Source organism: Rattus norvegicus, chromosome X (assembly GCF_036323735.1).
Source record: "Rattus norvegicus strain BN/NHsdMcwi chromosome X, GRCr8, whole genome shotgun sequence".
NCBI classification, from domain to species: domain Eukaryota; kingdom Metazoa; phylum Chordata; class Mammalia; order Rodentia; family Muridae; genus Rattus; species Rattus norvegicus.
Genome location: NC_086039.1, coordinates 145901518 through 145973606, shown reverse-complemented (window position 1 = coordinate 145973606; position 72089 = coordinate 145901518). Strand labels below are relative to the sequence as shown.

General features: G+C 42.9%; 1 long non-coding RNA gene across 5 annotated transcripts; it reads left to right on the top strand.

The window, feature by feature from the left end:
• The first annotated feature begins 37728 nt into the window (after nt 1-37728).
• Nucleotides 37729-52090, top strand: LOC102546822 (uncharacterized). 5 transcript variants are annotated; one of them, XR_010061508.1, is made up of 4 exons: nt 37729-37795; nt 47820-47908; nt 50015-50078; nt 51500-52090. It is a non-coding gene; the product is annotated as an uncharacterized LOC102546822 (long non-coding RNA). The 5 variants fall into 5 exon arrangements; XR_005498324.2 differs by lacking the exon at nt 37729-37795 and adding an exon at nt 39751-40033; XR_010061506.1 differs by lacking the exon at nt 37729-37795 and adding an exon at nt 42075-42312.
• The last annotated feature ends 19999 nt before the right edge of the window (nt 52091-72089 follow it).

Below are 72089 nucleotides of genomic sequence, written 5' to 3'. Positions count from 1 at the left end.
GAACTGCCACATCTTCTAAGCACCCTCCATTTCATTTAGAGCATGCACTTCTTTTTATACATGCATTCGGGAAGGTCTACCACAGAAAGAGTGTAAGACTTTTAACTCTTTATAAGTTTCTGAAGAAACATATGGGTAGTAAGTGTCCCTTCAGGAAGAAAGATATGGCTTCAATTAATTAAGCCTCATAGTTCCATACCTCATATCCTCAGGCAACGTTTCTGCCTGTTACTTTCTCATAACCCCAGAATGTGTCTCAGGTAACACAAAGAAGGTCTCTGGCCAAGTTAGTAAATATCTAAGTAGAAAAGCTATCTGCCATAAGTTTGTATGTATGCTGTTGAAGGGAGTACCAAAACAACAGTGTTATGGTGAGAACTTTGTTAGAGGAATAAATTACAATCCATTTGTAAACTTGGAGTTTTCTAGAGCTCTGGAAAGTTGTCCAAAGCTTTCAGAGGAAGCCTACCTAACAGAACTAGTTTATTGAAAGCATGCCTTTAAGGGATTGAAGGATATATTTTTCTCCTGTTCCTTATTCTCCCCACTTTCTCTGTTTCTTAGTCTCTATTAAGTCAACCACTCTTCTATCATGTATTTCTTGAAATAGTGTTTGCTCTGCCTCACTCCATTCAATAGGGATGGGCCAAGTGCCTGGGATGACTAATCTTGTTTGTAAATTAAACTGGATCTGGATCAACTGAAAGGCTAGCTACAGACATTTCTGTGAGGGATTTTCTTGGTCACATTATTTGAAGTGCAAAAGAGTCACCTTAAATGTGCTCCCTTCTAATGGGAACCCAGATAAAAAAAGGATATGGGAAAAAGAGACATCAATTTCCTATTTTTGTCTTTGTTCTTGTTGGCAAGTTCATCCACCCATTTGTTATCACTGCCTCACTTCTTCGTTGATGGCAGAATCAGAATCTTTGGACATTCAACATAAACTAAAGGCCAGCATCTCTCAAAGACTCTTCTGGGTCCTTAGCAGCAGATTGGGAATGGTGTGACATCCAGACTTTTGAAGTGAGCAAATACAAGATTTTTTTTTTATTTTTCTAGTGTGAGATGGTACTTGTTGGACTATCCAGGGTATATCATCTACATCAATTTATTAAATTCCCTTTGTAATACATGTTCATCTTACTGGTTTAATTCCTCTAAAGAACACTGACTAATACAGTGACCATGAACTACAATCTCTGAGCCAAAATAGTATTCCTCTTTAGAGTGTGGTTATTTAGACATTTGGTCCCAGCAACAGACATCTGGCTAACAAAGTAACAGTGAAAATTCACTATATTTTGGAGACTGTATGTGTTCTTCCCTAAATCCTCATGTCCTGAGCCCCTGAGAACTGACCAGATGCAAATAGCTCTTTTCAGGCCACACAAATCCTCAGTTTCTCTTTTATCCAACTCTGGAATCTGAGCTGCTATTAGATAATGATATGTAGCTTTCTATGAAAAGCTATGTCCTGCCTTCTGAAAAAATAAATCAGTAAAGAAATAAATACAGAACTGCTGCCTATGAATATATCCTATGCACTGGTCCTTTGAATACATTATCCTTCATTCTGCTTCCTTTGAGTTTTGAATGTTCCCTCTAAACAACAAGTTTTGTAAACACTTGTAAACTATCTTCAATACAGTATGAAAGTGTTTTACAAATTCTCTGAGTCTGATTTTCCACGTGATCTCATTTTAAAATGTAGCTGTAAAGGCAAAGAGGACTTTCTAAATCATTCTTATATTTGCAAGAAGTTCCATAGGATTTATTATTTGAAATAAGCCACTGGTTATATACACAGATAAGTTGAGTGCCTGTAAGTGTTCTAAGACCACTGCTTCCCTCGGAGGAAGATGGGAATACCACAGGAATCACTATGTTTGTAAGCACTTTCATAATAGCAGGCCTCTTCAGTTAAAAGGGATTTTTAAAATGAAGTTTTACCATGAGGTACAAAATATTTCTTTGTGGAGTATGTCAGTTCTGCTGATCAAACAAATAAACAGTCACAGAACAATGGAGCTCTCCTAGGTTGCAGAATATTAAAGGCACCTGTGCACATTTTCAGGCAGTTCTGTCATGTGGCAGGTAGCACACACTCCAGGTAAGATATTTATCAGACTTCAAAAGGCAGTAGAAAATTCTCAGCCTACAGGGATTGTGAAGGTTATTAAAAGGACACTGCAGAAAATTGCCATTGGGTGGAGAAGGCTGAACATCTTCTGCAAAGACTGACAGTATTATTTTAAAACTATATGTGCTTCCTTATTGAAAATCACCAGTCAAATAACAGACCCTTGAGAAGACTGAATGATTTTGAGGTCACACAGGACTCCCCAGAAGCATTTCAAATAAATTAAGGCAGATCTTGATATAACAAATCATAGGTACTTATTACTGTAAAATTATCATGTAATTGTTTATGTGAGACAGTAAAAGAAGCTAACCACACCCTGTCTACTTCTCCTTCAGGATGATTTATGCCCAAGCTTTTACTTTTGTGTAGCAGCAAAAGTGGTGACTATGTTACAGAGAGTGGAGCCAAAACATGTAAAACACAGAAGCATCTTGGATTCCTTAGTCCCCCGAACACTGATATGTCCTAGATACTGCTTTAATGTGCAATAACAAAATACCATGCACTGCATGCTGAAACAAGAAAAGTGTACTATCTCACAGTTCTGGAGGATAGAAATCCAAGATCAAAATGCTGGCAAGATTGTTCCATTAAATTGAATAATATGGCCCACACCCGCGGATCCCAGCCCGCAGCAGCTCTCTGCTCCCAGACCCGGTGAGAGAGAGACCCAACCGCCTGGTCAGGTGGGCACTCCTGAGGCTGCAGAGCGGAAGAGACCACCAACACTGCTCACCCCTGCCCACATCCCTGGCCCAAGAGGAAACTGTATAAGGCCTCTGGGCTCCCGTGGGGGAGGGCCCAGGAGCAGCAGGACCCATGCCTGAGACACTGCCGGAACCTGAAGGAAACAGACCGGATAAACAGTTCTCTGCACCCAAATCCCGTGGGAGGGAGAGCTAAACCTTCAGAGAGGCAGACAAGCCTGGGAAACCAGAAGAGACTGCTCCCTGCACACACATCTCGGACGCCAGAGGAAAAAGCCAAAGACCATCTGGAACCCTGGTGCACTGAAGCTCCCGGAAGGGGCGGCACAGGTCTTCCTGGTTGCTGCCGCTGCAGAGAGCCCCTGGGCAGCACCCCACGAGCGAACCTGAGCCTCGGGACCACAGGTAAGACCAAATTTTCTGCTGCAAGAAAGCTGCCGGGTGAACTCAAGACACAGGCCCACAGGAACAGCTGAAGACCTGTAGAGAGGAAAAACTACACGCCCGAAAGCAGAACACACTGTCCCCATAACTGACTGAAAGAGAGGAAAACAGGTCTACAGCACTCCTGACACACAGGCTTATAGGTCAGTCTAGCCACTGTCAGAAATAGCAGAACAAAGTAACACTAGAGATAATCTGATGGCGAGAGGCAAGCGCAGGAACCCAAGCAACAGAAACCAAGACTGCATGCCATCATCGGAGCCCAATTCTCCCACCAAAACAAACATGGAATATCCAAACACACCAGAAAAGCAAGATCTAGTTTCAAAATCATATTTGATCATGATGCTGGAGGACTTCAAGAAAGACATGAACACACTTAGGGAAACACAGGAAATCATTAATAAACAAGTAGAAGCCTACAGAGAGGAATGGCAAAAATCCCTGAAAGAATTCCAGGAAAACACAATCAAACAGATGAAGGAATTAAAAATGGAAATAGAAGCAATCAAGAAAGAACACATGGAAACAACCCTGGATATAGAAAACCAAAAGAAGAGACAAGGAGCTATAGATACAAGCTTCACCAACAGAATACAAGAGATGGAAGAGAGAATCTCGGGAGCAGAAGATTCCATAGAAATCATTGACTCAACTGTCAAAGATAATGTAAAGCGGAAAAAGCTACTGGTCCAAAACATACAGGAAATCCAGGACTCAATGAGAAGATCAAACCTAAGGATAATAGGTATAGAAGAGAGTGAAGACTCCCAGCTCAAAGGACCAGTAAATATCTTCAACAAAATCATAGAAGAAAACTTCCCTAACCTAAAAAAAGAGATACCCATAGGCATACAAGAAGCCTACAGAACTCCAAATAGATTGGACCAGAAAAGAAACACCTCCCGTCACATAATTGTCAAAACACCAAACGCACAAAATAAAGAAAGAATATTAAAAGCAGTAAGGGAAAAAGGTCAAGTAACATATAAAGGGAGACCTATCAGAATCACACCAGACTTCTCGCCAGAAACTATGAAGGCCAGAAGATCCTGGACTGATGTCATACAGACCCTAAGAGAACACAAATGCCAGCCCAGGTTACTGTATCCAGCAAAACTCTCAATTAACATTGATGGAGAAACCAAGATATTCCATGACAAAACCAAATTTACACAATATCTTTCTACAAATCCAGCACTACAAAGGATAATAAATGGTAAAGCCCAACATAAGGAGGCAAGCTATACCCTAGAAGAAGCAAGAAACTAATCGTCTTGGCAACAAAACAAAGAGAATGAAAGCACACAAACATAACCTCACATCCAAATATGAATATAATGGGAAACAATAATCACTATTCCTTAATATCTCTCAATATCAATGGCCTCAACTCCCCAATAAAAAGACATAGATTAACAAACTGGATACGCAACGAGGACCCTGCATTCTGCTGCCTACAGGAAACACACCTCAGAGACAAAGACAGACACTACCTCAGAGTGAAAGGCTGGAAAACAACTTTCCAAGCAAATGGTCAGAAGAAGCAAGCTGGAGTAGCCATTCTAATATCAAATAAAATCAATTTCCAACTAAAAGTCATCAAAAAAGATAAGGAAGGACACTTCATATTCATCAAAGGAAAAATCCACCAAGATGAACTCTCAATCCTAAATATCTATGCCCCAAATACAAGGGCACCTACATACGTAAAAGAAACCTTACTAAAGCTCAAAACACACATTGCACCTCACACAATAATAGTGGGAGATTTCAACACCCCACTCTCATCAATGGACAGATCATGGAAACAGAAATTAAACAGTGATGTCGACAGACTAAGAGAAGTCATGAGCCAAATGGACTTAACGGATATTTATAGAACATTCTATCCTAAAGCAAAAGGATATACCTTCTTCTCAGCTCCTCATGGTACTTTCTCCAAAATTGACCATATAATTGGTCAAAAAACGGGCCTCAACAGGTACAGAAAGATAGAAATAATCCCATGCGTGCTATCGGACCACCACGGCCTAAAACTGGTCTTCAATAACAATAAGGGAAGAATGCCCACATATACGTGGAAATTGAACAATGCTCTACTCAATGATAACCTGGTCAAGGAAGAAATAAAGAATGAAATTAAAAACTTTTTAGAATTTAATGAAAATGAAGATACAACATACTCAAACTTATGGGACACAATGAAAGCTGTGCTAAGAGGAAAACTCATAGCGCTGAGTGCCTGCAGAAAGAAACAGGAAAGAGCATATGTCAGCAGCTTGACAGCACACCTAAAAGCTCTAGAACAAAAAGAAGCAAATACACCCAGGAGGAGTAGAAGGCAGGAAATAATCAAACTCAGAGCTGAAATCAACCAAGTAGAAACAAAAAGGACCATAGAAAGAATCAACAGGACCAAAAGTTGGTTCTTTGAGAAAATCAACAAGATAGATAAACCCTTAGCCAGACTAACGAGAGGACACAGAGAGTGCGTCCAAATTAACAAAATCAGAAATGAAAAGGGAGACATAACTACAGATTCAGAGGAAATTCAAAAAATCATCAGATCTTACTATAAAAACCTATATTCAACAAAATTTGAAAATCTTCAGGAAATGGACGATTTCCTAGACAGATACCAGGTATCAAAGTTAAATCAGGAACAGATAAACCAGTTAAACAACCCCATAACTCCTAAGGAAATAGAAGCAGTCATTAAAGGTCTCCCAACCAAAAAGAGCCCAGGTCCAGATGGGTTTAGTGCAGAATTCTATCAAACCTTCATAGAAGACCTCATACCAATATTATCCAAACTATTCCACAAAATTGAAACAGATGGAGCCCTACCGAATTCCTTCTACGAATCTACAATTACTCTTATACCTAAACCACACAAAGACACAACAAAGAAAGAGAACTTCAGACCAATTTCCCTTATGAATATCGACGCAAAAATACTCAATAAAATTCTGGCAAACCGAATTCAAGAGCACATCAAAACAATCATCCACCATGATCAAGTAGGCTTCATCCCAGGCATGCAGGGATGGTTTAATATACGGAAAACCATCAATGTGATCCATTATATAAACAAACTGAAAGAACAGAACCACATGATCATTTCATTAGATGCTGAGAAAGCATTTGACAAAATTCAACACCCCTTCATGATAAAAGTCCTGGAAAGAATAGGAATTCAAGGCCCATACCTAAACATAGTAAAAGCCATATACAGCAAACCAGTTGCTAACATTAAACTAAATGGAGAGAAACTTGAAGCAATCCCACTAAAATCAGGGACTAGACAAGGCTGCCCACTCTCTCCCTACTTATTCAATATAATTCTGAAGTTCTAGCCAGAGCAATCAGACAACAAAAGGAGATCAAAGGGATACAGATCGGAAAAGAAGAGGTCAAAATATCACTATTTGCAGATGATATGATAGTATATTTAAGTGATCCCAAAAGTTCCACCAGAGAACTACTAAAGCTGATAAACAACTTCAGCAAAGTGGCTGGGTATAAAATTCACTCAAATAAATCAGTTGCCTTCCTCTATACAAAAGAGAAACAAGCCGAGAAAGAAATTAGGGAAACGACACCCTTCATAATAGACCCAAATAATATAAAGTACCTCGGTGTGACTTTAACCAAGCAAGTAAAAGATCTGTACAATAAGAACTTCAAGACACTGAAGAAAGAAATTGAAGAAGACCTCAGAAGATGGAAAGATCTCCCATGCTCATGGATTGGCAGGATTAATATAGTAAAAATGGCCATTTTACCAAAAGCAATCTACAGATTCAATGCAATCCCCATCAAAATACCAATCCAATTCTTCAAAGAGTTAGACAGAACAATTTGCAAATTCATCTGGAATAACAAAAAACCCAGGATAGCTAAAGCTATCCTCAACAATAAAAGGACTTCAGGGGGAATCACTATCCCTGAACTCAAGCAGTATTACAGAGCAATAGTGATAAAAACTGCATGGTATTGGTACAGAGACAGACAGATAGACCAATGGAATAGAATTGAAGACCCAGAAATGAACCCACACACCTATGGTCACTTGATTTTTGACAAAGGAGCCAAAACCATCCAATGGAAAAAAGATAGCATTTTCAGCAAATGGTGCTGGTTCAACTGGAGGGCAACATGTAGAAGAATGCAGATCGATCCATGCTTATCACCCTGTACAAAGCTTAAGTCGAAGTGGATCAAGGACCTCCACATCAAACCAGACACACTCAAACTAATAGAAGAAAAACTAGGGAAGCATCTGGAACACATGGGCACTGGAAAAAATTTCCTGAACAAAACACCAATGGCTTATGCTCTAAGATCAAGAATTGACAATGGGATCTCATAAAACTGCAAAGCTTCTGTAAGGCAAAGGACACTGTGGTTAGGACAAAACGGCAACCAACAGATTGGGAAAAGATCTTTACCAACCCTACAACAGATAGAGGCCTTATATCCAAAATATACAAAGAACTCAAGAAGTTAGACTGCAGGGAAACAAATAACCCTATTAAAAAATGGGGTTCAGAGCTAAACAAAGAATTCACAGCTGAGGAATGCCGAATGGCTGAGAAACACCTAAAGAAATGTTCAACATCTTTAGTCATAAGGGAAATGCAAATCAAAACAACCCTGAGATTTCACCTCACACCAGTGCGATTGGCTAAGATCAAAAACTCAGGTGACAGCAGATGCTGGCGAGGTTGTGGAGAAAGAGGAACACTCCTCCATTGTTGGTGGGATTGCAGACTGGTAAAACCATTCTGGAAATCAGTCTGGAGGTTCCTCAGAAAATTGGACATTGAACTGCCTGAGGATCCAGCTATACCTCTCTTGGGCATATACACAAAAGATGCGTCAACATATAAAAGAGACACGTGCTCCACTATGTTCATCGCAGCCTTATTTATAATAGCCAGAAAATGGAAAGAACCCAGATGCCCTTCAACAGAGGAATGGATACAGAAAATGTGGTACATCTACACAATGGAATACTACTCAGCTATCAAAAACAACGAGTTTATGAAATTCGTAGGCAAATGGTTGGAACTGGAAAATATCATCCTGAGTGAACTAACCCAATCACAGAAAGACATACATGGTATGCACTCATTGATAAGTGGCTATTAGCCCAAATGCTTGAATTACCCTAGATCCCTAGAACAAACGAAACTCAAGACGGATGATCAAAATGTGAATGCTTCACTCCTTCTTTAAATGAGGAAAAAGAATACCCTTGGCAGGGAAGGGAGAGGCAAAGATTAAAACAGAGACTGAAGGAACACCCATTCAGAGCCTGTCCCACATTTGGCCCATACATATACAGCCACCCAATTGGACTAGATGGATGAAGCAAAGAAGTGCAGACCGACAGGAGCCGGATGTAGATCGCTCCTGAGAGACACAGCCAGAATACAGCAAATACAGAGGCGAATGCCAGCAGCAAACCACTGAACTGAGAATAGGTCCCCTATTGAAGGAATCAGAGAAAGAACTGGAAGAGCTTGAAGGGGCTCGAGACCCCAAAAGTACAACAATGCCAAGCAACCAGAGCTTCCAGGGACTAAGCCACTACCTAAAGACTATACATGGACTGACCCTGGACTCTGACCCCATAGGTAGCAATGAATATCCTAGTAAGAGCACCAGTGGAAGGGGAAGCCCTGGGTCCTGCTAAGACTGAACCCCCAGTGAACTAGTCTATGGGGGGAGGGCGGCAATGGTGGGAGGGTTGGGAGGGGAACACCCATAAGGAAGGGGAGGGGGGAGGGGGATGTTTGCCCGGAAACCGGGAAAGGGAATAACACTCGAAATGTATATAAGAAATACTCAAGTTAATAAAAAAAAAAAAAAAAAGAAATACTCAAGTTAATAAAAAAAAAAAAGAAAAAAAAATGAATAATATGTATCTAGATAGTCTTGGTTTACTCAAGAATAATAATAAAACATATTGACAAATCTGAGTAAAGTCTCTGCTTACTGATTCATTTATTCACCAAACATTAGTTGAATATTTTCTTTTTGGAAAGCACTGTGTTATTGGGATGGGGTACATTGAAAAGTAAGATCCATAACTGCCCAGAGGATAAGTCTAGGAGCAGCTTTTGTATAATAAAAATGGATGACTTCCAAACATAATGTAAAGAAGGAAAGAAGGGACACTTGAGGAAGAGAAGTTCACATTGTCAACATCCAAATGCAAACTTCCAGCCAATGAACATTAGGGCTTTGGGGAAACCACAATTCTTTTTGTGGGGTAAATTCTATATTAAACTATGGAGATTGCTATGAGTGAGATTCTTGGTGAGCCTTAGACAAAAGATAAGCCTAGAAGGAAAATTGCTCTGAGCAGCTCTCTTGGGATTCCTCATAAACCAGACATAACTCACCAGCTGCTGCTTGAGTGAACAGTGACTTGGGGTACAATCTTACTCCAGATGAAATCAGTGCATGTAGTAAGTGTTCTATCTTCAAGGGCTGCAAAGAACGCTAGGAATCCCTTGGGTTGCTGTCCACAATCCACAGGTGCATTCTTGTTCTTTCTAGGCTGGGAGAACCAGGATGCACTACAATACAATGAAATAAGCAGCCGCTGATCATCAGCATTTGAGCAGAAAATATCTTAAACCCTGAAAAGGGCTATATGCCTTAATCCACATAAATGATATTCTAATGTAGGTAAAATTATATAGACAGAATAAAAGGCTATTGGTTGCTTAGAATTAAAGGAAAATGGAGAGGACTTAATACATGAACATTAGAGAAAATTTAAAAGTTAACTAACCTGAACATGATAGTCATCTGTAACCTGCAAGGGTAACATGGATATTATTTCAAAAATACCATATTCAGTTCACACACATGCACATGCACAAGATTTTTTAAGACAAATCAAACAAAATCATATGTGAAGACTATGATATGGTGGACACAAGATCTCATAGTATATATAAAAAACTGTCAGGACTATTCTGACCCTGTGATCAGACTTTAGAGATCCTAATGGCTAAAAAACAAACATGCACAAAACACACACACACACACACACACACACACACACACACACACACACACACACACACGTTGATCTTGGAAAACAGAGAGTGATAATAACTCTGAGAAAATTGGCCTCAAAATCCACCTTTTTTCTCCAGATCTGCAGAGCTTCAATCACAAGTGCACAGTTTTGAAAAACTTCATTGGGATCTCAGAGATAGGAAAATTGGGTATGAGTACACCTCTTACTCTAAAAACCAGATAGTATACTGTAATCTGTATTAATAGTTCCCCCATGGAAGCTTCTTACCAGAGGCTCTTAGAAATCGGTGAGAACTTTGGTGTGAGAGTTTATACAAGATAGCAGAAAAGGCCTAGGTACTGCCAGGAGTCAGCAGAGAGTACAAAACTTGAACACACAAAAAAGAAATTAACCATCTAAAACAGGTACTACACCATTCCCAATTACACATACTTTAGTTTCAGCTTTAGGACCTGGGTGTCACTAGCTAGATGTTTTGGAGAAATGGTCTCATTCTTCTACATGTTCATATGGACCAAGCCAAGCAGGACAGGATGATTTGGTAGCATGATAATACTTCCTGAACAGAAGACCTAGTGTTATGGTTGGGCCCTTGTTATTTCTCCCACCCCCATGCTCCCTGAAATAAGACTTAGAGTCAATATACATTTACAAATACCTTGACCATATACCTAGGCTCTTCTCTGCCTAGATACAACTTGATACCCCATTTATTTTAACCTACATTTTGTCACATGACTGGTTACCTGTGCTCAGGTACCATGTGTCCTACTCATCATATTATGTGGCAAATCTCCCTGTCTCCTTCTCACCCAGAGTTCTTTTTTTCTTCTGATATTCCACCTTCTACATCCTGCTTAAGCCATAGGCCAAAGGCTTATATTGACAGGTGATACATTCATAAACTACATAAGATGTTCTCTCTACAGTTGCCTCTTTTTAATATAAACTATAATACTTCTGCATATTCAACTTCATTTAAATTCCCTTCTATTTACTATGCAAGCATATTTTCAATCCATCATGTAGGTGATATGTCCTAGGTCAAGTAGTCCCAATATTCCCATCAAGACCACGTTGAAGGAAATCAGTTGCTTAAGGTAGTGTTGACATCTTAATTTATGTTATTCTCTATAAATTTTTGATTGTGGGAGGCATGCAGCCTTGCTTTCTGCTCCCTGAGTAGGAGGACTTTGCCAGCTCTATTGCACAGCAGGGACTTTTAGCAGCCACTAGATTAAGTTGCATCTCCAAGGCAGCATAGAGCAGCACCTGGGAAACCCCCAGGCTACTGTTGAGCCTGCTGCGTGGTGTGCTTCTTTGTCTATTTACTTGTTTGATTTTTCAGTTTGTGGATTACATCTGTGTCTAGACTCACACTATGAACCCTAGAATCATGTGTGGCCAAATCAGCATTTATTTTAGTCCTTTCCAGAGCCCTTCACAGCTTTTTGTGCTGCTTGGAGAAAAGCCAACTTTGTGAAGGTACCATTTATTCTACCCTCCTAGTCTTTAAAGTACAACTGGTTTTCTTTTTCTTTTTTTTTTTAATTCAGGAATCTGAAATTATTATTTTTATGTGAGTTTTTGCCCCATTTTGGGCACTGATATTGTGATTGTTTGAATATGGTTGGCATATGTGGCCTTGAAGGAAGTGTGTCATCATGCATGTGAGCTTTAAGCCCCTCATTCTAGCTACCTAGAAGTCACTCTTCTTCTAGCAGCCTTTAGATGAAGATGTAGAAATCTCAGCTCTTCCTGTACCATGCCTGCCTAGATGCTGTCTTGCTCGTGCCTTGATGATAATGGACTAAACCTCTGAACCTGTAAACCAGCCCCAATGGTGTCTATTCACAGCAGTAAAACCCTAAGACAAATATATTGTGGTTGGGCCCTGGTTATTCCTTTCAGTCCCATGTTTCTAGATATAACACTCAGACTCAAAATGTATTTACAAATACTTTGGCCACATAACTAGGCTCTTCTCTGAATACATATGACTTAAAACATCCCATTTAGGCTACATTTTGCCACGTGCTTGGTTAACTATGCTCAGGTACCATGCATCACATCTTTCCAGCAAATCCCCCTGTCTCCTTTTCTCTCAGAAGCCACTGTAGGCCCCCGATGTACTTTTTCTTCTATAAGTTGCCTTGGTCCTTATGACTCTTTTCATTAATAGAAACGTAATTAAGACCATATGAAGCAAAATATCTTCTTTATAGCAAAGAACACCATCATTCTGTCAAAGTGGCAACCTACAGAAAAGGAAAATGTCTTTGCCAATTATATATCCGGTTCAAGGACAGTATCTAGAAGATATAAATAATTAAATAAAAAAGACAGAACATCAAGAAAACATGTAACCTAATTTTAAAATGAAGTGCAGAACAAAATAGAGTTTTCAAAAGGGAATCACAAATGACTAACCAACATTAGGAATTTCAGCATCTTTAGCCATCAGGGAAAAGCAAATAAAATAATATGAAATTTCATCTTACCTCAGTCAGAATGAACAAGATTAATAAAACAAATGATAATATATACTGATGAGGATATGGAAAAATTATCTGTTGCTGGCGAAAGTTCACACTGCTAACAACATTCTTGAAGTCACTGTGAAAGTTCTTCAAAAAGCTAAAAATTGACCTACTTCTACATCCAGCTCTACCAATCTTGACATATGTAAAAGACCCTATAGCATACTATGGAGATATTTGCTTATCCAAGTTTATTGTTGCTCTATTCATACGTAATAGCCAGAAATTTGAAACACCCTAATTTTCCATAAACTGAAAAATATATAATAAAAAATGTGATACATTTATATAATGGAATGTTACTTAGCTTCTGACAAACTTATGAAGTTTGAATGCAAAATTGATGAAGTTGAAATAAATCATAGTGAATGGGGTAAGACACAAAGTTAAATTTTATATATTTTACAGGGAGAAGTTAAATATTAAGCTTTCATAATTTAAAACCACACAGAAGTTATATACCTAGTAAATGACCAAAGGGTAGTGGAATCTCCTACAAAAGGGGGAATGGAATAGAGTGGTATGGAGAAGTAAAGGAAAATTTGGGGGATTAAATAAGGATGAGGATGGGAGAGAAGAGCAATGGGAAATATAGGGAAGGACAACTAACATTAAAAGCTATTTAATAAAACACATGGAAATCTTCTACTGTAGAAGCTTTCTAAAAAGTATTCATGTACTAAAGGAATCTTAAATAGACTCGCAATATAATGAGGGAGAGGATAAATCAACTAAACATCTTATATTACTAAATATAAGATTCTAACTTTCAGTGCCAAGAATAGGTTACATTTGTTGAGTCCTTCACCAAAGAGGTTCTATAAACGTCTCTAAATGTTACAGGGTTCTTTAAGGCTACTGATTACTCTATATAGTAAGGTAAGGATATATTGCTGAAGATACCAATAACTACATCATCAAACATGGGGAAATTGAGCTGGTGCCCAGCAAGAAGGTTCACCCCAATTGAATTACCTTCATGGTACTTGAAGGAATATTTCATGTTAACAGAGAAGAAAAATAGTCATCAATATCACACAGCTACAAACCCTGTGACTTACAACAGTAACCAGCTACAAGATATATTGATGGCACAAATGTTATGAAAACAACCAATCACCTTTTGATTGAACTTAAGTCTAACACCTTGAGATGGAACCAATCCCTGATAGTGTTAAAGTGGCTAAGAACCTGAAATTAGATAGGTCTTGGGCTCTAGAGAAAAGCATACAACTATAATTCTGCTAAATTAACATGACAATAAAATTACTTTCAGTGTCACATTTCAATACCCATAGATCAGTTAGTTCATTGTTAAGCTCTCACCAGAGAAGCATTTTCTTGAAGTAGAAGGTAATTAGCCAGAAGTCCCATAGCTGGACAAGGTACAGAAAGATAGAAACTTTGGAATACTCACTCCTAAATGAAGTCTCTTTCTCAAACCCCTACACCCAAGGCTCAGAGATCTATGCAGAAGAGAGAGTAAAAAACCCATAAGAGCCAGAGGATGGATAACTCCTAGGAAGCAGCATCTTCCAGCACAATATATGAAATAAGAGTTTATAAGTAAGACCCATACAGGATCAAACCAAATGACATCTTGGATGGAGAAGAAAAAGTGAACACAGATTATCATACCTAACCAAAAATCTAATTAAAATTTATATCTACCAAGAAAATAAAAATCTGTTTTCTAAATGGTGGATCATTGGTCATACCAACCATAACACAGGGGAATTCGCATACATAGTAGTTGAACAAAACAAAACTGATGCCATGTTTCTTCGCACATTCTTTTGTCTAATTGTTTTTTTTGTTGTTGTTGTTTGTTTTCATTTTTTAAAAGTATGTTGAGAAGTGCTAGAAACACATCATAAAGTTCTGTGACTAGAGAGATGGGGAATATCATGGTGCTGTAGGCAGAGGAGAAGGAATAAGATCAAAATATATTGATTCAGTATCAGACCGTATCCAAAGTCAGGTCAAGAACACAGAGTTGAAAAGGAATTGCATTCTGTTCAAATAGACGGAATACTAGTAACCTTGGCCTCTGCCTGGCACCCTTTTGGAAATTGGTGTGCTCCTGTATAGCACTTGTTCCAGAACTACATCTGGAGATTCTGGCATGTAAATGGGGCCAATGTGCTTTCATATTACCTAGACCTGAGTAGTTATCGAGGGAAGAGTATAAAAGTGTTCCCACAACAAATAGGGGATGCTAGAGTTTGGCATCCACCTAAATTCTGTTATGGAGCACCTGGGGCCTTTTGTAGCTTGCTTTTTTTTTTCTTTAATTCATGTCCTTCTTCAGGAAAAACTGTTTTTGTTTTTGTTTGCTTGGTTGGCTTTGTTTTGTTTTGTGACATGCCTAGGACCTAGTTTCAGAGGCAGAATCGTGACTTTGAAGTCTCAAGGGGTGCTGCCTAATGGAGGGGAAGAGTGATTTTTCTTTTACCAGAGGAATAGACAGGAATCACAACAGCAACTGGTGAAGTGAGCATATAACACCTTAACTGACATTTGCCATTGGCACAGGTGGCCAGGGTAGTGTGGGTACCTGACAAATAGTACAGTCTAAGGGTCCTGGCACTTTCGGTGAGTGGAGCTGGAAATTAGTCAGCAAGGGAGAACTTGTGGCCTTTAGAATAGTGATGAGGTAAGAGGCCTAAAGGACCCTTGGAAAGGAAAAACATCTTTCTGCATGGACACTAAGAAGGAAGTTGTAGGGACCCCACTGTCCAGGCCATTAACAAGGTGTTGTTATCATTAACAAAGCATGTTGACTGAGGTTGGCAGTGGAGGGAATTCAGGTAGCCACCCAGAGTAAAGAAAAATAAAACTTTAGTGAGGAATGCATTAGGTCAATCAAACAAACAAACAAACAAACAGAAAAACAAAACAAAAAAAACCCAAAAAAACAAACAACCAAAACAACCAACCAAACAAAACAAAACAAAAACAAAAACAAAAAAAAAACAGGTTCTGAAAGTTTTACTTCTTTTCAGTAACAAGATAGGAAGTGAGTAGAGGAGCAAAGGAAGGCTGAGGAAGAAGGAAATTTCCACTCTGCAATTGCACAGGGGCACTAGAATCCTAGCTGTGTAGGCCCAGTGAGCGGTCTTGACACTTGGGGTTTATTCAGGGGTTCCTGTGCCATTGTAGCACTAGGAGGCAGGCAAAGCCCTTTTGATGGGGTGGAAAGGAGATACCCAAGTGAGCTTTGGCTTCTGGAGTACCATACGGAGGGAAGAGCTGGACATGAGCTTCCAGTGTCATGTGAGGGATGTTTGAGGTGAAAGATCTTTCCATTCAGCCCCAAATGTAGGAGGCGCTAGTGTCCTGGCTGTGCAGGGAGTTTAATACAGACTGAGCAGTGTTTGTGGTGGCTTTTTCTGGACGCGCACCACAATTCGAGCAATCAGAAAGAGGTAAGGGTTTCTGTGACTGCAGTAGGAGGGCAGGCAGAAAGAGAAGTCCAAAAGTTTCAGATAGTTCTTTCCTAACCAATGGGGAGGGATCAGAATAGTGGATCCAGTTTTGCAGTCCCACATGGAAACAAGTTGGGTTAAAGTTCAGGCTTCCCAGACTATTTATCTGTGAGGAACAAGAGACTGTCCTGCCTCATACCTGCTTCCCTGTTTCTCTGAGGCCAGAGGAGAACAGTCAGGATATTTTGTGTGTGTGTGCGTGTGCGTGCATGTGTGTGTGTGTGTGTGTGTGTGTGTGTGTGTGTGTGTGTGTGTGTGTGTGGTAGTAGGTTAGTCTGAAACAAAAAAAAAATCTACAATGTCTGTTGTTTTCAGTAGGGACACGAGAGACCGGAAGAAAAGCAGGGGGAATAATTGCGGAATGTGAGGTCACTTTCCACTCTGCTATTATATTGGAGCACTACAATCCTAGAGGTACAGGCCCAGTGGTGGGCCAGTGCCCCTTGGGACTTATACTCAGGTATCCATGCTATTGTGAGACTGTTAGGGTGGCGATTCTTTTTTGTAAGGGGTGAAGGACAGGTATCCTAGTGAATTGTGTAGTGTGTAAGACTGACTAGGGAGAGGAGCTGGAGATGAGGGATTAATGTCTAGTGGGACATCTTGTGGAGAAAGACCTTTTAACTCAGTCACAGACATAGGGGGCGCTAGAGTCCAGGCAGAGCAGACACTTTAATGAGAGGGAGCAATGTCTGGTAGCTTATACTGGATTCCCAGTGCCATTGGGACATCTGAAAATGGTGAGGCCTTTTGTGATTACAACGGTATGAGGCCAATCAAAAAGAAAAGTCTGGAAGTTGTGGCTACTTGATTGCTTACCAAGGAGGGGGGAGGAGAGAGGTCAAGGGAAATGGAAAGGAGACTTAACACTCCCCATAGAAACAAGTGGAGCTAAAGTCCAAGGTGCCCAGGGTGTTTACCCTGTGAGGAGGCAGACACTGTCCTTGCTCCAAATCCCTTTCCTCAGTCCCTTAGGCATAACGATAAAGGTGAAGATTTTATTTTTACATTGTGATAATAAGTTAGCAGCAAAAACAAAGATCTAGAAATTTTGCTATGGTTAGTATGAACCGGGGAGGTGGGTAGGAGGGCAAGAAGTACTGAAGAACAAAGTGAGAGGTTTTTTTTTTTTTTTTTTCCATTCTGATACTGTATATGGAAGCTAGAATAAAAAATGCTCAGACCCAGTGTGTGACCAGGGACTCTTGGGTCTTATAGTGTGTATCCTGTGCATTGGTAGCCCTACAAGGATGGTGAAGTTTTTTCGTGCTGGGGTGGTAGGCTGATCACAAACTGAGTCCTTCTGGTAGAATACTGAGTATATTTGCGTGTTGTGGGCAGGGCTGGAGGTTCCTGGTTGGGGCCACATGGGAGATCTTACTGAAAAAGAGCTTTTCATTCAGCCCCAGCGGTAGGGGGCGCTAGAGTCCAGGCTCCGGAGTCGGTTACCCAGAGGGAGCCTTATCTGTGGTGGCTTGTAGTGGATGCCCAGCGACATCAGTAATCTGAAAATGGTGAGCCATTTTGTGATTGTAGTAGGAGCCCTGTGAGAAAGAAAACTCTGGGAAGTTTAGCGTAGTTCTTTCTTCATCAAAAAGGAGGGAGCTTAACGGTGGATGCAGTTTTCTAGTCCCCGAGAAAAATAGGTGGGGTTAAACTCCAGTAATTCCAGGCCATTTATCTATAAATAACCAGAGACTGTCTCATACCTGCTTCCCTGTGTCCATGAGAAAGATTGAGAATGGTGAGGTTTCTTAAATGAGTGAGAGTAGGTTCGTCTGCAACAAAATCAAAGTTCCGGAATTTCTGCTGCTTTTACTAGGAACCTGGGAGATCTGTAGGGAATCAAGGGAATGTTATGGAACTTGAGGTTACTTTCCTTCCACTCTGCAATTGAATAGGGGCAGTAGAATCCTAGCTGAGCATACACAGTGGTAGACCACTTCCTCTGGGGACATATACTGGGTTTCCTGTCCTTTTGTAGCCCTTATAAGGGTGGTGAAGATTTTTTGACCTAGGGTGGTATGCAAATTATGAAATCAGTTCTAAAGGAAAAAATACTGAATGGTGGGGAGAAGATGGAGGGGGGACTGGTTGTCAGATTTAGGGCCGCTTGGAGGATCTTGCAGAGAAAGAACTTTGCACTTGACTCCTCAGGTAGGGGGCGCTAGAGTTCGGGCCGCACAGACCCTTTACCCTGTGGGTGCAGTGTCTGTGGTGGCTTGTACTGGATGCCCAGCGCCATCTACAAATCTGAAAATGGTGAGTCTTTTTTTATGGCAGCCTGAGGCCAGTCAGAAACAGAATTGTGGGACATTTAGGATAGTTCTTCCTTCACCAATGAGGAGGGAACAGATCAGTAGATCCAGCTTTCTTATCCCCCTGAAAAATGGGTGTGGTTAAATTCCTGTCTTCCCAGACTATTTATCTGTGAGGAACCAGAGACTGTCTTGCCTCATACCTGCTTCCCTGTGTCCCTGAGACCCGCAGAGAATAGTCAGGATATTTTGTGTGCGTGGTGGTGGTAGGTTAGTCTGAAAATAAAACGTTCTAGACTTTCTGTGTTTTCAGTAGGAACACGAAGGGGGGAGGGGAAGCCGGGGGAATATTGTGGAATGTGAGGACACTTTCCACTATGCTATTGAATTTGAGCACTAGAATCCTAGAGGTACAGGCCCAGTGGTGGGCCAGTGCCCCTTGGGACTTATACTCAGGTATCCATGCTATTGTGAGACTGTTAGGGTCGTGATTCTTTTGTAAGGGGTGAAGGGCAGGTGTCCTGGTGAATAGTATACTGTGTAACACTGACTAGGGAGAGGAGCTGGAGATGAGGTATTGGTGTCTAGTGTGAAATCTTTCAGGGAAAGAGCTTTTCACTCACTCCCATAACTAGGGGGCGCTCGAGTCCAGACAGGGCAGTCCCTTTACTCAGAGGGAGCAGTGTCTGTGGTGGCTTGTACTGGATTCCCAGAGCCATCAGGAAATCTGAAAATGGTAATGCTTTTTGTGATTGCAGCTGGATGTGGCCAATCAGAAATAAAAGTCTGGGAGTCAAGGCTAGTTCAGTGCTGACCAAGGAAGTGGGAGCAGAGAGGTGGACACAGGAGAAATGGAAAGGAGACTTAATACTCCATATACAAACAGCTGGAGCTAAAGTCTGAGGTACCCAGAGTGTTTACCCTGTGAGGAGGCAGACACTGTCCTTGCACCAATTCCATTCCCTCTGTCTCCTAGGCAAATTAATAACAGTGGTGATTTTATTTTTACTTTGTAGCAATAGGATAGCAGCAAACACAAAATTCTGGGAATTCTACTGTGGTCAGTAGGAACCGGGGAGGTGAATAGGAGGTCAGGAAATACTGAGGAATGTGAGGGAACTGTCTTCTCTGCTACTGTATATAGAAGCTAGAAGAATACAAGATCAGACCACTGTGTGAACAGTGAATCTTGGGTCTTTTACTGGTCCCCTGTGTGTTGGTAGCCCTATAAGGACAGCGAAGTTTTTTGTGCTGGGGTGGTATGCTGATCACAAAGTGAATTCTTCTGGTAGAATACTGGGTATATGTGTGTTGTGGGCGGGGTTGGAGGTTCCTGTTTGGGTCCACTTGGGAGATCTTGCTGAAAAAGAGCTTTTCATTCAGCCCCAGAGGTAGGGGGCGCTAGAGTCCAGGCTCCGGAGTCGGTTACCCAGAGGGAGCCTTATCTGTGGTGGCTTGTAGTGGATGCCCAGCAACATCCCTAATCTGAAAATGGTGAGTCATTTTGTGATTGTAGTAGGAGCCCTGTGAGAAAGAAAACTCTGGGAAGGTTAGCATAGTTCTTTCTTCACCAAAAAAGAGGGAGCTTAACGGTGGATCCAGTTTTCTAGTCCCCCAGAAAAATAGGTGGGGTTAAACTCCAGTAATTCCAGGCCATTTATGTATAAATAACCAGAGACTGTCTCATACCTGCTTCCCTGTGTCCATGAGAAAGATTGAGAATGGTGAGGTTTCTTAAATGAGTGAGAGTAGGTTTGTCTGCAACAAAATTGAAGTTCCGGAATTTCTGCTGCTTTTACTAGGAACCTGGGAGATCTGTAGGGAATCAAGGGAATGTTATGGAACTTGAGGTTACTTTCCTTCCACTCTGCAATTGAATAGGGGCAGTAGAATCCTAGATGAGCATACACAGTGATAGACCAGTTCCTCTGCGGACATATACTGGGTCTCCTGTCCTTTTGTAGCCCTATAAGGGTGGTGAAGATTTTTTGACGTAGGGTGGTATGCAAATTACGAAATCAGTTCTAAAGGAAAAAATACTGAATGGTGGGGAGAAGATGGAGGGGGGACTGGATGTCAGAGATGGGGCTGCTTGGAGGATCTTGCAGAGAAAGAACTTTGCACTTGACTCCTCAGGTAGGGGGCGCTAGAGTTCAGGACGTACAGACCCTTTACCCAGATGGTGCAGTGTCTGTGGTGGCTTGTACTGGATGCCCAGCGCCATCTGCTTATCTGAAAATGGTGAAGTATTTTGCGATTAAAGTGGGCGCGGTCCAGTGAGGCAAAAAAGTCTGGAATTTGTACTTAGGTCAGTGCTGATCAAGGAGGAAGGAGCAGACAGGTGGATGCTGGTGAAATAGTTAAGAGTCTTGCACTCTACATAGAAACAGGTAGAACTAAAGTCCGAGGTGCCCAGGGTGTTTACCCTGTAAGGAGCAAAACACTGTCCTTGCTCCAACTCCCTTCCCTCTGTCCCCTAGGCAAACTGATAAGGATTAAGATTTTATTTTTACATTGTGGCAATAGTTTAGCAGCATGAACTAAGTTCCTGAAATTCTGCTGTGGTCAGTAGGAACCAGGGAGGTGGGTAGGAGGGCAAGAAATACTGATGAAGGTGAGGGAACTTTCTACTCACCCATTGTAAAGGGACCTAGAATAATATGTGTGCAGTCCCAGTGAATGACTAGTGACTCTTGGGGTGTATACTGGGGCTCAGGTGCCTTGCCAGCCTTGTAAGGATGGTGTGGGTTTCTGAACTGGGGTGGGATGGAAATCCAAAATGAGTTCTAGAAAGATTACTGTGTAGTGGGGGTTATTCTGGGGAGCGGCCTGGAAGTTAGAAATAGGGTCACTTTGAAAATCTTGCAGAGAAGGAGCTTTGCATTAAGATACAGTGGTAGGGGGAACGAGTGTCCAGGCTACACACAGAGCCTTTACCCAGTGGGAACAGTGGCTTGTCCTGGCTGCCCAGTGCCATTTCCATGGAGTAATGTAAACTGGTAAGGCTTTTTGTAATTGCAGCAGGAGGCCATTGAGAAAGGAAAGTCTGGAGGTTTAGACTTTTTCTTTCTTGAACAAAGAGGAGGGAACCAAGGGACAGTTTTCCAGTGCCCTATAGAAAAAGGTGGGCCTAAAGTCCAGGCTTCCCAGGCCGTTTATCTGTGAGGAACCCGAGATTGTCCTGCCTCATACCTGCTTCCCTGTGTCTGTGAGGAGGACTGAGAAATATGAAGATTCTGCTGTGTGTGAAGTAGGTTAGTCTGCAAAATTTCTGGAATTTCTGCTGTTTTCAATAGGAACCTGGGTGATCAGTGGGGAAACAAGGGGATACTGAGGAATGTAAGGTCAATTTCCCCTCTGCAACATTTTAGGTGCTAGAATCTAAAAGTGCACGCCCTGTTGGAAGCCATTGTCCCTTGAGGTTTATATCTTAGTCAGTGTGTTACTGAGGCACACTATAAGGGTGGCTATTCTTTTTGTGATGGGATGCTGGGGGGTAACATTGTGATTTGTGCTGTCTGTAATACTGATTGTGGAGCGAAGCTGGAGATAATGCATAGGTGTCCAGTGATAGATCATGAAGAGAAAGAGTTTTTCACTCAGCCCCAGAGGTAGGGGACGCTAGAGTCTAGGCCTCACAGGCTGTTTCTCCGGGGGGGTGGGGGTGGTGTCTGTAGACTTGTCCTGGATGCCCAGTGCCATCATGAAATCTGAAATGGTGATGCTTTTTGTTTTTGTAGCCTGAGGAGGCCAGTCAGAAACAAAAGTCTAGAAGCTTTGGCTCCTTTAGTGAAGACTAAGTGGAGGGAGGGGCAGACAGGTGGATGCTGTGGAAACAGAAGGAAGTCTCCACATAGAAACAGGTGTAATTAAGTCCAAGGCTTCAGGGCTGTGATGAACCAGAGACTGTGGTTGTTTCCATTGGCTTCCCCATGTAATTTGGCCCACTCTTAAGGGTGAGGAGTTTTTTGAGTGTGGCAGTAATTTACCCAGCAGAAACGAAGTTCCGGAATTACTTCTGTTGTCAACAAGTACCAGGGAGATGGGGAGGGGAGAAGCAAATATTGAAAAGGTGAAGGAATTTTCCCCTTTGACATTGTACAAGGGCTCTATAATCCTAGCTGTCCAGACTCAGTGAGTGCCCAGTAGCTCTTGGGGCTTATACTGTGGTCCCTGTGCCATGGTATTTCCATAAGAATGGTGAACCTTTTTGTGCTGGGATAGTATACAGACCACAAAGTGAGTTCTTCTGGTAGAATATGGTGTGTGGATATGGACTGGCTGTTCTGTGTTGGGGCCGCATAGTGGATCATGTGGAGTAAATGCTTTCAATTCAGCCTCAGTGTAGGAGGCGCTAGAGTCCAGACAGCCCAGACCCTTTACCCAGAGGGTGCAGTGTCTGTGGTGGCTTGTACTGGATGCCCAGCGCCATCTACAAATCTGAAAATGGTGAGTCTTTTTGTATTGCAGCCTGAGGCCAGTCAGAAACAAAATTGTGGGACATTTAAGGTAGTTCTTCCTTCACCAATGAGGAGGGAGCAGATCAGTGGATCCAGTTATCTTATCCCCCTGAAAAATGGGTGTGGTTAAATTCCTGTTTTTCATAGTGTTTATGTGTGAGAAGCCCCAAGAGCTACTGGGCACTCACTGAGTCTGGACAGCTAGGATTATAGAGCCCTTGTACAATGTCAAAGGGAAAAATTCCTTCACATTCTCAATATTTTCTTCTCCCCTCACATTGCGGAATGTGAGGTCACTTTCCACTCTGCTATTGTATTTGAGCACTAGAATCCTACAGTTACAGGACTAGTGGTGGGCCAGTGCCCCTTGGGACTTATACTCAGGTATCCTTGCCATTGTGAGACTGTTAAGGTGGTGATTCTTTTGTAAGGCGTGAAGGACAGGTAACCTAGTGAATTGTATACTGTGTAATACTGACTAGGGAGAGGAGCTGGAGATGAGGTATTGGTGTCTGGTGGGAGATCTTTGGGGGAAAGAGCTTTTCACTCACTCCCATAACTAGGGGGCGCTCGAGTCCAGACAGGGCAGTCCCTTTACTCAGAGGGAGCAGTGTCTGTGGTGGCTTGTACTGGATTCCCAGAGCCATCAGGAAATCTGAAAATGGTAATGCTTTTTGTGATTGCAGCTGGATGTGGCCAATCAGAAATAAAAGTCTGGGAGTCAAGGCTAGTTCAGTGCTGACCAAGGAAGTGGGAGCAGAGAGGTGGACACAGGAGAAATGGAAAGGAGACTTAATACTCCATATACAAACAAGTGGAGCTAAAGTCTGAGGTGCCCAGGGTGTTTACCCTGTTAGGAGGCAGACACTGTCCTTGCACCAATTCCATTCCCTCTGTCTCCTAGGCAAATTAATAACGGTGGTGATTTTATTTTTACTTTGTAGCAATAGGATAGCAGCAAACACAGAGTTCTGGGAATTCTACTGTGGTCAGTAGGAACCGGGGAGGTGAATAGGAGGTCAGGAAATACTGAGGAATGTGAGGAACCGGTCTTCTCTGCTACTGTATTTGAAGGCCACAATAATACAATGTCAGACCTAGTGTGTGTACAGTGACTCTTGGGTCTTATAATGTGTCCCCTGTGTGTTGGTAGTCCTATACAGACTGTGAAGTTTTTTTGTGCTGGGGTGGTATGCTGATCACAAAGTGAGTTCTTCCGGTAGAATACTGGGTATATGTGTGTTGTGGGCGGGGTTGGAGGTTATAGTTGGGGCCACGTGGGAGATCTTGCTGAAAAAGAGCTTTTCATTCAGCCCCAGAGGTAGGGGGCGCTAGAGTCCAGGCTCCGGAGTCGGTTACCCAGAGGGAGCCTTATCTGTGGTGGCTTGTAGTGGATGCCCAGCGACATCAGTAATCTGAAAATGGTGAGCCATTTTGTGATTGTAGTAGGAGCCCTGTGAGAAAGAAAACTCTGGGAAGGTTAGCGTAGTTCTTTCTTCATCAAAAAGGAGGGAGCTTAACGGTGGATGCAGTTTTCTAGTCCCCGAGAAAAATAGGTGGGGTTAAACTCCAGTAATTCCAGGCCATTTATCTATAAATAACCAGAGACTGTCTCATACCTGCTTCCCTGTGTCCATGAGAAAGATTGAGAATGGTGAGGTTTCTTAAATGAGTGAGAGTAGGTTCGTCTGCAACAAAATCAAAGTTCCGGAATTTCTGCTGCTTTTACTAGGAACCTGGGAGATCTGTAGGGAATCAAGGGAATGTTATGGAACTTGAGGTTACTTTCCTTCCACTCTGCAATTGAATAGGGGCAGTAGAATCCTAGCTGAGCATACACAGTGGTAGACCACTTCCTCTGGGGACATATACTGGGTTTCCTGTCCTTTTGTAGCCCTTATAAGGGTGGTGAAGATTTTTTGACCTAGGGTGGTATGCAAATTATGAAATCAGTTCTAAAGGAAAAAATACTGAATGGTGGGGAGAAGATGGAGGGGGGACTGGTTGTCAGATTTAGGGCCGCTTGGAGGATCTTGCAGAGAAAGAACTTTGCACTTGACTCCTCAGGTAGGGGGCGCTAGAGTTCGGGCCGCACAGACCCTTTACCCTGTGGGTGCAGTGTCTGTGGTGGCTTGTACTGGATGCCCAGCGCCATCTACAAATCTGAAAATGGTGAGTCTTTTTTTATGGCAGCCTGAGGCCAGTCAGAAACAGAATTGTGGGACATTTAGGATAGTTCTTCCTTCACCAATGAGGAGGGAACAGATCAGTAGATCCAGCTTTCTTATCCCCCTGAAAAATGGGTGTGGTTAAATTCCTGTCTTCCCAGACTATTTATCTGTGAGGAACCAGAGACTGTCTTGCCTCATACCTGCTTCCCTGTGTCCCTGAGACCCGCAGAGAATAGTCAGGATATTTTGTGTGCGTGGTGGTGGTAGGTTAGTCTGAAAATAAAACGTTCTAGACTTTCTGTGTTTTCAGTAGGAACACGAAGGGGGGAGGGGAAGCCGGGGGAATATTGTGGAATGTGAGGACACTTTCCACTATGCTATTGAATTTGAGCACTAGAATCCTAGAGGTACAGGCCCAGTGGTGGGCCAGTGCCCCTTGGGACTTATACTCAGGTATCCATGCTATTGTGAGACTGTTAGGGTCGTGATTCTTTTGTAAGGGGTGAAGGGCAGGTGTCCTGGTGAATAGTATACTGTGTAACACTGACTAGGGAGAGGAGCTGGAGATGAGGTATTGGTGTCTAGTGTGAAATCTTTCAGGGAAAGAGCTTTTCACTCACTCCCATAACTAGGGGGCGCTCGAGTCCAGACAGGGCAGTCCCTTTACTCAGAGGGAGCAGTGTCTGTGGTGGCTTGTACTGGATTCCCAGAGCCATCAGGAAATCTGAAAATGGTAATGCTTTTTGTGATTGCAGCTGGATGTGGCCAATCAGAAATAAAAGTCTGGGAGTCAAGGCTAGTTCAGTGCTGACCAAGGAAGTGGGAGCAGAGAGGTGGACACAGGAGAAATGGAAAGGAGACTTAATACTCCATATACAAACAGGTGGAGCTAAAGTCTGAGGTACCCAGAGTGTTTACCCTGTGAGGAGGCAGACACTGTCCTTGCACCAATTCCATTCCCTCTGTCTCCTAGGCAAATTAATAACAGTGGTGATTTTATTTTTACTTTGTAGCAATAGGATAGCAGCAAACACAGAGTTCTGGGAATTCTACTGTGGTCAGTAGGAACCGGGGAGGTGAATAGGAGGTCAGGAAATACTGAGGAATGTGAGGGAACTGTCTTCTCTGCTACTGTATATAGAAGCTAGAAAAATACAAGATCAGACCACTGTGTGAACAGTGAATCTTGGGTCTTTTACTGGTCCCCTGTGTGTTGGTAGCCCTATAAGGACAGCGAAGTTTTTTGTGCTGGGGTGGTATGCTGATCACAAAGTGAATTCTTCTGGTAGAATACTGGGTATATGTGTGTTGTGGGCGGGGTTGGAGGTTCCTGTTTGGGTCCACTTGGGAGATCTTGCTGAAAAAGAGCTTTTCATTCAGCCCCAGAGGTAGGGGGCGCTAGAGTCCAGGCTCCGGAGTCGGTTACCCAGAGGGAGCCTTATCTGTGGTGGCTTGTAGTGGATGCCCAGCAACATCCCTAATCTGAAAATGGTGAGTCATTTTGTGATTGTAGTAGGAGCCCTGTGAGAAAGAAAACTCTGGGAAGGTTAGCATAGTTCTTTCTTCACCAAAAAAGAGGGAGCTTAACGGTGGATCCAGTTTTCTAGTCCCCCAGAAAAATAGCTGGGGTTAAACTCCAGTAATTCCAGGCCATTTATGTATAAATAACCAGAGACTGTCTCATACCTGCTTCCCTGTGTCCATGAGAAAGATTGAGAATGGTGAGGTTTCTTAAATGAGTGAGAGTAGGTACGTCTGCAACAAAATTGAAGTTCCGGAATTTCTGCTGCTTTTACTAGGAACCTGGGAGATCTGTAGGGAATCAAGGGAATGTTATGGAACTTGAGGTTACTTTCCTTCCACTCTGCAATTGAATAGGGGCAGTAGAATCCTAGCTGAGCATACACAGTGATAGACCATTTCCTCTGCGGACATATACTGGGTCTCCTGTCCTTTTGTAGCCCTATAAGGGTGGTGAAGATTTTTTGACCTAGGGTGGTATGCAAATTACGAAATCAGTTCTAAAGGAAAAAATACTGAATGGTGGGGAGAAGATGGAGGGGGGACTGGATGTCAGAGATGGGGCTGCTTGGAGGATCTTGCAGAGAAAGAACTTTGCACTTGACTCCTCAGGTAGGGGGCGCTAGAGTTCAGGCCGCACAGACCCTTTACCCAGATGGTGCAGTGTCTGTGGTGGCTTGTACTGGATGCCCAGCGCCATCTGCTTATCTGAAAATGGTGAAGTATTTTGCGATTAAAGTGGGCGGGGACCAGTGAGACAAAAAAGTCTGGAATTTGTACTTAGGTCAGTGCTGATCAAGGAGGAAGGAGCAGACAGGTGGATGCTGGTGAAATAGTTAAGAGTCTTGCACTCTACATAGAAACAGGTAGAACTAAAGTCCGAGGTGCCCAGGGTGTTTACCCTGTAAGGAGCAAAACACTGTCCTTGCTCCAACTCCCTTCCCTCTGTCCCCTAGGCAAACTGATAAGGATTAAGATTTTATTTTTACATTGTGGCAATAGTTTAGCAGCATGAACTAAGTTCCTGAAATTCTGCTGTGGTCAGTAGGAACCAGGGAGGTGGGTAGGAGGGCAAGAAATACTGATGAAGGTGAGGGAACTTTCTACTCACCCATTGTAAAGGGACCTAGAATAATATGTGTGCAGTCCCAGTGAATGACTAGTGACTCTTGGGGTGTATACTGGGGCTCAGGTGCCTTGCCAGCCTTGTAAGGATGGTGTGGGTTTCTGAACTGGGGTGGCATGGAAATCCAAAATGAGTTCTAGAAAGATCACTGTGTAGTGGGGGTTATTCTGGGGAGCGGCCTGGAAGTTAGAAATAGGGTCACTTTGAAAATCTTGCAGAGAAGGAGCTTTGCATTAAGATACAGTGGTAGGGGGAACGAGTGTCCAGGCTACACAGAGAGCCTTTACCCAGTGGGAACAGTGGCTTGTCCTGGCTGCCCAGTGCCATTTCCATGGAGTAATGTAAACTGGTAAGGCTTTTTGTAATTGCAGCAGGAGGCCATTGAGAAAGGGAAGTCTGGAGGTTTAGACATTTTCTTTCTTGAACAAAGAGGAGGGAACCAAGGGACAGTTTTCCAGTGCCCTATAGAAAAAGGTGGGCCTAAAGTCCAGGCTTCCCAGGCCGTTTATCTGTGAGGAACCCGAGATTGTCCTGCCTCATACCTGCTTCCCTGTGTCTGTGAGGAGGACTGAGAAATATGAAGATTCTGCTGTGTGAAGTAGGTTAGTCTGCAAAATTTCTGGAATTTCTGCTGTTTTCAATAGGAACCTGGGTGATCAGTGGGGAAGCAAGGGGATACTGAGGAATGTGAGGTCAATTTCCCCTCTGCAACATTTTAGGTGCTAGAATCTAAAAGTGCACGCCCTGTTGGAAGCCATTGTCCCTTGAGGTTTATATCTTAGTCAGTGTGTTACTGAGGCACACTATAAGGGTGGCTATTCTTTTTGTGATGGGATGCTGGGGGGTAACATTGTGATTTGTGCTGTCTGTAATACTGATTGTGGAGCGAAGCTGGAGATAATGCATAGGTGTCCAGTGATAGATCATGAAGAGAAAGAGTTTTTCACTCAGCCCCAGAGGTAGGGGACGCTAGAGTCTAGGCCTCACAGGCTGTTTCTCCGGGGGGGGGGGGGGTGGTGGTGTCTGTAGTACTTGTCCTGGATGCCCAGTGCCATCATGAAATCTGAAATGGTGATGCCTTTTGTTTTTGTAGCCTGAGGAGGCCAGTCAGAAACAAAGGTCTAGAAGCTTTGGCTCCTTTAGTGAAGACTAAGTGGGGGGAGGGGCAGACAGGTGGATGCTGTGGAAACAGAAGGAAGTCTCCACATAGAAACAGGTGTAATTAAGTCCAAGGCTTCGGGGCTGTGATGAACCAGAGACTGTGGTTGTTTCCATTGGCTTCCCCATGTAATTTGGCCCACTCTTAAGGGTGAGGAGTTTTTTGAGTGTGGCAGTAATTTACCCAGCAGAAACGAAGTTCCGGAATTACTTCTGTTGTCAACAAGTACCAGGGAGATGGGGAGGGGAGAAGCAAATATTGAAAAGGTGAAGGAATTTTCCCCTTTGACATTGTACAAGGGCTCTATAATCCTAGCTGTCCAGACTCAGTGAGTGCCCAGTAGCTCTTGGGGCTTATACTGTGGTCCCTGTGCCATGGTAGTTCCATAAGAATGGTGAACCTTTTTGTGCTGGGATAGTATACAGACCACAAAGTGAGTTCTTCTAGTAGAATATGGTGTGTGGATATGGACTGGCTGTTCTGTGTTGGGGCCGCATATTGGATCATGTGGAGTAAATGCTTTCAATTCAGCCTCAGTGTAGGAGGCGCTAGAGTCCAGACAGCCCAGACCCTTTACCCAGAGGGTGCAGTGTCTGTGGTGGCTTGTACTGGATGCCCAGCGCCATCTACAAATCTGAAAATGGTGAGTCTTTTTTTATTGCAGCCTGAGGCCAGTCAGAAACAAAATTGTGGGACATTTAAGGTAGTTTCTTCCTTCACCAATGAGGAGGGAGCAGATCAGTGGATCCAGTTATCTTATCCCCCTGAAAAATGGGTGTGGTTAAATTCCTGTTTTTCATAGTGTTTATGTGTGAGAAGCCCCAAGAGCTACTGGGCACTCACTGAGTCTGGACAGCTAGGATTATAGAGCCCTTGTACAATGTCAAAGGGAAAAATTCCTTCACATTCTCAATATTTTCTTCTCCCCTCACATTGCGGAATGTGAGGACACTTTCCACTCTGCTATTGTATTTGAGCACTAGAATCCTACAGTTACAGGACTAGTGGTGGGCCAGTGCCCCTTGGGACTTATACTCAGGTATCCTTGCCATTGTGAGACTGTTAAGGTGGTGATTCTTTTGTAAGGCGTGAAGGACAGGTAACCTAGTGAATAGTATACTGTGTAATACTGACTAGGGAGAGGAGCTGGAGATGAGGTATTGGTGTCTAGTGTGAAATCTTTCAGCGAAAGAGCTTTTCACTCAGTCCCAGAGCTAGGGGGCGCTCGAGTCCAGACAGGGCAGTCCCTTTACTCAGAGGGAGCAGTGTCTGTGGTGGCTTGTACTGGATTCCCAGAGCCATCAGGAAATCTGAAAATGGTAATGCTCTTTGTGATTGCAGCGGGATGTGGCCAATCAGAAATAAAAGTCTGGGAGTCAAGGCTAGTTCAGTGCTGACCAAGGAAGTGGGAGCAGAGAGGTGGACACAGGAGAAATGGAAAGGAGACTTAATACTCCATATACAAACAAGTGGAGCTAAAGTCTGAGGTACCCAGAGTGTTTACCCTGTGAGGAGGCAGACACTGTCCTTGCACCAATTCCATTCCCTCTGTCTCCTAGGCAAATTAATAACGGTGGTGATTTTATTTTTACTTTGTAGCAATAGGATAGCAGCAAACACAGAGTTCTGGGAATTCTACTGTGGTCAGTAGGAACCGGGGAGGTGAATAGGAGGTCAGGAAATACTGAGGAATGTGAGGAACCGGTCTTCTCTGCTACTGTATTTGAAGGCCACAATAATACAATGTCAGACCTAGTGTGTGTACAGTGACTCTTGGGTCTTATAATGTGTCCCCTGTGTGTTGGTAGTCCTATACAGACTGTGAAGTTTTTTTGTGCTGGGGTGGTATGCTGATCACAAAGTGAATTCTTCTGGTAGAATACTGAGTATATGTGTGTCTTGTGGGCTGGGTTGGAGGTTATAGTTGGGGCCACGTGGGAGATCTTGCTGAAAAAGAGCTTTTCATTCAGCCCCAGAGGTAGGGGGCGCTAGAGTCCAGGCTCCGGAGTCGGTTACCCAGAGGGAGCCTTATCTGTGGTGGCTTGTAGTGGATGCCCAGCGACATCAGTAATCTGAAAATGGTGAGCCATTTTGTGATTGTAGTAGGAGCCCTGTGAGAAAGAAAACTCTGGGAAGTTTAGCGTAGTTCTTTCTTCACCAAAAAGGAGGGAGCTTAACGGTGGATCCAGTTTTCTAGTCCCCCAGAAAAATAGCTGGGGTTAAACTCCAGTAATTCCAGGCCATTTATGTATAAATAACCAGAGACTGTCTCATACCTGCTTCCCTGTGTCCATGAGAAAGATTGAGAATGGTGAGGTTTCTTAAATGAGTGAGAGTAGGTTCGTCTGCAACAAAATCAAAGTTCCGGAATTTCTGCTGCTTTTACTAGGAACCTGGGAGATCTGTAGGGAATCAAGGGAATGTTATGGAACTTGAGGTTACTTTCCTTCCACTCTGCAATTGAATAGGGGCAGTAGAATCCTAGCTGAGCATACACAGTGGTAGACCACTTCCTCTGGGGACATATACTGGGTTTCCTGTCCTTTTGTAGCCCTTATAAGGGTGGTGAAGATTTTTTGACCTAGGGTGGTATGCAAATTATGAAATCAGTTCTAAAGGAAAAAATACTGAATGGTGGGGAGAAGATGGAGGGGGGACTGGTTGTCAGATTTAGGGCCGCTTGGAGGATCTTGCAGAGAAAGAACTTTGCACTTGACTCCTCAGGTAGGGGGCGCTAGAGTTCGGGCCGCACAGACCCTTTACCCTGTGGGTGCAGTGTCTGTGGTGGCTTGTACTGGATGCCCAGCGCCATCTACAAATCTGAAAATGGTGAGTCTTTTTTTATGGCAGCCTGAGGCCAGTCAGAAACAGAATTGTGGGACATTTAGGATAGTTCTTCCTTCACCAATGAGGAGGGAACAGATCAGTAGATCCAGCTTTCTTATCCCCCTGAAAAATGGGTGTGGTTAAATTCCTGTCTTCCCAGACTATTTATCTGTGAGGAACCAGAGACTGTCTTGCCTCATACCTGCTTCCCTGTGTCCCTGAGACCCGCAGAGAATAGTCAGGATATTTTGTGTGCGTGGTGGTGGTAGGTTAGTCTGAAAATAAAACGTTCTAGACTTTCTGTGTTTTCAGTAGGAACACGAAGGGGGGAGGGGAAGCCGGGGGAATATTGTGGAATGTGAGGACACTTTCCACTATGCTATTGAATTTGAGCACTAGAATCCTAGAGGTACAGGCCCAGTGGTGGGCCAGTGCCCCTTGGGACTTATACTCAGGTATCCATGCTATTGTGAGACTGTTAGGGTCGTGATTCTTTTGTAAGGGGTGAAGGGCAGGTGTCCTGGTGAATAGTATACTGTGTAACACTGACTAGGGAGAGGAGCTGGAGATGAGGTATTGGTGTCTAGTGTGAAATCTTTCAGGGAAAGAGCTTTTCACTCACTCCCATAACTAGGGGGCGCTCGAGTCCAGACAGGGCAGTCCCTTTACTCAGAGGGAGCAGTGTCTGTGGTGGCTTGTACTGGATTCCCAGAGCCATCAGGAAATCTGAAAATGGTAATGCTTTTTGTGATTGCAGCTGGATGTGGCCAATCAGAAATAAAAGTCTGGGAGTCAAGGCTAGTTCAGTGCTGACCAAGGAAGTGGGAGCAGAGAGGTGGACACAGGAGAAATGGAAAGGAGACTTAATACTCCATATACAAACAGGTGGAGCTAAAGTCTGAGGTACCCAGAGTGTTTACCCTGTGAGGAGGCAGACACTGTCCTTGCACCAATTCCATTCCCTCTGTCTCCTAGGCAAATTAATAACAGTGGTGATTTTATTTTTACTTTGTAGCAATAGGATAGCAGCAAACACAGAGTTCTGGGAATTCTACTGTGGTCAGTAGGAACCGGGGAGGTGAATAGGAGGTCAGGAAATACTGAGGAATGTGAGGGAACTGTCTTCTCTGCTACTGTATATAGAAGCTAGAAAAATACAAGATCAGACCACTGTGTGAACAGTGAATCTTGGGTCTTTTACTGGTCCCCTGTGTGTTGGTAGCCCTATAAGGACAGCGAAGTTTTTTGTGCTGGGGTGGTATGCTGATCACAAAGTGAATTCTTCTGGTAGAATACTGGGTATATGTGTGTTGTGGGCGGGGTTGGAGGTTCCTGTTTGGGTCCACTTGGGAGATCTTGCTGAAAAAGAGCTTTTCATTCAGCCCCAGAGGTAGGGGGCGCTAGAGTCCAGGCTCCGGAGTCGGTTACCCAGAGGGAGCCTTATCTGTGGTGGCTTGTAGTGGATGCCCAGCAACATCCCTAATCTGAAAATGGTGAGTCATTTTGTGATTGTAGTAGGAGCCCTGTGAGAAAGAAAACTCTGGGAAGGTTAGCATAGTTCTTTCTTCACCAAAAAAGAGGGAGCTTAACGGTGGATCCAGTTTTCTAGTCCCCCAGAAAAATAGCTGGGGTTAAACTCCAGTAATTCCAGGCCATTTATGTATAAATAACCAGAGACTGTCTCATACCTGCTTCCCTGTGTCCATGAGAAAGATTGAGAATGGTGAGGTTTCTTAAATGAGTGAGAGTAGGTACGTCTGCAACAAAATTGAAGTTCCGGAATTTCTGCTGCTTTTACTAGGAACCTGGGAGATCTGTAGGGAATCAAGGGAATGTTATGGAACTTGAGGTTACTTTCCTTCCACTCTGCAATTGAATAGGGGCAGTAGAATCCTAGCTGAGCATACACAGTGATAGACCATTTCCTCTGCGGACATATACTGGGTCTCCTGTCCTTTTGTAGCCCTATAAGGGTGGTGAAGATTTTTTGACCTAGGGTGGTATGCAAATTACGAAATCAGTTCTAAAGGAAAAAATACTGAATGGTGGGGAGAAGATGGAGGGGGGACTGGATGTCAGAGATGGGGCTGCTTGGAGGATCTTGCAGAGAAAGAACTTTGCACTTGACTCCTCAGGTAGGGGGCGCTAGAGTTCAGGCCGCACAGACCCTTTACCCAGATGGTGCAGTGTCTGTGGTGGCTTGTACTGGATGCCCAGCGCCATCTGCTTATCTGAAAATGGTGAAGTATTTTGCGATTAAAGTGGGCGGGGACCAGTGAGACAAAAAAGTCTGGAATTTGTACTTAGGTCAGTGCTGATCAAGGAGGAAGGAGCAGACAGGTGGATGCTGGTGAAATAGTTAAGAGTCTTGCACTCTACATAGAAACAGGTAGAACTAAAGTCCGAGGTGCCCAGGGTGTTTACCCTGTAAGGAGCAAAACACTGTCCTTGCTCCAACTCCCTTCCCTCTGTCCCCTAGGCAAACTGATAAGGATTAAGATTTTATTTTTACATTGTGGCAATAGTTTAGCAGCATGAACTAAGTTCCTGAAATTCTGCTGTGGTCAGTAGGAACCAGGGAGGTGGGTAGGAGGGCAAGAAATACTGATGAAGGTGAGGGAACTTTCTACTCACCCATTGTAAAGGGACCTAGAATAATATGTGTGCAGTCCCAGTGAATGACTAGTGACTCTTGGGGTGTATACTGGGGCTCAGGTGCCTTGCCAGCCTTGTAAGGATGGTGTGGGTTTCTGAACTGGGGTGGCATGGAAATCCAAAATGAGTTCTAGAAAGATCACTGTGTAGTGGGGGTTATTCTGGGGAGCGGCCTGGAAGTTAGAAATAGGGTCACTTTGAAAATCTTGCAGAGAAGGAGCTTTGCATTAAGATACAGTGGTAGGGGGAACGAGTGTCCAGGCTACACAGAGAGCCTTTACCCAGTGGGAACAGTGGCTTGTCCTGGCTGCCCAGTGCCATTTCCATGGAGTAATGTAAACTGGTAAGGCTTTTTGTAATTGCAGCAGGAGGCCATTGAGAAAGGGAAGTCTGGAGGTTTAGACATTTTCTTTCTTGAACAAAGAGGAGGGAACCAAGGGACAGTTTTCCAGTGCCCTATAGAAAAAGGTGGGCCTAAAGTCCAGGCTTCCCAGGCCGTTTATCTGTGAGGAACCCGAGATTGTCCTGCCTCATACCTGCTTCCCTGTGTCTGTGAGGAGGACTGAGAAATATGAAGATTCTGCTGTGTGAAGTAGGTTAGTCTGCAAAATTTCTGGAATTTCTGCTGTTTTCAATAGGAACCTGGGTGATCAGTGGGGAAGCAAGGGGATACTGAGGAATGTGAGGTCAATTTCCCCTCTGCAACATTTTAGGTGCTAGAATCTAAAAGTGCACGCCCTGTTGGAAGCCATTGTCCCTTGAGGTTTATATCTTAGTCAGTGTGTTACTGAGGCACACTATAAGGGTGGCTATTCTTTTTGTGATGGGATGCTGGGGGGTAACATTGTGATTTGTGCTGTCTGTAATACTGATTGTGGAGCGAAGCTGGAGATAATGCATAGGTGTCCAGTGATAGATCATGAAGAGAAAGAGTTTTTCACTCAGCCCCAGAGGTAGGGGACGCTAGAGTCTAGGCCTCACAGGCTGTTTCTCCGGGGGGGGGGGTGGTGGTGTCTGTAGTACTTGTCCTGGATGCCCAGTGCCATCATGAAATCTGAAATGGTGATGCCTTTTGTTTTTGTAGCCTGAGGAGGCCAGTCAGAAACAAAGGTCTAGAAGCTTTGGCTCCTTTAGTGAAGACTAAGTGGGGGGAGGGGCAGACAGGTGGATGCTGTGGAAACAGAAGGAAGTCTCCACATAGAAACAGGTGTAATTAAGTCCAAGGCTTCGGGGCTGTGATGAACCAGAGACTGTGGTTGTTTCCATTGGCTTCCCCATGTAATTTGGCCCACTCTTAAGGGTGAGGAGTTTTTTGAGTGTGGCAGTAATTTACCCAGCAGAAACGAAGTTCCGGAATTACTTCTGTTGTCAACAAGTACCAGGGAGATGGGGAGGGGAGAAGCAAATATTGAAAAGGTGAAGGAATTTTCCCCTTTGACATTGTACAAGGGCTCTATAATCCTAGCTGTCCAGACTCAGTGAGTGCCCAGTAGCTCTTGGGGCTTATACTGTGGTCCCTGTGCCATGGTAGTTCCATAAGAATGGTGAACCTTTTTGTGCTGGGATAGTATACAGACCACAAAGTGAGTTCTTCTAGTAGAATATGGTGTGTGGATATGGACTGGCTGTTCTGTGTTGGGGCCGCATATTGGATCATGTGGAGTAAATGCTTTCAATTCAGCCTCAGTGTAGGAGGCGCTAGAGTCCAGACAGCCCAGACCCTTTACCCAGAGGGTGCAGTGTCTGTGGTGGCTTGTACTGGATGCCCAGCGCCATCTACAAATCTGAAAATGGTGAGTCTTTTTTTATTGCAGCCTGAGGCCAGTCAGAAACAAAATTGTGGGACATTTAAGGTAGTTTCTTCCTTCACCAATGAGGAGGGAGCAGATCAGTGGATCCAGTTATCTTATCCCCCTGAAAAATGGGTGTGGTTAAATTCCTGTTTTTCATAGTGTTTATGTGTGAGAAGCCCCAAGAGCTACTGGGCACTCACTGAGTCTGGACAGCTAGGATTATAGAGCCCTTGTACAATGTCAAAGGGAAAAATTCCTTCACATTCTCAATATTTTCTTCTCCCCTCACATTGCGGAATGTGAGGACACTTTCCACTCTGCTATTGTATTTGAGCACTAGAATCCTACAGTTACAGGACTAGTGGTGGGCCAGTGCCCCTTGGGACTTATACTCAGGTATCCTTGCCATTGTGAGACTGTTAAGGTGGTGATTCTTTTGTAAGGCGTGAAGGACAGGTAACCTAGTGAATAGTATACTGTGTAATACTGACTAGGGAGAGGAGCTGGAGATGAGGTATTGGTGTCTAGTGTGAAATCTTTCAGCGAAAGAGCTTTTCACTCAGTCCCAGAGCTAGGGGGCGCTCGAGTCCAGACAGGGCAGTCCCTTTACTCAGAGGGAGCAGTGTCTGTGGTGGCTTGTACTGGATTCCCAGAGCCATCAGGAAATCTGAAAATGGTAATGCTCTTTGTGATTGCAGCGGGATGTGGCCAATCAGAAATAAAAGTCTGGGAGTCAAGGCTAGTTCAGTGCTGACCAAGGAAGTGGGAGCAGAGAGGTGGACACAGGAGAAATGGAAAGGAGACTTAATACTCCATATACAAACAAGTGGAGCTAAAGTCTGAGGTACCCAGAGTGTTTACCCTGTGAGGAGGCAGACACTGTCCTTGCACCAATTCCATTCCCTCTGTCTCCTAGGCAAATTAATAACAGTGGTGATTTTATTTTTACTTTGTAGCAATAGGATAGCAGCAAACACAGAGTTCTGGGAATTCTACTGTGATCAGTAGGAACCAGAGAGGTGAAAAGATCAGGAAATACTGAGGAATGTGAGGAACCGGTCTTCTCTGCTACTGTATTTGAAGGCCACAATAATACAATGTCAGACCCAGTGTGTGTACAGTGACTATTGGGTCTTATAATGTGTCCCCTGTGTGTTGGTAGTCCTATACAGACTGTGAAGTTTTTTTGTGCTGGGGTGGTATGCTGATCAAAAAGTGAGTTCTTCCGGTAGAATACTGGGTATATGTGTGTCTTGTGGGCTGGGTTGGAGGTTATAGTTGGGGCCACGTGGGAGATCTTGCTGAAAAAGAGCTTTTCATTCAGCCCCAGAGGTAGGGGGCGCTAGAGTCCAGGCTCCGGAGTCGGTTACCCAGAGGGAGCCTTATCTGTGGTGGCTTGTAGTGGATGCCCAGCGACATCAGTAATCTGAAAATGGTGAGCCATTTTGTGATTGTAGTAGGAGCCCTGTGAGAAAGAAAACTCTGGGAAGTTTAGCGTAGTTCTTTCTTCACCAAAAAGGAGGGAGCTTAACGGTGGATCCAGTTTTCTAGTCCCCCAGAAAAATAGCTGGGGTTAAACTCCAGTAATTCCAGGCCATTTATGTATAAATAACCAGATACTGTCTCATACCTGCTTCCCTGTGTCCATGAGAAAGATTGAGAATGGTGAGGTTTCTTAACTGGGTGAGAGTAGGTTTGTCTGCAACAAAATTGAAGTTCCGGAATTTCTGCTGCTTTTACTAGAAACCTGGGAGATCTGTAGGGAATCATGGGAATGTTATGGAACTTGAGGTTACTTTCCTTCCACTCTGCAATTGAATAGGGGCAGTAGAATCCTAGCTGAGCATACACAGTGGTAGACCTGTTCCTCTGGGGACATATACTGGGTTTCCTGTCCTTTTGTAGCCCTTATAAGGGTGGTGAAGATTTTTTGACCTAGGGTGGTATGCAAATTATGAAATCAGTTCTAAAGGAAAAAATACTGAATGGTGGGGAGAAGATGGAGGGGGGACTGGTTGTCAGATTTAGGGCCGCTTGGAGGATCTTGCAGAGAAAGAACTTTGCACTTGACTCCTCAGGTAGGGGGCGCTAGAGTTCGGGCCGCACAGACCCTTTACCCTGTGGGTGCAGTGTCTGTGGTGGCTTGTACTGGATGCCCAGCGCCATCTACAAATCTGAAAATGGTGAGTCTTTTTTTATGGCAGCCTGAGGCCAGTCAGAAACAAAATTGTGGGACATTTAGGATAGTTCTTCCTTCACCAATGAGGAGGGAACAGATCAGTAGATCCAGCTTTCTTATCCCCCTGAAAAATGGGTGTGGTTAAATTCCTGTCTTCCCAGACTATTTATCTGTGAGGAACCAGAGACTGTCTTGCCTCATACCTGCTTCCCTGTGTCCCTGAGACCCGCAGAGAATAGTCAGGATATTTTGTGTGCGTGGTGGTGGTAGGTTAGTCTGAAAATAAAACGTTCTAGACTTTCTGTGTTTTCAGTAGGAACACGAAGGGGGGAGGGGAAGCCGGGGGAATATTGTGGAATGTGAGGACACTTTCCACTCTCTTATTGTATTTGAGCACTAGAATCCTAGAGGTACAGGCCCAGTGGTGGGCCAGTGCCCCTTGGGACTTATACTCAGGTATCCATGCTATTGTGAGACTGTTAGGGTCGTGATTCTTTTGTAAGGGGTGAAGGGCAGGTGTCCTGGTGAATAGTATACTGTGTAACACTGACTAGGGAGAGGAGCTGGAGATGAGGTATTGGTGTCTAGTGTGAAATCTTTCAGGGAAAGAGCTTTTCACTCACTCCCATAACTAGGGGGCGCTCGAGTCCAGACAGGGCAGTCCCTTTACTCAGAGGGAGCAGTGTCTGTGGTGGCTTGTACTGGATTCCCAGAGCCATCAGGAAATCTGAAAATGGTAATGCTTTTTGTGATTGCAGCTGGATGTGGCCAATCAGAAATAAAAGTCTGGGAGTCAAGGCTAGTTCAGTGCTGACCAAGGAAGTGGGAGCAGAGAGGTGGACACAGGAGAAATGGAAAGGAGACTTAATACTCCATATACAAACAGGTGGAGCTAAAGTCTGAGGTACCCAGAGTGTTTACCCTGTGAGGAGGCAGACACTGTCCTTGCACCAATTCCATTCCCTCTGTCTCCTAGGCAAATTAATAACAGTGGTGATTTTATTTTTACTTTGTAGCAATAGGATAGCAGCAAACACAGAGTTCTGGGAATTCTACTGTGGTCAGTAGGAACCGGGGAGGTGAATAGGAGGTCAGGAAATACTGAGGAATGTGAGGGAACTGTCTTCTCTGCTACTGTATATAGAAGCTAGAAAAATACAAGATCAGACCACTGTGTGAACAGTGAATCTTGGGTCTTTTACTGGTCCCCTGTGTGTTGGTAGCCCTATAAGGACAGCGAAGTTTTTTGTGCTGGGGTGGTATGCTGATCACAAAGTGAATTCTTCTGGTAGAATACTGGGTATATGTGTGTTGTGGGCGGGGTTGGAGGTTCCTGTTTGGGTCCACTTGGGAGATCTTGCTGAAAAAGAGCTTTTCATTCAGCCCCAGAGGTAGGGGGCGCTAGAGTCCAGGCTCCGGAGTCGGTTACCCAGAGGGAGCCTTATCTGTGGTGGCTTGTAGTGGATGCCCAGCAACATCCCTAATCTGAAAATGGTGAGTCATTTTGTGATTGTAGTAGGAGCCCTGTGAGAAAGAAAACTCTGGGAAGGTTAGCATAGTTCTTTCTTCACCAAAAGAGAGGGAGCTTAACGGTGGATCCAGTTTTCTAGTCCCCCAGAAAAATAGCTGGGGTTAAACTCCAGTAATTCCAGGCCATTTATGTATAAATAACCAGAGACTGTCTCATACCTGCTTCCCTGTGTCCATGAGAAAGATTGAGAATGGTGAGGTTTCTTAAATGAGTGAGAGTAGGTACGTCTGCAACAAAATTGAAGTTCCGGAATTTCTGCTGCTTTTACTAGAAACCTGGGAGATCTGTAGGGAATCAAGGGAATGTTATGGAACTTGAGGTTACTTTCCTTCCACTCTGCAATTGAATAGGGGCAGTAGAATCCTAGCTGAGCATACACAGTGATAGACCAGTTCCTCTGCGGACATATACTGGGTCTCCTGTCCTTTTGTAGCCCTATAAGGGTGGTGAAGATTTTTTGACCAAGGGTGGTATTCAAATTACGAAATCAGTTCTAAAGGAAAAAATACTGAATGGTGGGGAGAAGATGGAGGGGGGACTGGATGTCAGAGATGGGGCTGCTTGGAGGATCTTGCAGAGAAAGAACTTTGCACTTGACTCCTCAGGTAGGGGGCGCTAGAGTTCAGGCCGCACAGACCCTTTACCCAGATGGTGCAGTGTCTGTGGTGGCTTGTACTGGATGCCCAGCGCCATCTGCTTATCTGAAAATGGTGAAGTATTTTGCGATTAAAGTGGGCGGGGACCAGTGAGACAAAAAAGTCTGGAATTTGTACTTAGGTCAGTGCTGATCAAGGAGGAAGGAGCAGACAGGTGGATGCTGGTGAAATAGTTAAGAGTCTTGCACTCTACATAGAAACAGGTAGAACTAAAGTCCGAGGTGCCCAGGGTGTTTACCCTGTAAGGAGCAAAACACTGTCCTTGCTCCAACTCCCTTCCCTCTGTCCCCTAGGCAAACTGATAAGGATTAAGATTTTATTTTTACATTGTGGCAATAGTTTAGCAGCATGAACTAAGTTCCTGAAATTCTGCTGTGGTCAGTAGGAACCAGGGAGGTGGGTAGGAGGGCAAGAAATACTGATGAAGGTGAGGGAACTTTCTACTCACCCATTGTAAAGGGACCTAGAATAATATGTGTGCAGTCCCAGTGAATGACTAGTGACTCTTGGGGTGTATACTGGGGCTCAGGTGCCTTGCCAGCCTTGTAAGGATGGTGTGGGTTTCTGAACTGGGGTGGGATGGAAATCCAAAATGAGTTCTAGAAAGATTACTGTGTAGTGGGGGTTATTCTGGGGAGCGGCCTGGAAGTTAGAAATAGGGTCACTTTGAAAATCTTGCAGAGAAGGAGCTTTGCATTAAGATACAGTGGTAGGGGGAACGAGTGTCCAGGCTACACAGAGAGCCTTTACCCAGTGGGAACAGTGGCTTGTCCTGGCTGCCCAGTGCCATTTCCATGAAGTAATGTAAACTGGTAAGGCTTTTTGTAATTGCAGCAGGAGGCCATTGAGAAAGGAAAGTCTGGAGGTTTAGACATTTTCTTTCTTGAACAAAGAGGAGGGAACCAAGGGACAGTTTTCCAGTGCCCTATAGAAAAAGGTGGGCCTAAAGTCCAGGCTTCCCAGGCCGTTTATCTGTGAGGAACCCGAGATTGTCCTGCCTCATACCTGCTTCCCTGTGTTTGTGAGGAGGACTAAGAAATATGAAGATTCTGCTGTGTGTGAAGTAGGTTAGTCTGCAAAAAAGTTGACGTTCTGGAATTTCTGCTCTTTTCAGTTAGAATGTGGGTGAGTGGTAGGGCAGCATGGGATTATTCAGGAAGGTAAGGCCACTTTCCACTCCCATAGAAACAAGTGCAGCTAAAGGCTGAGGTGCACAGGGTGTTGACCCTGTGGGGAACCAGACACTGTCCTTGCTCCAACTCCCTTCCCTCTGTCCCCTAGGGAAACTGATAAGGCTGAAAATTTTATTTTTTCTTTGTAGCAATAGGATAGCAGCAAACACAAAGTTCTGGGAATTCTACTGTGGTCAGTAGGAACCGGGGAGGTGAATAGGAGGTCAGGAAATAGTGAGGGATGTGAGGGAACTCTCTTCTCTGCTACTGTATAGGGAAGCTAGAATAATAAATGCTCAGACCCAGTGTGTGACCAGTGAGTGACTCTTTGTTCTTATACTGGGGCTCCTGTGCCTCGGTAGCCCTAGAAGAATGGTGAAGTTTTTTGTGCTGGGGTGGTATGCTGATCACAAAGTGAGTTCTGACTGGTTGATTGCTGAGTGGATTTGTGTTGTGGAGCACCTGGACTTGAGGGATTGGGGCTTCTTGGGAGATCTTGGTGAGACAGAGCTTTTCATTGTGCCCCACAGTTAGGAGGAGCTAGAGTCCAGCCTGCACAGTCTCTTTACCCACAGGTAGCTGTGTCTGTGGTAGCTTGTACTGGCTGCCCAGAGCAATTCTGATAATCTGGTAATGGTGAAGCTTTCTGTGACTGATGTGGGGGCCAGGCACAAAGAGAAGTCTTGTCATTTATGGTAGTTCTTTCCTGACCAATGAGGAGGGAGCAGAGTACTGGATCCACTTTTCCAGTCCCCCAAAGAAACAGGAGGGGCTAAAGTCCAGATTCCCAGGCTGTTTATCTGTGAGGAACCAGAGACTGTCCTGCCTCATGCCTGCTTCCCTGTGTCTGTGAGAAGGACTGAGAAGGGTGAGGGTTCTTGCTTGTGTGAAAGTAGGTTAGTTTGCAAAGAAGAAGCTCTGGAATTTCTGTTGCTTTCAGTAGGCATTGGGGGAGGTTGGTAAGGAAGCAAGCAAGGGAATATTGAGGAATGTGAGGTTACTTTACACTCTGCAATTGTATAGGTGCACTAGAAACCTTGCTGTGAATGTCCAGTTGTAGGTCAGTGGCCCTGGGGTTTATACTCTGGTCCCTGTGCTGTTGTTGTACACTATAAGTGTGGAGATTCTTTTTGTGATGGGGTCGTGGGCAGGTCATCTCGTGAGTTGTGTAGTGTGTAATACTGACTGGTGTGAGGAGCTGGAGATCAGGTATTGGTGTCTGTTGGGAGATCTTCCAGGTTGATCGACAATATGTGCAGTTAGTGTGGTGGTTTTTACTAGGTGCCCAGAAACATTCTAGTAATCTGAAAATAGTTTTTGTCAAGTTCTTTGTCATGCCTGACATAAAGAGAAGCCTGGAAATTTAGGTTTATTGAGTACTGACCAAAGAGGAGGGAACACATAGGTGGATCCTAGGTAAATAGAGTCTTTCTGTCCCCCATGGAAATGTATGGAACTAAAGTCCAAGTTTCTTAGGCTGTTTATTCTCTGAGAGCCAGAGAATGTCCTAGCTTGTACCTGTTTCCCTGTGTCACAGAGGCTGATTCAGAAAGGTGAGGATTTTTGTGTGTGTGGCAGTAAGTCAGCCAAAAACCTATTTCTGAAATGTCTTTTCTTTTCACTATGAACCAGAGATGTGGGTAGGGGAGCAAGGAAATATGGAGGAACATGAAGGAACTTCCCACTCTGCTTTGTATAGCCATGATGCCAGAATCCTATTTCTTCAGGCTCAGTTAAATGGGCCTTGGGTTTTAAACAGGAGTCCCTGAGCCTTGGGAGCCTTCTAAGGATGCTGAAGCATTTGTGCTTGGGTGGAATGCGGATCACAAAGTGAGTTCTTCTGATACAATATGGAGTTTAGGGGCAGGCTGGAGGTTCCCGGTCCGGGCCACATGGCGGTAATTATTGTGACCTTTCCATTCAGTCCCAGAGGTAGGGGGCGCCAGAGGCCCGGCAGTACAGGCCGTTTACCTAGAGGGCAGTGTGTATGTGCGTGGTGGCGGGGCGTTGGGAGTGTGGACGGCGGTTGTACTGGATGCCCTGCTTCATCAGGAAATTGAAAGTGGTGAGGCTTTTTATGATGGCAGTGTGAGTAGGCCAGTCAGAAAGAAAGGTCTAGAAGCTTTGGCTCCTTTAGTGAAGACTAAGTGGGGGGAGGGGCAGACAGGTGGATGCTGCGGAAACAGAAGGAAGTCTCCAGAAACAGGTGTAATTAAGTCCAAGGCTTCGGGGCTGTGATGAACCAGAGACTGTGGTTGTTTGCATTGGCTTCCCCATATAATTTGGCCCACTCTTAAGGGTGAGGAGTTTTTTGAGTGTGGCAGTAATTTACCCAGCAGAAACGAAGTTCTGGAATTTGTTCTGTTGTCAACAAGTACCAGGGAGATGGGGAGGGGAGAAGGAAATATTGAGAAGGTGAAGGAATTTTCTCCTTTGACATTGTACGGCTTTATCATCCTAGCTGTCCAGACTCAGTGAGTGCCCAGTGACTCTTGGGGCTTATACTGGGGTTCCTGTGCCATAAGAATGTGTTCATAAGAATGGTGAACCCTTTTGTGGTGGGATAGTATGCAGACCACAAAGTGAGTTCTTCTGGTAGAATATGGTGTGTGGATATGGACTGGCTGTTCTGTGTTGGGGCCGCATAGTGGATCATGTGGAGTAAATGCTTTCAATTCAGCCTCAGTGTAGGAGGCGCTAGAGTCCAGACAGCACAGATGCTTCACCCAGAGGGTGCAGTGTCTGTGGTGGCTTGTACTGGATGCCCAGCGCCATCTACAAATCTGAAAATGGTGAGGCTTTTTGTGATTGGAGTGGGATGAGGCCAGTCAGAAAGAAAAGTCTGGAAGTTTCAGCATGGCGTGGGAGCAGACAGGTGGATACTGGGGAAATGGAAATGAGGCTCCCACTCCATGTAAAATAATGTGGGGCCAAAGACCAGTCTTCCTGTGTTGTTTATGTTGTGATGATCCAGTAACTGTCCTGGCTTCTACTGGATTCCCTGTGTCACTGAGGCTGCCTTAGAAAGGTGAAGATTTGGGGGCCTGGGGCGGCAGCATGGGTCGGGGTGGGGGGTTCGGCAATAGTTTACTGAGAAAAAAAAAGTTCAAAGACTTCTGCTGTTATCACTATCAATCACGGAGTTATGCAATGGAGCAAGGGAATACGCAGGAAGGTAAAGGTACTTTCTACTCTGATATTGAACGGAGGCGCTAGAATCTTAGCTATGGAGGCCCAGTGAGTGCCCAGTGACTTCTGGGGCTTATATTGGAGTCCCAGTGCCTTGGTAAAATGATATGAATCATGAAGCTTTTCGTGATGAGTTGATATGGAGATCACAAAGTGTGTTCTTCTGGTAAAATATGGGGGTTGGGGGTGGGCTCAACGTTCAGGTTGGGCAACATAGTAGATCTTATGAAGGAAAAGCCTTCCTTCAGGCTCAGACATAGAGGGCGCTAGAGTCCAGGCTGCACAGAACCTTTACCCAGAGGGGGCAGTGTCTGTGGTGACTTGTACTGGATTCCCAGTGCCATCTGCTAATCTGAAAATGGTGAGATATTTTGTGATGGCGGCGGAGGAGGCCATTGAGAAAGAAAAGTCTGGAAGTTGTGGCTAGGTCAGTGCTGACCAAGGAGGAAGGAGCAGACAGGTGGATGCTGGGGAAATAGTTAGGAGTCTTGCACTCCGCATAGAAACAGGAGGAACTAAAGTGAAATGTCCCCGGCCTGTTTGCCCTGTGAGGAGCCAGAGCGTGTACTTGCTCCCACTGCCTTCTGACTAACGTTTAGGCATACTGAAGAAGGTGAGGCGAGTGTGGTAATAATAGCAAAATCGAAGTTATGGGATTTCTGCTGTTGTCAGTAGGAAGCTTGAGGCAGGTAGGAGGGCAGGAAATATTGAGTGAAGAACAAAGGTAAAGTATCTTTCCACTGTGCCATTGTATAGTGTACACAAGAAACCTAGATGTGCAGGCCAGTGAATGCGCAGTGACTCTAGGGGCTTATTATACTGGGGCTCCTGTGCCTCGGTAGCCCTAGAAGGATTGTGAAGGTTTTTGTGCTGGGGTGGTATGCTGATCACAAAGTGAGTTCTGACTGGTTGATTGCTGAGTGGATTTGTGTTGTGGAGCACCTGGAGTTGAGGGATTGGGGCTTCTTGGGAGATCTTGGTGAGACAGAGCTTTTCATTGTGCCCCACAGTTAGGAGGAGCTAGAGTCCAGCCTGCACAGTCTCTTTATCCACAGGTAGCTGTGTCAGTGGTAGCTTGTACTGGCTGCCCAGAGCAATTCTGATAATCTGGTAATGGTGAAGCTTTCTCTGACTGATGTGGGGGCTAGGCACAAAGAGAAGTCTTGTCATTTATGGTAGTTCTTTCCTGACCAATGAGGAGGGAGCAGAGTACTGGATCCACTTTTCCAGTCCCCCAAAGAAACAGGAGGGGCTAAAGTCCAGATTCCCAGGCTGTTTATCTGTGAAGAACCAGAGACTGTCCTGCCTCATGCCTGCTTCCCTGTGTCTGTGAGAAGGACTGAGAAGGGTGAAGGTTCTTGCTTGTGTGAAAGTAGGTTAGTTTGCAAAGAAGAAGTTCTGGAATTTCTGTTGCTTTCAGTAGGCATTGGGGAGGTTGGTAAGGAAGCAAGCAAGGGAATATTGAGGAATGTGAGGTTACTTTACACTCTGGAATTGTATAGGTGCACTAGAAACCTAGTTGTTCAGGCCAAGTCATTGGCCCATGGCCCTGGGGCTTATTCTGAGGTCCATGTGCAATTGGGGAACTGTAAGAGTGTAAGGGTGGCAATTCTGTTTGTAAAGGCATCATGGGCAGGTCACCTAGTGAGTTTTGTAGTGTGTAATACTGACTGCTCAGAAGAGCTCCAGATGAGGTGTTTGTGTCTGGTGTGAGATCTTCAGGAGACCAAACTTTCCATTTAGCCCCTTAGGTTGGGGACACTAGAGTCCTGGTTATCCAGGCCACTTGCCCTGGTGAAGCAGTAACTTGTGGCTTGTACTTATTGAATGCCTAGGGCCTTAGTGACACTTTTTGTGAGTACCATGGGAGGCAGATCAAAAAGAGAAGTCTGGAAGTTTAGGCTAGTTCTTTCCTGATCAAAGAAGAGCGAGCATAGAGGAACATCCTGAAGAAGTAAAAAGGTTTTTCCAGTCCTCTACTGAAACGGGTGGGGCTAAAGTCCGAGGCTGCTAGTCTGTTTACCCTGTGAGGATCCTGTGAATGCTCTGGCTCATATTGGTTTTCTTGTGTCCCTGAGGCAGCCTGATAAGAGTGAGGATTTCTGTGAGTGGGTAGTTGGTGAGTTAGTAATTACAAAATTCTTTAATTCTGCTTTTTTCAGTACCAACTGGGGAGGTATATAGAGGAACAATGGAACACTGAGGAAGCAAATTTTCTATCTGCCATTAATGTTGGTTGCTAGAATCCTAACTGTGCAGGCTCAGTGTAGGTGGTGCTAGAATTCAGGCTGCCCGGACAATTTACCCAGAGGGAGCAGTGAGTATGGTGCATTTACTGGTTGCCCAGCTCCATAGTTGCAATCAGTAAATAATGATGCTTGGGGTGAATTGTGGGAGGCCAGTCAGAAAGAGAAGAATGGCAATTTAGGCTAGTTAAGTACAATGAGGTGTGATGGTAGAAGGGGATCCTGAGGAAGTAGAATCTTCCAGTTCTTCAAAAAAAAAGTGGAAGGAAGAGTCAGGACTGCCTAAACTGCTAACCAATTAAGTGGCCATTGACACTCATGGCCCAGTGTTGTGTGGTATTCTGGAGATGGTGAGGCTGTTTTACTTTTCTGAACTTCGGTCATAGGAGCAAAGCTCCCAGGTATTGGGAAACATTGGGAAATGTTAATGGAAGTGGGCAGAGAATGACAAGATGCTGTGATAATTGGTTACCTTCCTCTCCACAGATATAGAAGGTATCAGTCCCACCTTTTCTAGCAGTCACTAGAGAGACTCCTGGGCAATTTTTTGGATTTCATCTTATTGCCTGAAGGAAGTGAGTATTTTTGTTTGCTGTATTCCTTTGTGAGGGAACTAGACTCAAATCACTAAGAGTAGTATATCTTCCCATACAAATCACTAAGAGTAGTGTATCTTCCCATAGAAATCACTAAGAGTAGTGTATCTTCCCATAGAAATCACTAAGAGTAGTATATCTTCCCATAGAAATCACTAAGAGTAGTATATCTTCCCATAGAAATCACTAAGAGTAGTGTATCTTCCCATAGAAATCACTAAGAGTAGTATATCTTCCCATAGACTGATCTCATGGAGGTTCCAGGGAGTCTACAATTTCCTGATTTCAGAGGCTGAGGGAGGTGAAACTTCATTTTTTAAATAAAATATGATTACACACATTTCACTTTCTATTTATTCCCTCCATCCCCACATGCATTGTCTCACATGGCCCCAGAACCATTTTCTTTCATTATCTTTTATATATACTTCTAAATATATAAATTTAATTTTCTTAGTCTGTCTACATTTTCCTGTATATATTTGCATATATCTATGTACAGGACATATATATATGTATATATATTCAGATAGATAGATATCTATACACATGATAGATATAGATATAGAGATAGAGATAGAGATAGAGATAGAGATAGAGATAGAGATAGAGATATAGATATAGATATAGATATAGATATAGATATGAATTAATGGCTAATCTTGGTACTGTAGACCCTCATAAGTTGCTTCTATTTCCTAGCTATTAATAATACAGTGATGGGGCTACAGTAGTGGCCCAGTGGACAAGAGCATGTGTTGCTCTCATTGAGGAGTCAGCTTCGATTCCCAGCAAATACTGCAGCACCCAACTGTTAGTAACACAAGTTTCAGGAAATCCAATCCTCCCTTCTGAACCCCATAGGCACAAGGCATATATGTAGTAAACATATATACCTGGAGGCAAATCATTTATGCTCATACAATGAACGACATAATAAAAACCTAATCGAGTAAAATAAACAAAGATTGCCAACAATCACACCTGAACCAGTATCTATGGAGTAGGATGTCAAATCCTTAGAGCATGTGCCAAAAATTACACAGTTAAATCTTATGGTAGATTTTTTTAAACTTTTTAAGAATTCACTGTACTGGGTTCCAAAGTGCTGTGCTTGTTTGCAATCCCATCAACAGGGAATGAAGGCTCCTTTCCCCCAAATTTGTCTCTAAAAACCATTGTTGTCAATTGTTCTTCTTGTTTTATCTTAGACATTCTAAATTAAAATGAAATATTAATGTAGTTTTAATTCCTGTCCCTAGTATAAAATAATCCTAGAAAGAGTAGGTTCCAGAACGATCCAGTCCCTTCTGCTAATCATGAGTAGATGATGTTGTTCTGAGTCTGGCAGTCTGAGAATGAGCAATGGTAGGTCACTATGTTTCTGACTGTGATAAAATTAAAGACTTTTGAAGTGCACTGAGGACATTTCTTCCAAATTTCATCCTTCTGCTGAAAAAGTAGGATCCTACAATTTGTGGATACTTCATGTTTTTATCTGTAGAAAGATACAGGCTTGGATGGATAGATGGAACTGTCACTACCTTCATAAGATCTCCTAGAATTGAATGGGCTGGAGTGGTTCAGGATGGTGAGGTCTTAGATCACCAACCCAGAGTATGATTAGACATCATTACAATAAATATGAACACTTCTGACATAAATATTAGTTTCAGCACAGTATAACTGACCTTAGTAAGGGAAGTATGTCAGAGAGGTGGAAGAACGCCTTGATTATCATATGTGACATCAACAGAGGGAGATGTTTTAAGATCAGTCAAGAGCCAAGGTAAGGGCAAGTCACTGTGCATACTAATGGTAACTTCCAACCCACATAAGGTGAGCCCTGTCCCTGATGTCAAGTCTTAGAGGGGATGGACAGAAATGATCAGGTGTAATATGTTCATATCTCGCCCAGAAGTGAGGCCATAGATTCAAGTGATACTGGAAGGTGGGAGAAAAAGTCAGGACTAAAAATAAGTATCTTGAAAGATATCTAAGGGCAGTACCTCAGCAGAACAGATGAGATCAAGTCCTATGTAGAACATCCCTTCTTATAGAATTCCTTCATATTTTTCTTTATAGATTCTTGAAAGTCTGACAACAATTCATCAGAGAGGAAGCTGTGGGGGTTAAGACAAAGAACTAGGTGAGTATGAAAATACTTCTGAACTAATGGAACTAAAGGGTTTGGTACCTTCTGTTCTTGGCCATTGAAGAGCATTGGGAAATGATCCAATATGTGTTATTTCTTTTAATAGTAGGAGAGATCACTTAGAGAGCTGAGATTTATGTTTAATTAGACATTCATGCCATGGTTCAGACTATGAAGTGTAAAGAATAAGGAAAGAGGAAAGACTGAGGGATTCCACACTGTAGGCAACACAGGCTCGAACTTCTGCTCTCTCTGCCTTGGAAATCTCAGCCTGTACTTTTCAGGCAAGTGAAGAATTGGCTTTGAAGAAGGGACAGTATCTGTTGCAGCAGAGAGAGAAATCCTAGATTCTGACAAGATTTCAGTAAAGACCTTAGTAATTGCACAGGACACAATTTTGCCTTCTAGGAGGGAAGGTGTCTTCTGCTTTATACCTGCCTTGCCTCCAGCCAAGACCTCTGGGTGGATGCATTCACAATTAGTTTATGCATTCTCACTTCCATTTTATTGCCCACAAATAGTGAAGACTTATTTTGAGTAGGCAGACCAAAGCCAACAGAGGAGGAAGTCTCACTTCTGATGTCAGCATGAGGAATAAATCTACCACTCCCTGAGAAAAGGTCAAATTCCCTATAGAATGTGGCCAGTCCTTATTGTATTCCAGAGAGAACCTGGAAATGTTTGTTTCGAGATACAAATCCCTACTGTATTCTTTTTTTAAATCTCAGTAACTCAGAAATACCCATTGTTTTATTGTTTGAAAAATATGTTTTTACCTAATGTTTGAATTGGTCAGATACCTTCTCTGTTCTCCTATTCTCCCTATTTTCTTGGACCCTATCTCCCCCCTTCTCGTTATTCCCCTATGCCCTATCCTCTCAACTTCATGGACAAACAACAACAACAACAACAACAACAACAACAACAACAACAACAACAAAACTGAGTGGACTTAGTGCTGTCTGTATGTGCCTAGGTCTATGATCATCTTTGAGGAGCTGCAGTCCTGAGGAAAAAAACTGACCCTCCTTCTCAGAGCAGCCACCAGTAGCCCCTCAGATAGAGAACTCTATAAGCCACTCCTCTATACATGGTGGGATTTGAGCTGCTTGATTTTTGTGCAGCTCTTTCATAGGAAGGCCCAACACTCTGAGTTCATGTGTAAAGAGGCTCTGTTGTCTGGTAAATACTGTTTCACTGCTGGCATTCTCTCCCTCTGGCCCTAATCTTTTATCCCAAGATAAACCCTGAGCTTTCCTAGGAGGGGTGTGCTACAGATGCCCCATTTAAAACTGAGCACTGCATAGTCTCTCATTTACCTGCAGAAAAGTTCTGTAAGGTGGCTTTTTTCAGAGTTATCTGATGCAAACTTTTCAGCTGAGGCCATTTACACTATTTCTCTTTTCCCTTTTAAGATCTCTTCGCCCAAATTTCTGCCTACTGCCAATAAGGGTCATCATGCTTCATCACAGAGGTTGTTCAGGTCTCGGCTTTGAACGAGATTTTCTGGACCCAGTTGACTCACCGGGCACATTGATTTTACTGATTCCTGTGGATGACTTGGAAGATGATGTGGAAGAAATAATCGAAATATATGAAGATTCGGGGAATGATAGTGGAGAGGTAGAGGAGGAGGAAGCTGAACAGGAAGGGGCTGTGGAGGAGGAGGAGGTGGAAGAGGTGGAGGAGGAAGAAATAGAGCTGGAAATAGGAAAATATATTGAAGAGAATGAGGAATAGAAATGAGAAATTAAAAAAAGAGGAGGAGAAAGAGGAGGAGAAAGAGGAAGAGGGGGAAGAGGAGGAAGAGGAGGAGAAAGAGGAGGAGGGGGAAGAGGAGGAGGAGGAGAAAGAGGAGGAGGAGGGGGAGGAGGAGGAGGAAGAATAAAAGGAGGAAGAAGAAGATTCAATGCAATGTACCTTTATTTGCTAAGCTCATGCAAGGAAACAAGAAAATGTTAATAAATCTTAATAAAATTTGCTTACTGGTTCATTTACTTAACAAATATGAGTTGAGTATTTTGTCTTTGGGAAATACTGCAAATTTGAGGGGAGGTAAATAAAAAAATTAAGACACTTCCAAGCACATGCATTGTTTTTACCACACAGGTCCAAAGATTTCCTGGACAGAAGGGTACAAATGTATCCTATCATATAAAGCATTTTTTGGATGTAGAGCTCTTTCCCTCATTGGTTTGTCTCTTCTCACATACTCTATGTAACAATAACAAAACTCAGAAGAAAGGATGAGAGGGGGTTCAAATTGATAATAATCAAACTAACCTCCATTAAGAAAATGCCTAGTATATTTGGGCAAGGTGACATGTGTTCTACAGTCATTGTGCTGCCTCTTTCTGAGAAAGCAAGTGAAGGTTTCTGGCTCTTTGGGATTATTCAAAGGCCACACAGTTGGTACATAATAGGGCTGGACAACAGTTTATGTATAGCATATATTTTCCCATTCCTTCCAGGCCAAAGCAGGCCTGTGGCTTCTTACTTCATTTCTTAACCATTTCAAAGTGTCTCACCTGATGAAAGGATATTGTGTCAAAGTATTCAAAGCAGAAATGAGGATAAAACACAGTGTGATTTGTTCTCATTTTAGAGAAGTAAATGTTCTCTTGCCCTTGTCACCAGAATATTTCATAACTTACTGTGTACGGATGAGGGTAGTTCAGTACTGTCCCAACAGTTTCCTATTCTGCTGAGCGATTGATCACATGCTGTAGTCAGCAGAAATGATTATGCTCCATATTTACCCCTGCACAGCTTGTAAACAAGCTTTAGGTCTAAGGCTTTGTGAGTGGGCTGGTATACCTACTCACGCCACTGGAAGGTGTACCAGACTACAGGAGGTGGCCACTTCAGGCTCTATATCTCCCACCCTGCCACTAGGAATCTAAGCTAGGGTTACCCCATAGACTCCCAGAAGCTTCTGCCAGTCCCAGGTCTCTGGCTTGTCTCAGAGATGCCCCTCCCTGCTGATTTCATTTCTCTTCGCCAACCTTTCTTTCTCCATCCATCCTGAACCTCCCCACACCTGATTCCTGACCCAGTTGTTCCCCTCCCTTTCCACTCTCCCATGCAATTCCCTCCCTCCACTCACTTCTGATGACTATTTTATTTCCTCTTCAAAGTAAGATTCAAGCATCCTCCCTTGGGCCTTCCTTGATGCTTAGCTTCTTTGAGTCTGTGGATTGTAACATGGTTATCTTGTACTTTATGGTTACTAACCATGCATAAAGACGGAACAAAGACTGGGGGAATGGCCAACCAATGACTGGCCCAAATTGAGACCCATTCCACAAGCAAGCACAAATCCCTGAGACTATTAGGATACTCTGCTATGCTTACAGACTGGAGTCTAGCATAATGGTCTTCCAAGAGGCTTCATCCAATAGCTGATTGAAATAGATGCAGAGACCCACAACCAAACATAGGGAGCTTGGAAAGTCTTGTAAAAGAGTTGGGGGAAGAATTGAGGGAGAAGGAGGGCTCAAAGACACCACAAGAACAGAGCCAACTAACCTAGATCCAACAGGACTCACAGAGAATGAACCACCAACCAAAGCATGGGCTGGACCTAAGCCCTCTACACATATGTAGCAGATGTGCAGCTTGGTCCTTATGTGAGACCCCTAACAATTGGAGCAGAAGCTGTCTCTAACTCTTTGGCCTGTTTTTGGATCCCTTTCCCCTAGCTGGGATGCCTGGTTTGGCCACAGTGAGAGAGGATGCACTTAGTTCTACTACAACTTGATGTGGCAGAGTGGACTGGTACCCATTGTAGGCCTCCCAGGGAGGGGAGGGTGGAATTTGGGGAGAGGGTGTGAGGGTCGAATGTAAGAAAAGGAGGGAGGTTGTAATCCAGCAGGATATATAGTGATTTCTGCAATCCACCGGGATGCCCAAGTGATTCTAATTTAATAGTATGCATATATCTTATGGTGACACTTAATCCTCAATATAATAATGTGGAGAGGTATGGTTCCTTAAAAATTGATTAAGTCATGAAAGTTCAATCTTCATGAATAAGTTTAGCACCTGTTTTAGGGTTTCTATTGCTGCGACCAAACACCATGACAAAAACACAAGTTGGTGTGGAAAGGGTCATTTTTTGCTTATACTTCCAGAATATAAGAAGTCACTAGAGGAAATCAGGATACAGGACAGCCAGGGCTACACAGAGAACCCTGCATCAAAGAACAAACAAAAAATCCAATTAAAAAAAAAACAAAACAGGTCAGCCTACATATGATTAATGTCATTAAAGAAATCGTAAGAGGCTATTGACAAAACATGTGAGTTTATATTTATTTTTAAATTGAGCAAATTCTAAACTTTTTAAGAGAGCAAAGGTAAGCATTAAAAAACTAAAGTAATTCAACTTTCTGTAAGTAGCTAATGATAAATATTTTGACCGTCTATTCTGCATTTCTGTGCAGAGGGTTGTTTTGTTTTGTTTCGGTGATACTAGGGATTAGATCAAGGGCTTCCTGCATGCTAGACAAACACTACCACTGAGCTACACCCACTGTGTCTCAACTATGTAGCTCTGGATGGCCCAGAACTCACAGAAATTTGCTTGTCTCTGTGTGCAGTTTCTTATTTTAGTTGCTTTATCCATTGGTCTTTTTAAGAAATAAGTGAATGCCAGTTCGCTATCCAAATTATTTATTCTTTTCATTACTTGCAGTCGCAAATAAAATGATTTTATTCATTTAAAAACAAAAGAACTAAAGGAGAGCAGAAACCTGAACCCAGGAGCTGATGCAGAGGCTACAGAGTGGTGCTGCTTATTGGCTTGTTCCCCATTGTTTACTCAGCTTGCATTCTTATAGAGCCCAGGACCACCAGCCCAGTGATGGCACCACTCATAATGGGCTGCTTTCTCCCCCATCAAACTGAGAAAGCTGGAGATCACGGAGGCATTTTCTTATCTGAAGGCCCTTTCTCTCCAATGACTCTAACTTGTACCTTGTTGATATATAAAACCAGCCAGTACAACACCCTTACAAAAAGAATACAGTTTGAAAAATGTGGTCTTTCTTTCTCTCCCATCCCTGTGCCATGCAAGGAAACGCTATTTCTCCTGTCTGAGAGATGTCCTCACAGAATGCCTCCCTGGAAGCAAACATCAACGATCCAATGTATTAGATCCTGAAATATTGAAATTCTCAGTTCCCAGAGGCATTTTATTATTCAAAGATTCTGAAATTTAAACCTTACCCATAGAAGTTTAGATTTAGGCAATGAAATCAAGAACAATAAGATTCCTGTGGATATGATTCAATAATCCAATACACCAACATATACTTCTCCTTGACAAGCAGGAGAACTATGGATTTCCTTAGAAAATTTAGGGGGTCAATGTGGACAAGCAAGCATTTCAGTTAGTGAAAGGCTATGGAAGGATCCACAGAAGAAAAAAAAAAGTTGGTGTTCTTGAGCAGGACCAAATGCAAAGCCAATCCACTGCCCAGTCATGGGTTCAGTTCAGCCCTGAATCCAGTATTCAGTATAGACTGTATAAACATTCAGGAGTAGGTGTAGAATCCGTGTAAGTACTGTGGTTATGATACTTGAATAAGATTAATGTATCCTTGAATTTTCACTCCAAATTCAGGATACATTGTGGTCTTAGCAGGTATGAGTAGTGGGCCAGAGACACTTCAGATTCCATGTGCTGCCATATAGTAAGTACATCTGGCTCCTGTCAAGGAGAGCCAGAGGTGACTTTTGCACCATTCTAAGTGAGCCACCTCCCTTGACCACTCTAATGATGTGTCTGTGCTCTCCCAAATATGGTTTAATGCTTACCAGAGGGTGTGCATTTCTTCCCCTTGATGGACCTAGCTAGGGCTCTGTAACAGGGTGAGAGCCATATAGCTTATACTCCAAACAAGTACGAAATGTAGCATTCAGTGAATGGAAGTGTTCATTCAACTCAAGGATGAAGAATTAAAATGGGAATGCATAGGACTAAAGTGTTGGGAGAGACATTTCTGGGAACATATCTAGATGATGCCTCCTTCTAAGACTTAGCCACTTTAATTCCTAGGTTTTGTCACCTTAGTAGGAAGTATTATAAGGTTGTCACTGTTGTTCTATATTGCCACCAGGTACCGAGTGAGGTATTGGCACATAGTATAGACATCTTCCACATAGAGTGAAAATATATTGTTAGAAGATTACTTAGCTATATTAACAAAAATATGTGGTTGAAAGGCAAGGAACTATATGGATCATACCTTTGAAAACATCCTTATTCCTAAGTCTGAGAGGAAAGCTTATAAAATTACCACATGCTCTTGCTGCTCATGGGAATTCTGAATGAACAGCACATTGATAGGATTTTTCTGCAAGGTGGTTAAAGGTCTAGGTAGAGCTCAGGCTCTGTTCTGATTCAGCACATGTGACGTTCCACAATTTCATTTATTCATTCACCCACTCATTCATACTTTGCTTAACTAAATACATATTAAATAGATGTGGAAGAAGAAAGCAAAAATGTATAAGGTTATAAATAGGTCCTCATCTGAAGCAGGATATAGAAATATGTAAGAAATTGGCAGTTCTACTGTATTCTAGGAAATTCAGACCATTGAAGTAGTGGTAGTTTGTATAATTCTGAGCTTTGGAGTCTGCTGCTAGCTTTGAGGCTCTTTCATGATTAGAGTGAAAAAAGAAGACTTGAGGATGACATCTAGTGAATGTGAAGGGAGTGCAGCTGGTACATAACAGAGTTGTACTAATAGGCAGGTGCATAGGTTCAACTTTCCAGAGGCACCTTCGATCCAAGGTTGATGATTATCCTGGGTTAGTTCAAAAGAGTATTATGTTGAAAAGCCTCTATGCATCAGGATGCCATGCTTCCTTATTTCTTCCTAGAAGTATAGTTTGCAATTAAAGATACAGAGGGAATAGAGCATCTGGGTACTACTTTGAAGGCAACAGTACTCATCCAAAAGTACAAGAGTCTGATGAACTTTGTGAGTTTTCTTTTCTTTTATTTCATTCTTTACTTTTTTATAAGCAAAAGATCTGTAAGGTAAGAAGAAAAACGCCAACAAAACTTTATGCCCTCCCAACCCAAAAGTACACCATTGAGTTAATTTTGTGTTGGCTATTAACTGCTGGGCAAGGGGCCTGACATCAAGAGTGGTTTGTTTTTCCAATGAGAGTCTCTTAAAGAAAACTAAACTTTGTTTTTATTTATTTTTCTCTCATACACTGCATCCAGACCACAGCCTACATTCTCTGCCCACTTCTCAGTCTTCTCCTCCCTCCCATCTCTGTTTGCCTTCAGAAAAGAGCAAGCCTCACAGGGCTATTATCCAAACAAGGCATAACAAGATGAAATAAATCTAGGCACAAAGTTATATCAAGGTTGGATGGAGTAGGAGCAAAAGAGTCTCAAGAGCAGGTTAAAGAGTCAGAGACCCCCCCAACCCCACTGTTAAGAGTCCCCAAAACACCCCAAGCTAAACAAGCACAGTATGTATCCAGAGGGACGAGCATACATCCATGCAGGTTCTGTGATTGCCATTTCAGTCTCTCTGACCCCTGTAAGTCATGTTTAGTTGATTCTGTGGACCACATTATCCTGTTGTCCTTGAACTCTCTGCGTCCTACCATCTTTTCTCCCTCTTTTCTGCAGGTGTTCCAGAGTTCCACCTATTGTTGGGCTGCAGGTCTTTGCATCTGCCCTTATCAGCTGCCAGAGGAAATGCTTCTGATGACAACTGAGCTGGGCACCAATCTATGAATATAGAAGAATATCATTAGGAATCATTTCACTAACTTTTTTTTCTGTTTGTTTGGAATATTTTGTTCTACCCCAGATGTCTGGGCTGTGCAGCTTCCAGTTCCTGGCCATCCAGGCAACGTCCAGCATGGGATCTCACTTATGGCTTAGGCCTCAAGTTAGACCAGTCATTGGCTGGTCACTTCCACAGGCCCTGAAATGCCATTGCCCCAGCACTTCTTGCTGGCAGGACAAGATCTGGGTGCAAGATTTTGTAGCTGGGTAGCTGTCCCAGTCTCAGCACTGGAGAAAACTTTGGTTCCAGAAGATGGAGGTACTAGCTCCGTGTTCTCCAGTACAAGGGTTGCTTGCTAGGCTCACCTTCGCAGGTTCCGGGAAGTTCCTATTACACTAGATTTTCACATCACCTCCTAAATACTTTCTGAATCCCAAGTCCAGTCATCTCTCCCAATACTTTTTCCCTCTGTTCCTCCCTACCCCATCTGATCCCTTTTCTTCCTACCTCCACCTGCCCCTAGTCTATCCATAAAATCTACTCCATTTCTCCTTCTGAGGGATATTCATGTGATATCCTACAGCCATAATTGTTACTAAGTCTCTGTGGGAGCTAGGATCCAGGGAGCTGTGAGAGAGATGGTTAGCAACCCGGAAAAGAGACTCCAGAGATGAGCTCTGAGGGCAGAGCTAATATATTGTGCAGCAGCAAGCATTTTTTATACAGCCTTTAGACCAATAAAGAATCGAGCTCTGGGATAGCCAACCATCCAATCGTCATATCAGGAGGTGACAGACCTCGAGTACTTGAGGAGATTTTGTCCAGGTTGGGGAAGCAGCCACAGAGCTCTTCTGGGACCAGTCTGACTGAGGCTCACTAATTTGGTGGGATCTGCTGATTTTGTGTCACATGGTATGCCAGCAGATGTGGGTACACATGCTATCAGAGTAGTATGGAGCCTCCCTCCCAATCCATCAGGGTTCATCCAGGGGCTGCAGCACCTACACCACCCCCTTTCTTATCTTTTTAAAAGAGGAACTGTGTAGTCATTGTGGGTATCTCTTGTTGACTGTAGGTCCATATACTGTGCCATAATCTTGCCAGTTGTCATATCAATTATGGTGGAAACCTATTGCCTTAAAAACTGAAGCAGGCAAGGGGGAAGCATCATGATGTAGCACAAAGCAAAGACAGGGCTCAATATAGCCAATAACCAGGTAAGGAGAGGGTACCAGGTACGTAATTTTGTGCACGTTTTTTAGGTTATTTACATTGGACTCAACAATATTTGATTCATTAGCATAAAAGGAACATTCTTAACATAGCATGATGTAAGTCTTTACATGTTCAGCAATTATCAGATCCGGGGCTTTCCTATTTTGCAACACCATTCCAGCCAGATTGTTCATCTGGCACTGGAGCCACACTAGGCTTTCCATTGTTGATGTCATGGTCTGGTAGAGTTTGTCCCTGCTGACTCCAGTGAGGAGATGGGTCTTAAGAGGGCCACCACAGAAGCCTCTGTGGACTACATAGAGAAAGCAAGTCCAATCCCCACTACCAAGGAAACAAAGATCTTTCCCTCTCCCTCTCCCTTTCCCTCACTCTCTCTCAGTCTCTCTCTCAGTCTATCTAACTCTCAGTAATTTTGGAGCAAAATGTCATCTCCTTGGGCTCATACAGAAAGACCAATGGAAGAACAAGAACTACGACCTAGAGGAAGGGAGAAGACTCATTTGTGTAGGCAGTCATGAGGCCCCTGAACCAAAGGAGGAAAGTGTAGGATGATGTCACAGGTGAGGCAGGTATAGGATAGAAGGAGGCCTGTCATTGGAGGAGAAGGAAGGATGGGCGGGAGAGAAGAAGGAAGGAAGAGGAGGAGACTAAGGGAGAGAGGAGGAGGAAAGGAGAGAGAGAGAGAGAGGGGAGAAGCCATGACAGGTGATGTTAAGATTCTGCTCTGTGTATTTACATGTTGTTATTAATGTTCTCAAGGGATGGATGGTACTGGGCTTTGTATGTTTAAGTGGGCAGTTTTATCTTACCAATTGGGTCAAAGATTATTGTGTTGTATGTTCTTTTATGTGAGGGTTTGAGTGTAGGAAAGTGTGCGGCTGGGCTGTGTTTCTACCAAGATATCTAGCAGATATCTTGGGGCACCACTGTGCAGACCAGCGGGTAAAAGACAACCGTTACTCTTTCTATTTTATATATTTTTACAACAACAGATGGCGCGCCAAGGTGATGGGCAAGAATCCACTAGTAATCCTAAGAGTTGAGAGAAAGCTTTTAGTTTCTAAGTAAGAGGAGGCCAGCGCCATGTTCAGTCATGTGATATCATAAGCCCGGGTATTCAAACAAAGAAAGGGGAAGCCACCTGGGCCGGCAGGCTGTAGGTCCCCTGCTGTGTGATAAGTAATGGCAGATCAGAAAGTTAGAGATGAAAAGCTGTTTTTTAAAGAACATTGTTTAGAAAGTCTTTCAGGATCCTCATATTCTTTTTAACGTGGGCTCCACGGGAATTTTGGGTTGAAATCCTAGTTAGACAAGCTACTTCTTAATTACAGGTATTATTAAAAGGTGATTGAGTTTGTTTTTAGAAAGAAGAGAAAAGAGATGACCTGAATCAGGTGGGGATTTTCATCCACGGTTCAAACTTAGATAGGGAAAAATTAGTCACTAACTCCAAGTAGAGAGTTGTGATGAAATGTCTGTAACACCAAGGAGAGTGAATGCAGGCATATATTTTAGAAGTTATTAAGGTTAAAGAAAAATCTGTGGCTCCGGGTAGAGAGCTTAATAGATGGATATATTTTGGGTTAAATTCCTGAGTTTTAAGTTGTTTATTGGTATTAGAATTGATAGGTGTTTAAGTTTGTTTTAAGGAGAGTAAAGAGGTTACCCGAATCATGTGGTGATTTTCATCTATGGTTCGGAACTTAGATAGGGAAAAATTAGTCACTACCTCCAAGTAGAGAATTGTGATTAATGTCTGTAACACCAGGGAGAGTGAATGCAGGCATATAGTATAGAAGTTATTAAGGTTAAATAAAAATCTGTGGCTCCGGGTAGAGAGTTTGACAGATTGAGATTTTTTGGGTTAATGTCCTGGTTAATGTCTCTGGTTTGATGTGTTGCTTATTGATACTGGAATTGACTAAAGATATTTGGTTTGTTTTATGAATTACCCCACCTAAGGCCATATGGCTCGTTGATGCCGGCTAGCGAGGGTTTGTGGTTACTTTGATATATACCACAACAGGAAGCTCGAATTCTCTTAACGTGGGCTCTACAGGAACTTTGGGATAATTTCCCGATATCACAGAGTACAAAAGCCTATCAGGCTCATTGTTTAGCTTACTTCCTTTTTTAAAAAATTGTTTAATATTCCTGATGGGTGTGACTTTGAGTTTTATGGTTATATTATTACTCTGGGAAAGAGTACAAGATACAAGCTTTTCTGGTTTAAGACTAAGGAATACAGTATTTTGGGAGAAAGGTTTTGTCTTTGTGTTTTTAAAAAGTGTGGTTAGGCTCTGGAAACTGCCCAGAGTCATACTGATCAGATTTGATAGAGGTAGACCGCCTGAAAAATTTATTCAGGAGAATCAAACAAAAAGGTATCTCGATTCTAAACTTTTTCTTGAGAGTTGTATTTTACAGAGAGTTGTATTTTACAGAGCGTGCCTACCTACTTGGAATCCTGGTCTCAAAGACTTTCAGCTGGGTACAGTCAGGACACATCAGCTACAGCATTTGCTTCATTCTTCCTACCCCCTACCCCCAAGGATATCTCAACGCCCCTGTACAGCTTGAAGAAGTTATGGAGGAGTCATCACCCCAATTCCCTGGACTTTGGGGGGCTGAAAATGGTTATTCTAAAGTTGTTTTTATGAGGAATTTAAAATTGGTTGTAATTTAACAGGGAGGAATTAGCTAGATTGAATTGTACAGTCATAATCTCATTTGGTAACTAAGCTTAAATCGTATCTTTGTTTTGGTATAGAATTTTTTTTTGTCAAAAAAGTTTACAAGGTTTAGAGCCACTCCTTCTATTGTTGTCATTACAAACTTCTGAGTTGATTACACCTGTGAGTTAAGATTCAAATAGCAAAGTCATGGCTCTGAGTTTGTGAGAGAACTTTCAAGATATTATTAAGATATAAAGACAATGTAGAGCGCTTACCTAGGAAGCGCAAGGCCCTGGGTTCGGTCCCCAGCTCCAAAAAAAAGAACCAAAAAAAAAAAAAAGATATAAAGACAACAGTCCAGACTGTCTTATATAGATAGGTGGTTTTCAAAAACGTCAGAAATCCACAAAATTTGAGATTTAAAGTTATTTATCTCTTGTTGAGACATATCTGCTCCTAACAGTTACCCTTTGGTGGATTTAATGAAGAATGTGAACATCTCTACATCCAGGTGAGGCAATACTTTGTGGCTAGGCAGCCACTGGACAAAACTGCCTGTTTCATCTACAGAATAATACTGTCCAGAAAAGGACAAATTATGTAGAATAGTTGACTGATAAACTCTGCCAAGACAGGGTGATTAGCCCTTCAAAATCTGCATTTCTGGAGTCTGTCAGTTGATTTTGGGCCAGAAGGCTGAAGACTTGCGCTCACATGTTGCTAACGGGGGACTGCGCTAGTGGAGATTTGTCTCTACAACCTCTCAGTTCTGGAAGCCGTGTTAGGCTTCCTATGTGTATAGATATTTGGTCATTCTCACATTTCTGACGGGGTTGAAGACTGACTATAGTTTCATAGCCTATCAGGCTGTTTAACTCTAAATATACATATTTTATTGGATAGTTATCAGGTAGTATACAAGCTAGCCAGATTTTAAACCTTTCTTAAGCTGGAATGGATAACTAAATGTTCTGTTTAACTGATATAGTGTTGGACTGGGTGTTAGATATATTTTATGCTCTTAATTACAAAATGATAGTAGTTGTGCTCAGCTTATATGAGAGAAAAGTTTTTTTTAATTAGACAAAAAGGGTGAAATGTAGGATGATGTCACAGGTGAGGCAGGTATAGGATAGAAGGAGGCCTGTCATTGGAGGAGAAGGAAGGATGGGCGGGAGAGAAGAAGGAAGGAAGAGGAGGAGACTAAGGGAGAGAGGGGGAGGAAAGGAGAGAGAGAGAGGGGAGAAGCCATGGCAGGTGATGTTAAGATTCTGCTCTGTGTATTTACATATTGTTATTAATGTTCTCAAGGGATGGATGGTACCGGGCTTTGTATGTTTAAGTGGGCAGTTTTATCTTACCAATTGGGTCAAAGATTATTGTGTTGTATGTTCTTTTATGTGAGGGTTTGAGTGTAGGAAAGTGTGCGGCTGGGCTGTGTTTCTACCAAGATATCTAGCAGATATCTTGGGGCACCACTGTGCAGACCAGTGGGTAAAAGACAACCGTTACTCTTTCTATTTTATATATTTTTACAACAACAGGAAAGGAGGTGGTAGACCCATTAATTTTGCCATGGGGATGTTAGTAAACAAGACCTGTTCACAGTTTTAGCTCCTTTTAAACAGACAGGGGGTAAGTACTCCAGCCAAATCAAACAGGGGGCTGGCATGTACTCTGAGTAGATACCATTTGAAGCTAGGTGGTGACTTACTGAGGCAGTAACTGGCATGATTGACAATAGCTGTTGAGTGTTGGTGATACAAATAGAGCATGGGAGGTACTGTGTGTAGTGAACAGCAAAACAATCTGCCATGTATTGGATATATTAGTTCCAGGACACCATTGTCTGAATCTGTTTATGCATCTGCTTTTTCCTGAGAAAGAACCTTGTGGTTTATTTTCTCTGACTGGTGAGCCTAGACTAGGGACTTGGAAGTATGGATGGTACCTTTAGGGTAGTGGCTCTTAGTTTTGTATGTTTTTCTGGTGACCCTTATTCACCATCACTATGACTCATCCCAGGGGTTGCTGAACATAAGTGCATAGTTCTCTCCTTTTATCATAAAGATGATTTTGAGGCAAAATTATAGTCCATCCTGAAATATTGGTAGTGACACCCTCCCCAATATTCTTCTTTTGTTTAGCATGCATCTTTATATTTTGACTCCTGTCTATAAGGAACTTAAAGAAAAGGATTCCACTTTCTTTTTCTTTTTCTTTCCTTTTTCATCTTTATTAACTTGAGTATTTCTTACTTACATTTCGATTTTTATTCCCTGTCCCGGTTTCCAGGCCAACATCCCCCTAACCCCTCCCCCTCCCCTTCTTTATGGCTGTTCCCCTCCCCATCCTCCCCACATTACCGCCCTCCCCCCAACAATCATGTTCACTGGGGATTCAGTCTTAGCAGGACCAAGGGCTTCCCCTTCCACTAGTGCTCTTACTAGGATATTCATTGCTACCTAGGAGGTCAGAGTCCAGGGTCAGTCCATGTATAGTCTTTAGGTAGTGGCTTAGTCCCTGGAAGCTCTGGTTGCTTGGCATTGTTGTACATATGGGGTCTCGAGCCCCTTCAAGCTCTTCCAGTTCTTTCTCTGATTCCTTCAACGGGGGTCCTGTTCTCAGTTCAGAGGTTTAATGCTGACATTCGCCTATGAATTTGCTGTATTCTGGCTGTGTCTCTCAGGAGCGATGTACATCTGGTTCCTGCCGGCTTACACTTCTTTGCTTCATCTATCTTGTCTAATTGGATGACTGTATATGTATGGGCCACATGTGGAGCAGGCTCTGAATGGGTGTTCCTTCTGTGTCTGTTTTAATCTTTGCCTCTCTATTCCCTGCCACGGGTATTCTTGTTCCCCTTTTAAAGAAGGAGTAAAGCATTCACATTTTGGTCATCCTTCTTGAGTTTCATTTGTTCTGTGCATCTAGGGTAATTCGAGCATTTGGGCTAATAGCCACTTATCAATGAGTGCATACCATGTGTGTTTTTCTGTGATTGGGTTACATCACTCAGGATGATATTTTCCAGTTCCATCCATTTGCCTATGAATTTCATAAAGTCATTGTTTTTGATAGCTGAGTAATATTCCATTGTGTAGATGTCCCACATTTTCTGTATCCATTCCTCTGTTGAAGGGCATCTGGGTTCTTTTCAGCTTCTGGCTATTATAAATAAGGCTGCTATGAACATAGTAGAGCATGTGTCTTTGTTATATGTTGGGGCATCTTGTGGGTATATGCTCAAGAGAGGTATAGCTGGGTACCCAAGCATTTCAATGTCCAATTTTCTGAGAAACCTCCAGACTGATCTCCAGAATGGTTGTACCAGTTTGCAATCCCACCAGCAATGGAGGAGTGTGCCTTTTCTCCACATCCTCACCAGCATTTGCTGTCACCTAAAGCTTGTAGGGACAAGCCCAAGAATCAGTAGGGAATCACAAACTGCTACCAGGCAGTTTTTGCCAATTACCATATTGGAACCATGAAAGGTCTCCCTTGCCTGAAATTCCCACGCCAGCATGGGGATTGGCAGAAACTAGGACCCGGACAAGAAGGTATCAACAGGTAAATAAGTATGGAGCACCACCAAAGCAGTGTAGGCTTGTGAATTAGAGGTAATAATGGCACACATCAGTAGAAAGAGTAAGCATATAGGGCCTGGGATCTATTACTTCAGGAAACATCTGCTGAGTCTGAGTCGCCAGACACCCCCCCCCCTTTTTTTGGATATTTCTAATTTACATTTCAAATGTTATTCCCTTTCCCAGTTTCCCATCCATAAAAGCCCTATCCCACTCCCTCCCTCTTTTCTATAAGGGTGTTTGTTGCAGTAAAATTTTTAAAAAAAGCTTCTTTTGTCCTGCACTAGATCCGTTACTGTAGTGTCCCAAGACATCTATTTGATATATTCATCTCAGTCAGCAAAATGTTTCACCTGCTTTGCTCCATTCCATATCACACTGCTGATGGCTATTCTCTGAGCCAGGCAACAATCTCTCTACCCAACTATTTCCCAAGGCAAGTACCACCTTGCCAGACATACACATCCTAATTCCATGTTGGCCCAGCGTGTCCAGCTACCACATACTCTCTTGAACTCAATTAAATCACCACAGGAAAGAACACACAACACAATAACCTCTGATTCAATTGATAATATGTAATTGCCCACCTAGACATACAAAGCCCTGTACACATCTGTCCCTTAAAAATATTCATAACAACCTGTAAATGTGCAGAGAGGAATCTTAACGTCCACCTTCATGTCCTCTCAGCTACTTCTCCTCCCTTCCTCCAGTCTCCTCCTCTCTAAAACTTTTCTCCCACCCATCCTTTCTTCTCATCCAATGACAGGTCTCGTTCTATCTTGTAACTGCCTTCACCTGCATATTGACATCATCCTACAGGTATTCTTCCTCGCCAGTCATGTCCCTACCCCATTCCTGCCTCCCCACCCTGACATTCCCCTAAACTATGGGATGGTGGTACCAGTCTTGGCAGGTCCAAAGGCTTCTACTCCCATTGGTGCCCAACAAGGCCATCCTTTGCTACATACGCAGCTGGAGCCATGGGTCTGTCTATGTGTAATCTTTGGGGAATGGTTCAACCAGAGAGCTTTGGTTGGTTGGTACTCTTCTTATGGGGTTGCAATCCCTTTCAGCTCCTTCAATTCTTTAAGATCCCCTATTTTATTGGACGGCTCCTCTGCTCATTGGTCCTGTGTTTTCTCCTCTACTTGGGTCCTTCTCTGTTGAGCCCTGGGTCCATCTCATCCTTGCTTAAGAACAAGTTCCCCATCACTGACCAGAGAGGTTCCATATGGGGGTGTGTAGAGCTTTAGAGCATGACCTGGAATCTCCTCTTTCTGGGAAAACAGAAGAATAACTTTGTTCTTTGGTTAGAAACAGTGAGTGTCCCTTCTTGTCAGAGTTCAGTTGGTCCTTCCAATGTACCAGGAATGGGGGTAGGGAGTAAAAATTTCTGGTTTCTTTGAAGAATCAGTAGTGTTATGTGATTTTTTTTTCTGGAAACTGTCTTATGAGAAGTTATTTTTGCTGAAGCAGACACATGGGAGGATGTTTTGCTGAGAATAGACATGTGTTTTTCTTGAAGCTGCCTAGAAAAATGGCATGTGATGTTTTGCTAGAACAGCCACTTGAGAGAACATGTGATATTTGGAAAGGGTATAAATATAACCCAAAAAGACAGTGGATGACACTGTGTGGTATTGGTTCTCTGTGACATACTTTTCTTGTCTTTGTTGAGCTTTGCTGACACTGATCTTAGCTGAAGATGCTGTCCACACATCTTATTGGTTTACTTTGCCCCTCTTCGTTGATCATCTTTGTCATGATTTTATAGAGATAAATGCAACAAAGAACTTTTGATGGTGTCCCTGAGGCTTCTTGGTGCTTCCACAGACTGGAGCAGGTTTGCAGAGTCTTGTGGTTTCTTCTGGATTGAACTGCCATTGCTGATTCATGAATAGTGTTTGCTAGTGGGGTGAGCTATTGCTACTGATTTGTGAACTGAACTGCTGATATCCTGACAAGCAGACTGGATTCTCCCCAAAGAACTTTTTCTAAACAGGTCTGCCTTCTCTTTTGCTCTATTATCCTAACCTTTCCATGACTTCTGGTGGGATAGAAGGGAGGTTAAAGCATTCAAGTACACTTATTATATTAGACTAAAATATATAAACCTATAGGTGGTTCTCTCTGAGGAGTATGCTGGCCCAATGTTTATAGGCAGGAATCAAATCTTGCTTATCAAAAGTCTAAAAAAATATTGTAAAGAGGGCCACAATCAGCCTTTCCTGAGGTCTTGAACACCCTATTTCCTAGCTTTATCGAGTTGTTTTTTAAAAGTGGAGAGGGTCCTTGCTATTATGGCTTGGCCCTGTGGGTTGTACAAATGTCCATCTTATGAGGAATAGACCATTCAATGCAGAAGGCCTTGAAGGCAGTTTTAGAGAAGGCAGGACCGTTATGAGTCTTTAAGGCAAAGGATACTCCTATACAGAGCATGGCCATCTTGAGAGTTGAAATAACCAATCAAGCAGTGTCTTTAGATCGTGCAAAAACAAGGCTGGAGTAAGTGTCAGCAATTATATGGAGGTATTTAATCATTCCAAAGGAGGGTATATGTGTTAAGTTCATTTTCCAGAGGGAGTTAGGGTGAAAACCATGGGGATTGGCCCCTTAGGTCTAGAGTAGATCCAGAAGTAGAAGCAGACCATATTAAGTGCAGGAATGGCCCAGGTCTTTGCAGGAAGCTTTGGGCACACAAGGAAAGAGCATGAGAAATTTGGGCAGAATTATGAAATCAAGCATGATGCTCACAAGTCTGATCTGGGGTGAGGGGTTATGGGTCAGGGGAGAGGGTGAAGACTGCAGCATCAGTCAATCTATTGCCCTTGGAGAAAACTCCAGGGAGACTCTGGTAAGACCAAATGTGTTTTACACATAAAGGGGCTTCTCTTGACTCCAGCAAGGCTTACAGCTGAGATATGGTAAGGTGGAATGGGTCCCCAGATGGATTAATTACAGTAAACAGGAAAGTCCTTACAACACTAATGGCATGGTGGCTGTCACTGAATATAAGAGGGAGTTGGTTATCAACCAGCCCACCAACATTAATATGGCCAAGAGTTTATTCACTTTCACCAAGCTCTGAAATGAAAGAACATTCTGAGGACACATAGGGGCTTGCAGGGCATAGCCAAATTTAGTTTTGGAAGAGTCAGTAAATCCAAATGCAACATGAGTAATAGGCTCACATATTAGCTGTCTTTTATTGTGGTTAGGAATTAAGAGCAATATGGATAGAACTTGGCTTTTAGAATAGTGGTCATCTATCCTCCCTGAGTACACAAACAGAAAGACCTGGGAGTCTTTGCTAGAACCAAGCCAAGGTCATGAGCTATCAGGAATATGATAATATCCATATCCTGGTCAAGGATAAATTGGGAGATGTTTTATAACTTTGATTGCTAAAATAAATAAGTTATCCAGAAATGGTGCAATGGTAGGCATCATTGAGTAGGCTGTATGTAACCAATAGATGATTGCCATAGGAGGCATAGTATGAGTGCCCATGTCTGCTGGCATACTGCATGACACAAGATAAGAAGATCCTGGCAAACTAATTGCCTCAGATTGCACCCAGAACAGGGTAGTTGCTGCTTCACTCATCTTTACAGAAGGCCCCTTGGGTGCTGGCATCTGGGCACCTCCCCACAGTGACAGTGGGATGGATGGCTACCCTAGAGCTTCTTTGGATTCTCCATTGACACAAAGGCTGTCGAAAAATGCTTGTTGCTTCACAGTACACTAGATTTGTGCTCTATGCTGATCACTGGCGTCTGTTTTCTGGGTTGGTGACTCTGGCTACCTTACTCCCTCCTGTATTCCGGTTCTCTCAAGGCTCTATGGGTCTGTGAATTGTGTCATGATTATCCTTTACTTAATAGCTAATGTCCATTTATAACTGAGTACATATCATGCTTGTTTTGAGTGGTTTTTCAATTCAATATAACTTCTGGGTTAGGAATGGGAGCATGTCTTCACTTCTCTTAGTACTGAGATCCCATAAACCTATGCAGGCCCTGTGCATGATGCTACAGTCTTTGTGATATGTGTGTTGATTATTTTGTGTTTAGAGGGTCTTGATTCAATAGTGTTCTCCATACTCTTTCTACCTCCTCTAAAACTTTTCATGGTAACAAAGCAACAGATCAGAGGCAAACTTGGATGGTAGTATCATGAGATCAAGACTTTGTAGTACTTGTTATATCTGAGAGCTGGACACCGAGGTTTCAACATTTTAGTGGAGAGACCTCCCTCATTCCATAGAAATGAAGTTTAAATTCGGGAAAGGCAGAGAACTCTAATTGAACTGAGAATTCAATTCATCCCATTTAAAAAATCCAGGCTCTGTAGAAGCACAGCCAGTAAAGGTCCTTCCTTCTCCCATGGACTTAAACTTCAGGCCATCTATCATTTCATTACATACCTTTTATGTTCAAGACTCTGGTTCCCCATTTTGATGCCTGACTCAATGGTACCTCAAAAACTTAACTATGTTACATGATCATACAGTCAAAGTTTCCAAAATATCCTATACTGTGGAGAGCTTTCTTTATATGTCTGGTTTTCTAACATTTAGTGTTATCCCTTCCCGTTGGTCCTCTGAAATACAGATTTTCTTTTAGAGTCATAAGCTAAATATTTCAGTTTCAATGATCTTAAAATAAAATTTAGTAGTAGTCATTGTTCCTTTGTATTTAATTTTATTTTACATTTTATTTTAATGGTACAGGATTGTGAAATAATGTTAGAAAATGTGATATGATATACAGTTAGAATTAAGAAAATAATAATAATTACTATATTTCTCAATATTTAAAGAATTTTGGTTGAGGCACACAAATTGCGTGCAACAGTATGTTTCAACTGTATGCAATGCATGCTAGTCCCACTGGCCCTTATTATGACTCCTTCTTTTCATAACAGTTGCATGATGTTTTTGCCTTGGATTAATTCATTTTTATTTTCCTTATAGTTTTTGACAGAAAGGTCTATATTATTGATGCAACTCTTAACTTTTTGCTCATATAAGTTTTTATTTTCATAAATATTCTTGCATGGATAACTTTAGAGGCAAACTTTTCTAATGGCTTTATTCTATTTTTATTTAGTTGAAATATTTATTTTGTTAAATAATATCTTTGCACCACAGTTAAGCAAAAAAATGTGTCATTCATTTTCTATATATCTGGGACTTCATAGGTAGCCAATTTGGTATTTTCTTTCATTTGTCTCAATTATGAGGAGGAATCAGACCTTTGATGGTAAATTTTCATTGCCAATTTGAACGTGGTGACAATCACCTAGGAAACACACCCTTGGATATGTCTATTTGGTTGTTTCTTGAGAGGTTTTATATAGGGGAGACTCATCCTAATTATGTGTGGCACAGTTTTATAGTCTGGAGCCGTGATCTGAATCAAAATGAATTATTCAAAATCTAACTGAGCATCAGAGCTTTCTTTTGTTTGCTTTCTGATCTGTGAAAAAAACATTCCCATTACCATGACTACAAGCTGCTCATGCTGCAGATGCCAGACCTTCCATGCCATGATATTTCCTTAACTCAAAACAAAACCAAAACCAAAATATAACAACAACAACAACAACAACAATAATAAAATTCTTTTCTTCTTTCAGTTGGTTCATGCCAAGTATTTGGTCACAGTAATAAGAAACATTACTAATACAATACATGGTAACATTTAAAAATATAATACTCGGGGAGGTGGGAAGCAGGAATACGGGGGTGGAGGACCACCCTCATAGAAGCAGGGGGAATGGGATAGGAGGTTTATGGACAGGAAACTGGGAAAGTGGATAACATTTGAAATCTAAATAAATAAAAAATTCCAATGAAAATAATAACATTAAACGTTACATGTTAAGTCATGCTTTAAAATTTATTTTGATCAACATTTGCTGTGTCCTTAAAATGATATGTATTATAAAATTATATATATATATATATATATAAATATTTATGGTAGTATTTTCTATATATCTATACTAGTAAAATTTTTTTATAAATTCCTTAATGGATCACTTTGTTTGATACTATGTTTAATATTTCATATTCTTCAATATTTGCTCATTTTGTGATATTTTGTCCAAGACAGTGTTAGAAATTTCAAATATGGTTTTAATTCTGAATAATTTTCCTTTCTTAATTTTGATTCTCTTAGAATAGTCTGAATTACTGCTTTTAGGTGTCTAGACACTGAAAATTGCTCTGACTTCTTGGTAATTGTATGCTGCTTTTTCTTACATTACATTCTTCATCCATGATTATGTTTCTTCTTGTGACATAAATTATATATGGGATTTTATTTATAATTTTTACTAGTTATTTTATTTCATCATTAAGTTAAAAATGTGTTTTATTGTTCTCTGTTATTTCTGTATGATAATGAATATCACCCATCAGGATGACGATATAGAAAAGTTCTATCAGAGTGCTGCTCCCAAACTCCCTTCTCCTATTTATTATTGTATTTTTTCCCAATTTGATATAACTATTCATGGCTGACTTCATTTAGGCAGCAAGATGCACAACCAAGTCATTTTGTATCAATAGGTCACCTTTTTATTTCTTACTACAGGTGTCAATTGAATGGCAGGACACTGCCTAGCTTCTATGTTTACTCTTGCAAAGTTATGTGGATTGTGCTATGAAAGACATGTTCATATTCCTCCTCAAATCCATAGAGCAAAACACCAATTCTTATTATATTTGGA